Here is a 72,089-nt window from a genome sequence, read left to right on the forward strand (position 1 = left end):
GACGACGGCAAGCCGCCATCTTTGATAACAAGTAAAGAAAATAAAATCTGAGAAATTGCAAATCTACAATGCCTAAACACGGGAATATTAGCACCTTTGATAGTGACCTCGAAGATTGGGCCATATATGTTGAAAGAGTAAAAAATTATTGTAAGGCCAATAAAATTCGTGACCAAGATAAAGCTCTAACATTATTAAATTTAATGGGTGCGAAGACATACGGACAATTGAAACACCTGTTATCACCAGATGAACCGGTGGATAAGACGTTCGATGAGATTGTTACTGTCCTGAAAGATCATCTAAACCCCACGCCGCTGATGCTAGCGGAACGATTTAAATTTTACGACAGAAGGCAGCTACAGCATGAAAGCAATGCTGAATATTTGCTGGAATTGCGTAAATTAGCAAAATATTGCCAGCTTGGAACGGGACTGACAGATGCACTATGAGACAAATTTGTGTGTGGTTTATTTAAACAGGATACACAAAAGCGACTGCTCGAGGAGAATGACCTGACGCTTGAGAAGGCGGTCACTATGGCAGCAGCACACGAAGCCGCAGCGAGAGGCACGGCAGTACTGCAGCTACGGTCACCGGAGCTCAGTGCACACAAATTGGGTGTGAGTTCTGGCAAATGTTATCGTTGTGGAAAGACAACGCATGATCAGAACCAGTGTTGGTTTAAAAACCAAGAATGTAGAACTTGTGGTAGGCTTGGACACATAGCTAGAGTATGCAGGTCAGGGAAGAAGACCAGCAACAAGAAGTCACCGCAAGGAAAATACGCAAAAGTACACAAGGTGGTCGAACAGGAGTCCGATTCAGACGCTAGCAGTAATGAACTGGCTGGCTTAAGCAGTATTGAACTGGCTAGCTTAAGGGTACTCAACGTTGGTAAGGGTGCAGACCTCCAGACAATTTGGGTTACTCTTCAGATAGAAGGAGTCCAAGTAAAAATGGAATTGGACACTGGATCGGCATTGTCGGTCATGAATAAGAAAGATTACAGAAGGTTATTCCAACATATTCCTCTACAGGATACGGAGATTATATTGACAACCTACACGGGGCAGAGAGTGTACCCCATCGGGACAATAAAGGTTGCAGTGGCCAACAAGGGCGAAGGAAGTCAAATAATGGACTTATATGTGCTACCGGAGGGAGGTCCACCACTACTAGGCCGGGAGTGGTTTAGAAACATAAATATGGGCTGGCATTCGCTAAAAGCCATAAAGAGTGAGAACTCGGTGCAGATAATCAGCCCAGACTCTAGAACTGATGATGGTAAGACCAACCCATGTGCAAAAGACAAAGTTTCAGCACAGAATTCCACTGAGCAACAACAACATAGTTTAACAGAGAATTCTGAGTCTGTCAAGTCTACTGATATGCACATTTTTGAGGGACACTGGGCTCGAACTCAACTCCATTTCAAACTACAACAGCAATTAGAACAAATGATTTGCCGTTTTGAGCAAGAGATGAATGAAATAAAAAAGTTCTTTGTTACAGAGTGGGAGAATCTGGAAAGGCAACAGAAGCAACTGATGGAGAAAATGGAGCAGGAGCACACCAACCATCTGCGCGAGGAGGCCGAACGAATCAAAGCTGATTCAGGTTCTGAAGGTGCGTGCCATAATCTGGTGTCAGAAGAGTTAACGGTCAGCCAACTCCTTCATATGCTGAGGGACAAGACTCTGAAATGGGAAAAACTTGAACACGAGCTGCGATCTTCAAAGGAAAAGGGTTCGGAGCTCTCAAAAGTCATTGAGATGGCTGATGTGACGACACAGACTGAAACGACTGCAACAGAGCAGCCATTGGATGCCAAAAGTACGCTGACTCACGTCAATGTAGAACAACAGACCGCTGAAACAGCTGCTCCGGTAGAGGGATTGCATAGTCCGATCAATCAATCTCCAAAGGAAGTTGAAGTATTAAAATCACAAATGAGGTCACTAGTAAACGACTTGCTGAAAGCCCAGAAAAAGCTGGATGCAGAGGTACACATGAAGAAGTCTCTTCAGGAAAGATGTCTGGATTTGGAACAAGAGCTGGCTAACGTCCAGCTGGGTATGGAGGAAATAGACGACCCTCTCACTGGTCTAGCTCAGGACAACACCGAATATTACCATGACCTGGTGGACGACACCGAATATTACGATGTCCTGTCCTGCCCAGCTTGTAACTTCGACTCCCAAAGTGCAGAAATCATGGAGGAGCACCAAAAGTCTACGGAACATCGGGAGAAGCTGGCTCTACAACGGAAACAGGAGGAAGAGAAGGAGGAACTGCACATGCAGCTGGCAGCTGTGGCAGCTGACAATGGAGCCCAGAGAGTCTCCAAGAAGCAGAAAAGGAAAAGGAAAAACAGAAGATGACCCATCTGAACCATTATCACCTCTACCAGATCACACACGTGGTCCCTCCGAACGGAGCCAAATCAGTTCGGAAGTTCAAGCTGTTAAATCCATGAAAGGACTATTGAATGAGTAACGTGAACCGACTACACCACAGAGATTGAATCTGTGAACTGTTTTCCGCAGAGACTGAATCTGTGATATGTTACGTTAAACATGAAGTTATATATGTATATATGTTATTACGTTATGTTAAATGGGGGGATGACTATAAAGCTAAGAAGGGAGGAGTGTTGTGTATGTAACCTGTTCCACCTTAAGAGAGCTTAAGCCTGTTCCACCTTAAGAGATGTACTACTTTCTCAGGCTGCTGTAGACGTAATACCGGGGGTGAACACACCGGTATATAAGCACTGTGCAGTAATCTTGTATTCAGTATAGTCCCTACCTCCAACCAGTAAAGACCTGTTTTTATTGTTACTCATTAGTCTGTGTCTTAATTAACTAAATAATTCACAGACTTAACATTAACAGGTAGTTAACAGGCAGTTTTTGGTCTAATCCCTATTTTTATCCCTGAAGTGTGGGATTCCCGACGACTCCAAACCACGCCAAGTTAGCAAGGTGGACCGTCGGGCTGAAGGGCTTGGAGGGTTCGAGATGTCCAGTGTTCAGGTGAGTGATGGGTGCATGAGTGCAGAGGTAAGTGTGTTTGGTGTGTGTAAAGTGTTTTAATAAGTTTTACTTATCTTTGCAGCCTTCCTTCCTTCAGGTCTCATAAGTCCCTCATCTCACCGGCACAGAAAGCAGAATGGCCGTGAGCTGTCAAAATCTGCAGCATTCTGCTTTCTGTTCTGGAGAGATCTCTAAATCAACCTGAGAGGAAGGAATTAACTTAGAGTACAGATTGTCAGTGTTTGACAGCTTCAAAGAGCTGTCAAACACTGATATTTCATCTGTCCAAAGCTCTTGACAGATGAAATGTCAATCTGTGACGTCACCTGTTGCCGGGTGGTCCTTAATTGGCCTGCTGAGCCCGCTGGGCAGGCTCAACAAGGTCAATCAAGTGAAAATCGCGTGGGTTGGCCACAACTCAATGGAGGTGGGACTACAACCCCAAAAGTTGTAGTCCCACCTCCTACACGCCCCCAGTATCAAAATCCAGCCCTTTGAATCACCCAAGTTAACTTATCTGGGCTTGTGAGTGCAAGTGATAGGGGTTATGACAGAGTGGAGCATTTTCTGTTAGCAGTGCCAAATATTGAAGGTTCTAACATCAGTTCCTTCTCTCTCTCTCTCTCTCTCTCTGCAGCATCTTTTGTGCTTCCGGCTTCAGTGGAGATAAGAACAATGAAAAATGTCATGAGTTTCCTGCTGTCGACTTTGTCTTTCCTGTTAGGCTCATGTAATAGTCTTCCCAGATTATGAGCCTCATTCAAAAAAAAACATTTTTGATCATTGGAGGTAAACTTGGGACATGGGTTAATAATTGGTTGGGAGATAGGAGACAGAGAGTAGGGATAAAGGGAATTTACTCTGATTGGTAGAATGTGACAAGTGGTATTCTGCCCACCTACTATCTGAGATTGAACCAGACTGTTCACACCTCAGCACCCCATTCCGCTGCCCGAATCCTGTTCCATATCAGGTTATTCTCACCTATCACCCTTGTCCTTGCTGACCTATATTGGCTCACAGTCCCCAAATGCCTCCAATTAAAAATTTTCTGCTGTTTCAGGTCCTCGCCTCTCCCTATCTTTGTAACCTCCTCCAGCCCTATAATCCTTCGAGAACTCTCCATTCCTCTGACACTGGCTTCTCATGCAAACACCCACCTCCCCCCACCCTTAGCCCTAACATTGGCAGCTCTGTCTTCAGCTGTATAAGCCCAACGCTCTGAAATTCCTTCCCTAAGCGTCTCCATCTCTCCACCTCCCTCTGCTCCTTAAAACCCACCTCTTAACTGAGTTTTTGGTCACCCATCCTATGATCTCCTGCTTTGGTATGCATTCATTTTTATCGGATTATGCCTCTGTGAAGCGCCTTGGGATATTTTTCTACATTAAAGGCACTAAATATAGGCAAGTTTTTGTAATATGTATGACACTGAGAAGTTTCAGGCATTTTTCTTCCTGGTTCCTTTTTGCTGCATGGTTTCAAATTGCCACATACTAGGACTTCTTTAAGAGCAGTCCATCTTTAAATGCAACGCTTCTTCTCTTACAAGGGCTTCCACTGCCCCCTCATGAATTTTCTGCACCTCTCGTCATAACTGGGTAATTGCTGATGGTAATAGCTTCTTTTCTTCCTTAATTGCTTCTTTCAGTTGTGCATGTCAAGTAATTCAAATTATATTCATGCAGCATGAAGAATTGTTATGTTTTTGTGAAATGATTTCTCTTTATAGCAAGCACAAACTCATTCCAGGCAGTATGAGTTTGCCAAATATTGTTCCAAGGTCTGTAACACCTGGGCTTAACTAATTGAATTTCAAAAGGCGGAGTGTGCCACCATAACACCTGTTGTTGGCCTTAATTACGTTAACATTAGGCTCAATTAAGTTGATGAGAGACTGTAAAGAACATTGCTATTTGTTTTGACTAGGAAGAAATTTGCACACGACAATTTCTTTTCCAAACGTTATAATTTCTAGTATTAATTTTGCATGTCAGCATTAACTCTACCAAGCAATGGACAGGGTGCTTTTCCTACCGCCGACATAGGACTTCAGTGATTAACATATGGACAGATCTATCAGCTGTCTTAGCGTCTTATCATATTTCACAGAATCATACAACACAGGAGGCCGCCATTCCACCCATTGTGCATGTGCCAGCTCTTTGAAAGAGCTATCCAATTACTCCCACTCCCCTGCCCCTTTCCCCATAGCCTTGCAAATGTTTTCCCTTCAAGTATTTATCCAATTCCCCTTTAAACGTTATTATTCTATCTGCTTCCACCACCCTTTCAGGCAGTGCATTCCAGATCACAACAACTCGAGGACCATGAGTGGGTGAGTAATAAATATTGAATATGCAGTGAATATGCATATTGAATATACTGAGTGCAGCGAACACAGAGTGAACAACTGTGAGTTTGGTAAGTGTGGGAGTTTTAATCTCTTTTAAAATCTCATTTAAAAATCTAGTATTAATTGCTAATAGCTCTTAAGTAAGATCAACTGTTTAAGTTGAAATTTAAACTTTAAGGGGTAAAAATTCAGTTGCTTTGCGCTTCCTGTTTGCGCCCTAAGAAGGCACTAATGGGACATAAAGCAACTAGCGCCCGGGTGCGGTGCCGCCCATGACTCCCGTGAAATTCAGCGGGAGGTTAGCGGCGGCACTAACCGGTAGCACCCCTCAGCGCTATGCCGCCGGCGATGACGTCATCACCATGTGCAGTGCCCCGCTCACACCCCGGCCGCGATCTTTAGGAGCGGTCCCTGACTTACCGTCGCTCGCTATGTCTGACGGGGCCAGGGGGGCCTACCTGCAGCCGGGGAGGTGCTATTTTAAGGCGAGGTGCGGAGCGGACATTTTTGTTGCTGGCCGCCTGCCGGCACCTGCCTGTGCTCCCGTCCCAAGCCTTCTGAACCGCTCCCCCCTCTGCAGAGTGCTGGCTATGCTCCAAGAGCCCGGCACTTCTCTTGAGTGCCGGGCTCATTTGCCAACACTCCCGATCCCCGGGGGCCCAGCTGGGCCCCAGGTCATGCTGTACAAGGCCCCTCCCCTTTAAGAAGGGGAGGAAGGCCTTCAATGCCGCTGTGATATTCCCTCGTAGCGCCCCAAGAGGAATGCGGGGCACTTCCAGTAGCGCCCTGCTTCCCTTTTGGGGTGCTACCACTCAATTTGTGTCGTGGGGGTGCTAATTTTTCCAGGGCACTAAAAGTAGCACCCTGGCGAAGGTAACGCCCCCAAAGGGGGCACTACTCAATTTTTAGCACTAAATTTTTAAGTTTCTTCAGGCTTAAGTAGAGACAAACAAGCAAGCTCTCCTGCTGGATGGCTGCTGCAGTTAGTTAATTAGCTAACTAGATTAAACTGGTTCATGAAACAGTAGCCAAGCAGTGCTGACTCATCTGAGTTACAAACAGTATAAGCACATGGGCCTGTGAGTGCAGCGAGCAGAGTGTTAACAACTGGGAGTTTGGTAAGTGTGGGAGTTCGGTGAAGTGGGGGAAGGAGGTGCTTGGTTTTCCTAATACTCCCAAGAGCAGCGGCGGACCTGAGTGGGAGCAGACTGAGGCCCGAGAGCGTGGATAAAAGCAGCAGCAGACCTGCATCAACAAGAGAAAATGGCAGTGTGATATCACGGGTAAGGCACGTAAGTGATTGGTAGTGACTATGGGCTAAGTTTTGAGTTAACATATAACTAAATTTTAAAAACTAAGCTTAATTTAATTTAATTTAATTATTTTGAATGTTAATGTTGCGACTGACTCAACAGCTGTTAAATGAATGTCGGCTCTTAAATAAAACTATATATTTTTAGAATTGTCTCAAAGAGTATTTCTGTATAAACTCGCAAATCCAATTTCTGTACACTCTTTTGTAAGGAGTTGCAGAATTCTGGGGGGTATTCCGGACCCTCATAATATCCGGAAGGTTACAGTCTAGTTAAACTTATTAAAAGTGCTATGTGGAGGATGGTAACATCTTCAGTCATTCCTTTCCTTTAGGGAGAGATAGCCTGAACCTTTAGACCCATTTAAGCGTCTTATAGAATTCGGCTATCTCTAACTTAAGTTGAAGGTGAACGTCTGGGGAACACGCCTGATCTGGGGTAGCCCGAAAAGGGCTAGGACTTGTAATTATCCCTTCAGTTGGCACCCAACGAGTGTGTTAATGAGTTGATACAGATCATATACTTATATTTATATCTATATCCATGTTGTAGATTGTTAAGTATAGAAGGAGTGTTTACTGACAGTAGTTCTAAGACCCAGATTTAAGTCTCTAGAGACAACTGGGAGTTTGGTAAGTGTGGGAGTTCGGTGAAGTGGGGGAAGGAGGTGCTTGGTTTTCCTAACCTGATCAGGCCTTGTAGAACTTAAATCAGAACTCCCTCAATATACCATTGAGGTCTCGAAGCTTCTTATAAAGTTCATATTAAACCCTAACTGAGGTTAGGTCCTGACGAAATATTAAACCCTAATCGATGTTAGGTCTTGAAGAAATGGCAAATCTTGTTGGAATTGGCCAAGTTTTTTTATTAGAAAATTTAAACAATTGCTTTATTAGGGGAAATAATCCTATCCCTGTACCTTCACAAAACCAAGTGATAATTTTTGAAATAGAAGGCTTTGATGCCAAAGGAGCCGTTAGAACTCATGGCACAATTAATGTTGATCCCCAGAACCAGGGGATACAGAATATCCTGTGGGATAATCAAACAAATACTCCAAATCCAATAAATTCCTTAATGATAAGGTGCACACCTGCACAATTGCGAGGCCTAATGAACGGTGCCCAACAAGGTGGTGGCAACCATGGCTGAATAGCAGGACCCGGAGCAGCCTATGCTCCTGGGGGCCATGGATTCCGGTTAAGGTGGCAAACTCATGATGAAATAAATGACAACAATCTTCAAGAAAACTATAGACAGCTTAGAATCCATTATAATCAATGCCAACAGGCACTAGCTCACTCGTATCTAAATGCTGGAAGCGCAATGATTAATGGTCCAGTAAACCAACCCCAGCAACCACAAATTGCACCCCTAGGTCAAGTAAACCTGAGCTCTAACTACACAATGTGTGGTAGACCAGGAAACACCAGCCAGGAAAAAACCTGCTGGATTCTAACTAACCTTGATAAATGGGAAACCTGTTGCCAAGATTGGAATGCTCAACACCTGAGGCAACTACTGCAAATGATACTAAGTTCAGACTTAATTCCCCCATTCAACCAGTGCAACAACTGGGTTCAAATATACGCTTATGTTCTCACGGCATCTCAGGGTGGGCATTTAATGGGTTCAATCAAGGAAATACTCACTAATACAGCCACAACTAAAGGGCTGGTAGCTGCCTACAGATTAGGCAAAGTACTTACACAGGATAATTGGGACATTGTTTATGGTTGCCTGGCCAATCAATATCAAAATACAGCCCTCAACCTTGCCTGTGAGGGTGCTCTAAATGATTATTGAGATAACCAACAAAGATGGGATAATATCTATTGCATTATCCAATTAAATCATGACCTCTTAGGTCTACCCTAAACTAAACCTATAATGAGATCAGAAACTAGGGATAAAAAAACCGGAGAAGGTACCTTTGGTACTCAGAAACAAGGACTGTATAGACACAAGTCTCAGGTCCACCCTGCCCAGACACAAACTCATGGCTTGGGACCCGCAAGAGGGTATTCCAGAAGGTTTACACCCCCAACCCACCCAAAATATGAGACAGATTTCTCCCCAGAAAGATGGGATAGATGAGGGGCTAGACCTCAAAAGGAAAGTGAAGGACAGTGGACTCCCTATGGGGACAGCTTTTACACTGGCCAAAACTATCAAAGAGCCATGGGAGGGTGCCGAGTAAACCGAAATTGGGATCAAAAAGATTCCCGGCAGAACCAACGTCCACCTCAACAGGGGGATCATCAAGAAAGTAAACGGTCCGATAAACCCCATCAGGGATCTGGAAAACATGAAATCCCCAAGAGGGAGGAACAAAAATCAGTTACAATAATTAAAGATAAAGCAGCAAATGAACCTCAGCATCTTGAGGATGATCAATCCCAGGATTGAAGGCCTGGCACCCAGCCAGGACCTTTTGAATTCCTCTATGCCTTGGCAACCTTGCCCATAAACGAACACAGCTTGATCAAATTTGTCCAGAAGGGGGAGGTAAAGACCTCCTCGAGCAACTCATTAATAAATACTAGCTTTATCTACAAAGCTATCCAAAATTAATGTGCAAAGATAGTGTATCTCCCCATCATGGAGGATGATGATACGGAGGAGGGAATCAAACAAATATCTATGAGACCGCTTACAGAATACCATCAAGTTATTTACTGTGATGGATCGTCAATGACGATTAAAAAAGAGACATCCCAACAATCCTCAGCTGGGATAGGGATAGTGGTAGGGACTTTTCGAAATTCCTATTCTTTATATCCAAAAGAATTACTGTCTATACCCCTTGGCCATAAGACAGCGCAATATGCTAAAGCCACAGCATTACGGTATGTTTTAAAGAAAGCAGACCTTATTAAACCCACACAGTGGGAAGAAATTCTCCGTTCGAGAATGGAGAAAAAGAAGTGTCAGGTGATTCATGTAAACGGGCATACCACTGGAACAGTACACTCAAAAGGAAACAGCCTTACAGACGGACAAGCAAAACGTTCGGTCTGCATGACACCCCCTTGAGAGGGGCCTGCCAATGTTAGTGTAATCACTAGGGCAGAACGGGCAGCTAACCAGGATGAGGAACTGATTCAGCTATTAGACCCAATAACAGAGAATCCACCAGAATGTCCACCAAGGTACTTTTACTAGGAAACCCCTACGGGTATTGTACTAGTTAAGTTGGCCAAAGGAAACCAAGAAGTACCCCCGAGCCACAAACGAGAACACCTTGTAATAGAAGCTCACAAGAGCATAGGTCAAGCACATTGTAGTGCCAGAATAATATTCTGCAAATTGACCCCCTTATATTGGTGGCCAGGCATGCTTAAAGCCTGTAAAACATACGTGGCAAATTGTGAGCTATGCTATTCAACCAATAAGTCATCACTAAATTAAGCCACCACCATTGGCTCCTGTGAAAGCTGATGAGCAAATGGGAAAATACTTTATTGGACCACTTACCCCATTTTTGGGATATAGACATATTCTCATTTGTGTGGATGGATGCACTTCCGCTGGCTGGTCCCCACAAAAAGTGTTTTGGAAAACGCACTCGCCAGGGGCTATTTCTGATATAATTACTGTAGCTGGTGCACCCAAAATCTTACACTCCAATCAAGGCAGAGCCTTTGTATCTAAGGTCTTCAAACACTATTGCGAACAAAGAGGGATTGGGTTAGAGCACAGCATGCCACGTCATCTGCAATCAGCAGGGCTGGTGGAATGTAAAAATCGGGAAGTAATAAAGTTATTGGTCAAACTGTTTAGAATCAGGGGAAATAAGTGGACCACCATCATTCCGGAAGTACAGCTATCACTCAATAATGTGCCCGCATCTGCATCGGGGACAGTGTCCGCTATTGTGTTTGTATTGAACTTGGAGCAGTTAGGAGACTCGAAGTCTGTTAAACCAGCTAAAAGTGATATTAAGAATTGAATGGAAAATCTTCGATAAGAATGGCATCAAACAGAAACCATTGCTGTCATATTGTTTTTATGATAGTGTTTGGAACACCTAAATGTAGAGACATAATTATGCATGCAGCAGCTAAATTGACAGTAAGAATAGAAAGCATTCAACAGAGAGAATGAATAAGACAATCAGCTTACATCAGCAAAGAACTTCAAAGAATAAACCACTGCAAAAAGGGTATTAAAGATAGACCTTTTCAAACAGAAAGTCAGAAGTCACTGAACGGGCCAAGCGTTTCTCAACTTTACAGGCACCATCTATAAGTTTTTAACTTTGAGTCTCGGGGATCAAACGGTACTATAATTTAATTTTGGTGGATGTTCTGGACTTAGAGATATGTAAGAAATGTAGAAATGTAACGAATTAAAGATTTGAGAATAAGAATATCTGAGAAATAAGAAATGTAAGCTATTTTATTTTGAATTGTTAATGTTGCAACTGACACAACAGCTGTTAAATGAATGTTGGCTCTTAAATAAAACTATATATTTTTAGAATTGTCTCAAAGAGTATTTCTGTATAAACTCGCGAACCCAATTTCTGTACACTCTTTTGTAAGGAGTTGCAGAATTCTAGGGGGTAGTCCGGACCCTCATAATATCCGGAAGGTTACAGTCTAGTTAAATTTATTAAAAGTGCTATGTGGAGGATGGTAACATCTTCAGTCATTCCTTTCCTTTAGGGAGAGATAGCCTGAACCTTTAGACCCATTTAAGCGTCTTATAGAATTCGGCTATCTCTAACTTAAGTTGAAGGTGAACGTCTGGGGAATACGCCTGATCTGGGGTAGCCCGAAAAGGGCTAGGACTTGTACTTATCCCTTCAGTTTCACCTTGGACCTCAGAATTGGACCAAAGTGACCTCCAACACCAAGAACACCAGCCACACCAGCAGCAGCAGCCACAACACCAGCAACAGCAACCAAAACAGCAGCCTTCTCCTTAACGAGCAGAGAGGGGTTCAGCACAGGGCTGGAGCCCACCGGAGGCAATACCCTAACACAGGGTATACAGGCAGAAGATGAGCTTTCTGGACATGACTGCGCACCAGTGCTTCAGCAGGCTCAGTCTATTGCGCCAGGTCATCGCAGACATTTGTAGCTTGCTGGAAGAGATCTGCTGCCCAGAGGACTTAGTGGGCACGCCTTACCAGTGGCTGTCAAAGTCACCACCACCCTCAACTTCTTCACCTCAGGCTCCTTCCAGGGATCTGCAGCAGACATTTGCAGGATCTCACAATCGGCCGCCCACAGATGCATCACCCAGGTGACCGATGCCATATTTCACAACTCAGCCACTTATGGGAATTTTCCCACTAATGAGGCCAGTGTTAATGAGCAGGCACTCGGCTTCCCACGGGTGCAGGGCATCATCGATTGCACACATGTGGCCATCAAGGCACCCCCACATCACCCAAGAGTGTTTGTGAACCGCGAGGGCTTCCACTCCCTCGATGTGCAACTCGTCTGCAACCATAGGAAGATCATCATGCATGTGTGCGTCAATTTCCTGGCAGCTGTCATGACTCTTTCATCCTGCGCCAGTCCACCCTCCCTCAGCTCTTCACCCCTCCAAACAGACTTACCGGCTGGCTGCTTGGGGACAAGGGCTATCCACTGAAGACATGGCTGATGAGGAGGCCAAGTAATGAGGAGTGCTATAATGACAGTCGCCAGATGTGTCATAGAACAAGCAATCAGCATGATGAAGATGCACATCAGTTGCCCTGACAGATCTGGAGGAATCATTCAGTACGCACCATCCCGGGTCTCCAGAACCATCATTGTTTGCTGTGCACTGCACAACATAGCACAGCAGCGAGGACTGGAGCTGCAGGAGGAGCAAGGCGCAGAGCGCACAGCCCCTTAGGAGGAGGAACAGGTGGCACACAAGCAGGAGGAGGAACCTGTGGTGGAGATGGCACCAGCAGCGGTGCACATTGCTGCCTGGGATGGCCTCATTATGGCCAGATTTAGTTAACTTGCACCAGTGCACCCATATGGCTCCCAGATGCTGTACCACTCGCCCCTCCCCCCCCCACCAACTCCGCAACAACACCACAAAGCAGTCCTACAATGACCAAACCATTCCTATCACCCAAACCCCTACTGGTCAAAGTTAAGTAATGTCTCACCATTTTCTCCAAGTGACAAAGCCACTTCCCAGGTAACAGGCAAAAATGGGCAAGACGGGAAAGTTGTGGAAATAAATAAATTCATGTGCATCATAAATATAACTGAAACTTAACATTAACATTTTTTCATACACCCATGTGCACCTAGGATTGTATCTTTTTTATTTTCCGAGTGCTTCTACTGCTTCTACGAGGTGCAACCCCTGCGGCTTCAGCAGAGGCAGAGGCAGGCTGCTCACTTCCCTGCGCTGACTGCTTAGACAATTTTGGTGGATGCCCTCTGGGTTTTGGAGCCTGTGAGGGCCCCGCCAAAGACTGCTCCTCCTACAACTGTGCAGGGGCAGACTCGGCCATCGGGAACCGAGGCAGCATGTGGGGCTCTGACTGAGGGGGAGGCAATGGGGGAGAAGTGGGAGCCTCAACTTCCATGTCCCCTCTCACCATCATCCCTTTCATGGGCCATCCACACTTCCTTGCTAGCAAGGAGCTGGAGAGCACCTTGCTGCACAGCAGTGGGACAAAGAACGCCCAAGTCTGGGTTAATATCCCTCCTCGAGATGAGGTCAGTCAGCGTCTGCAACCTGTTGTTCACAGCAAGCATGTTCTCATTGGACTGGTGCATTTGCTGTTCCATGCAGGTGGCCATCCTTTCCATGGACCAACACATCGTCATCATCACCTGCAAGATGGTGGTGCTCATGTTGGAGATGGACTCCTCCATATCGCGGCTGCAAAAGCTGCCAGAGCCTCATCCAATTGTTGCTGCCCCTCCAAGATTACCCTCTTTCTTGATGACCCATGAGGTTCAGCATCTGCACACCCTCTGGCGAGGAGTCTCCACTGATGTCCCTGTCAACACCATCTGATTTTGCTCACTTGTAAAGTGTGAGACACCAGGTGACAACACTACTCTCTTGCACAGGACCCACTGATGTGTGCGTATCTGCGCTGGTGCTGGGTGCACGCGGGTCTGCTGACGGTGCACCCTCAGAGACTGGAGCTTCCTCTGAGGAGTCGTCTTCCTCCTCCAGCTGGACAGTGGGGGTGGGGGGGGCGCATGTGATGGACCTGTGGGAGAGGAAAGAGATAAATTAGAAGTGTTATGATAATAATGGGTAACGTTGCCATTATGCACATGATGACATTTCACTGGCTGCTGACATCAGTCACTATATGGGTGAGTGTTGTGTGCCATGTGGCTGTACGAGATGTAATTCTGTCACCAGGTAGCTGAGAGGTCCCCCTCTCGCCATCTCCCACCACCAGCAGCTCTGCAACTCCAGAGATTTCTAGGGCCTCCTCCTCTGCTGGAGTCAAATTTGTGAAGTCACCTCCGGTTCTCTACCTCTCCCTATCATTGTGGGTCCTCTTCTCCTGCAAGGAAAGAAAGAAGAGAACTTTGAGTGAGTGTGATGGAATGAGTGTAAGGAATGGATGGGCTACATCTGTAGAGGGTGACTATGAGGGAGTGGCGTGGCATTTCCAAATGGCCTCCTTCTGTGGCGTTACTTGCTATGATTGCATTATGATGAGGGTGAGTGCCAGTGTTGGTTAGTCAGATGGGGATGTGATTAGGTGCATAGACAGTGAGGGATGGGTGCACCTGCAAGGTAGGTTGGTGTGAGGAGTGATGTGCAGGCGTAGGCTTGGAAAGGTAGAGTGATGGGGATATGGTGACAGGCATATCAGGATGTAGGTGAGTGTGGCATTTACTCACCTGTCCTCCCCTCACGAGATCATTGAATTTCTTGCAGCACTGGATCCACATTCTCCTCACCATATCCCTGCTGCTGACCTCCTCTGCGATGTCTAGCCAGCCCTCTTTGTCTCTTTTGCTGGTCTTTTTCTGCCATCCGTAGGGAAGAGGATCTCCTTGCGTGCTCTTACTCCCTGGACCAGCACTTCCAGGGAGGCACCTGGGAATCTTAGGGCTGCCCTCTGCCTTTGTGTCTCCATGACCCACAGAATTGTCCATGTTATTCAGCAATTTAGAGCTCGGGAAATCACCTTCAACTCTCCTACAGCAACCTTCAAATGAGATGTGTGCAAGGCCGCTCTAAATATCCGCACTGAAAATGAATCATACGTGATATCATCAGAGCGCTCCATTTAATTGGGATGGGAAATATGCATGACTCTTTTAATTGGTGCCATTTAATTAAACGCGCAGTGCAGAATGCGCTGTTCAAATCTTCGGGATGCCGACCTGCTACGCGGTCTGCACACACCTGACCCGGCTCCAAGGTAAAGATTCCAGCCTCCATGTTCAATCCTTGATCTACATGAAATTAGCCAATCTCATCTGGAATGGCAGTAAGGGTGCACAATTCCCCTCAGTACCCTCAGACTGCGGAGGGGAAACTTCGGCTGGAACTTTGCTGCTGACTGTTACTCAGTTACACTTGTTAGAACTGTACACATGTGGACATGGAACGAGAACAGAATCAAGTTCAGAGTTGTATCGCACACTGAGAGCCCTGCCTGCACAGGAATGTACAATGTGAGGGATGGGTCCAGGGCACGCCCTCTCTGTAATTTAATTTTTTTTATTAAAATGGTGTATTTCGATTAGTTTTAGAGCACTTTCTTTTACTTCACAACTGATTTTTTATTAAAAAAATAAATCTGTAAAAAAAAATTACTTTGGGAGCTAAGGATGTACAGCAGACCAGTCTGGCCATCACTTTCAAAGCAACAGGAGCAGGCCATTGTTAGATTCGAATTTCGGAGTAAAACCAGATGGAGAGACAGAACTGCTGACAAAGTTAAAGTTTATTAGAAAACGGCCGGAAGGCCTTGTGCACAAGGGAGAGGAAGGAGCCTCCTCAGACTCGCACCTGTCTCTCAAAGGAAATACAGCATACAAGCATTAATATACCTTTCAATAAGCAACGCCCATTGGTTACAAAATTGGGCATACACCTACAGACAACGTCACTACAGTTACTCTCTTATTGGTTGGGTGATTAGTCACTCAATGTCGGGAGCCGCCCTGAAGTGTTCTGACATACAGCATAACACCTAGTTTCTAGCTTCTGTGAGCAAGGTCGCTTAATTCTTGAGATAATAAACAATGTCAGCTTTTGGTTAATATTATTTAAAGACTAGAGGATTCAGGCTTTCATTCACAGGCCTATTTTTGCAATCCAACACCATTCATCCTATCAAGTTGCCTCAATATAATCTCCCCCAAAAGCTCCATGAATAATCTTCAGCTTGGACTGACAAAGGTAGTTCTTAGAAGATTAACCTCAAAGCTAATTCTTTCTTGTTATTACAGGAAGGTTTTGAAATCTATCAGTATTTTATCTCCTACTTCCCCTTAGATCACTAACCCTACCTAACATCCTGCCTGCCACTGCTATACATTCTCCTTGGACTGCAAGGGCACAAATATCTGATGTGAGTTGTACTATATAAGGAAATAACTTCTATTTATGTAGCACCTTTCACATCCTTAGGAAATCCTGAAGCACTTCACAGTCAATGACTTTATCAATGACTTGGATGAAGGAAGAGAGAGTTGTATATCAAAGTTTGCAGATTACTCTAAAGTAGGGAGGCACAGTAAGTAGTGCGGATAGGAGCAGAAAGTTGCAAATGGACATAGGCAGACTAAGTGAATGGGCAAAGCTGCAGATTATTGAGTTCAATGTGGGGGAAGTGTGAGGTCATCCACTTTGGATTCAAGAAAGACAAATTGAAGTATTTTCTAAATGCTAAGAAATAGGAACTGTGAAGAAGCAAAGAGATTTGGGTGCCCATCTGCACAAATCACTAGAAGCTAGTAGACAGGTACGAAGAGCAATCAAAAAGGCTAATGGAATGTTGGCCATTATCTCAAGGGGGTTAGAATACAAAGAGGACAAAGTTATGCTTCATTTGTATAGAGCCTTGGTCAAACCCCATCTGGAATACTGAGTTCAGTTCTGGGCACCGCATCTCAGGAAGATATATTGGCCATGGAGTGGGTACAGTATGGATTTACCAGAATGATCCAGGGATTAAAAGGAGAAAATTATGAGGACAGGTTGCCTAAACTTGGCTTGTATTCCCTTGAGTATAGAAGATTGAGGGGTGATTTAATCGAGGTGTTTAAAATGATGAAAGGATTCGATAGGGTAGATAGAGATAAACGATTTCCTCTGGTGGGGGAATCCAGAACAAAAGGACAAAACCTTTAAATTAGAGCCAGGCCATTCAGGAGTGAAACCAGAATGTGCTTATTCACAGAAAGGGTAGTAGAAATCTAGAACTCTCTCCCCCAAAAGGCTGTGGATGCTGTGTAAATTGAAGCTTTGAAGACTGAGATCTATTGATTTTTGTTAGGTAAAGATTTCAAGGGATATGGAGCAAAGGTCAATAAATGGGGTTGAGGTACAGATCAGCCATGATATAATTGAATGGCACAACAGGCTTGAGGGGCTGAATGGCCTACTCCCGTTCCTATGAATTACTTTTGAACTGTAATCACTGTTGTAATGTTGGCAAAGGCGGTAACCAATTTGGGCACACAAATGGTACTGAGATATATGACCAGATAATCTGTTTTGGTGGTGTTGGTTGAGAAACAAATGTTGGCCAGGACACTGGAAGAAATCTTCTGCTCTTCTTCAAATAGTGCCATGGAAACTTTTACATCCACCAGGTACAACCGGCAGCTCTGACATCTGTATCTTTGTCACCGTCAGGCTTGACTATTCCACTGCTCTTCTGGCTGGCCTTCATTCTCCATCCATCATAAACTTCTGCTGATTCAAAACTCTGCTGCCCATCTCCTATCCTGAACCAAGTCCCACTCACCTATCCCCAATGCCTCAAATTTTATACTCTCATACTTGTGTTTAAATCCCTTTATGGCTTCACCCCTCACTAGCTCTAACTTCCTTCAGCTTTAAAATCCTCTGTTCCTCCAACTCTGGTCTCTGGTGCGTCCCCCCTCCCATTGCTCCACCATTGGCAGTCTGGCTTTCAGCCATTTTAGGCTTGACGCTCTGGAATTCCCTCCCTCTATCTCTCTGCATCACCTCCTTTAAGACCTTCCTTAAATCCCACATTTCTAACCATGCTTTTAATCACTCCTCCCAATATCTCCTTCTTTGTCTCAGCATACATTTTGTCTGTGAAGCATCTAGGCACTATATGAATGTAATTTGTTGTTGTTGCTGTTGTTATTCTGTACAAATGTCACATTCCTCTATGAAATCCAAAGAGCACTGAGCCTGGCCAATGTTCCCTTTGGCCTCGAGGTGCAGTGAAGGTGCAACGCCTTTCCCTTTCCCCAATATCCCAGCAATGCAGAAATAATGGTTCCTTGGCTAAAATTGATAGTTTCTTCTCTTCCCCAGCAAATAGCTGTAGTTAGCTTATGAGCAATAATTAGAATTGTGTATAACATAAAAGTTTTTTGGGAGCCAGCAACTTTAGTAGTTAAGCACTGGACTGACTCCTAACGAGAAAGTCAGAGTTCAAATCATTAAAAAAAATCATCCAGGTATTTCAATGATAGTGAGTGTGCAAAATGAGACTTAAATTTGGAGTCATTCAAGAGGGGTGTTAGATGTTGTGATTGGAGGGATCATAAGTATCCATGGGCGGATGAACTGGATGGGCTGAAGGACCTCTCACATCTCTACTTATCTTTATGATCAAAGCTGAACACATTTCACTTCAGTGTATGGTACTGTAGGATGTGCGGAATTACCCCTCGCTCCATCCAACAGGTTAGAGAGTTCGGACTTGAGGCTTATGAGAAATTACACTAGACACACCGGTTCTGTCTTTTACTTTTTGTTGTTCCTAAGACAGATTCAAAACCCCAACCACTATTCGAGCAGTGCACCAATAATGTTACAGGAAATTATACATACACCCACCTGCCGATGATCAGTCCAGCGTTGATTGTAGGCCACATCCTTTCGACTGCAGTTCTTCGCTTTTCGACTGCAGCTCTTCGCTTTTCGACTGCAACGCTGATATTTTTTGTCACTGGTTTTTATAATTTTCCTTGTTTTTTTTCCAGTAAATCAATCATTCAGAAATGGTGAAATGTTCCTTTAATGTTCGACCTGAGTTGTTTGAGCTGTTAAACTTCCACGCTAACACATGCTATGTGAGTATCCATTAGTTGCCTTTATCAAAGCCTAAAATTGTTCATTCATTCATAAAGTTTACAAAAGTGGCAGAATACCACTTAACTACAGTTCATGTGTTACATCGTATTCTGCATTTCAAAACTTCAAAGATTTGACTCCTCCTCTTTAGCCACCAAAAATTGTCCTACAATCTCGTAGCCCATTTCATTGTAGACATGGGGCCAGAAATTCGGGTTGGAGGCTTCCCACGGGCACAAGCCCCCGACCTGCATTTACATAGCGCGCCTGCCGTTGTGCTGCGTGGGATTACAATCCTGGGCCTCCTCCAGCTACCAGTGTGCAGTGCTTGCGTATCCCAGTGGCAAAGTTAGTTCGCAGCATCCCCTGGGATCATGTGGGCCATGGGGAGCCAATCGGAGCAGGGAATCTCCATTCATAGGATTTGACAGAAAGACCTGTCAAACCTATGAATAGAGATCGGCCCCAAAACCTAAGTAAAGCTTCAAATAAAAAAAAAAATTTAAATCACATTTTTAAAATAACTATAAATTACACAAATTAACTATTTTAAACAAAAAATTTAAATTTTTGAAAAAATTAATTAAAGTTTTTAAATGGGCTAAAAATAAACTTACATTTCTTTAAAGTATTTAAAAATGATAAACCTGTGGAAAAAATGTTTTAATTTTACTTAATTAACCTCTTACCTTGTTAAAAGCAGGCCTTGCACCTGCTTTTTTCACGCGCAGTTGCTAGGGACTTACCCACATGGAGAAACCTGTAAAAAAATCAGAAGTTCCAGGTCTACGCGCTGCCTCTTTGGCGCACGTGTTTGACCTGTGAATCCCTTCCTTGAAGGGAACAGAAGTTCCGGTTTCCAGCGCATGCGCAGTGCATGCACGAAACTGGCACTTTCGTTGACCCTACGCGTGAGTCACCCGTGGGGACCCGAATTTCTGGCATGATGTCTGAAAATCAAAGGGGGTTTGTTTATCTCTGTTGTCTATGACTATGCCTTGCAGTCTCAACCATGTTTGCTGCCTTTTACTAAAGTACATCAAAGCACATTCCATGTCCACTTATCAGTGAAAGAGCGTCTGTTACATTTCACATCGGAAAAAACCTTTTGGCCTGGCAAAGCATTACAATATGTATGAGAATTAAAATTAAGAATTAAGGGTCTGTGTATGTCTACAGTACATATACTTAATGTACTAACTCCCACCCTGCTGTGAAATTGATGTGCAATCAGCCAGTGGATTACTGATTTTACATTTCAGCCAGAGATGACAGCACACCCACAGATTTATACTGTTGCTGATTGAAACACTTCTGGAAACTGAAACTGAAAAATGACACATGACTTCTGCTAAATAAAGAACATATATCTTTTTCTACCATGCCAATTAAACTCTTCAACAGTTACAGCTGCGTTGAATGAAAATGGAACAGGTAACATAAGAGACAGGCAAAATTCATGGGGGGTGGGGAACAGATAAAGAAAACATGTGGGAAGGTTCCTTGGCAGGGTAACAACATCAGCAATTTGCATTTATAGAACACCTTTAATTTAGAAAACGGCCCAACATTCTTTACAGAGATTAAAGGAAGGGGCGCTAAAAGATTAGGATGGGTGATCAAAAATTTGTTGAAGGAATAGGTTTTCAAAAAGGTTTTACAGATGGAGAGCGAAATGTTCAGGTTAAGCGGTTTGAGAAAGGAATTCCAGAGATTCGGGCCGAGGCAGTTGAAGGTTCTACCATCAATTCTGGGAAATAAAAAGGGGCATGCACAAAGACCAGGGCGAGGGGACCGCAGGCTGTGGAGGGGCTATAAGGCTGGAGGAGGTTGAAACTATGGAGATCTTTGAAGATGAGAATGTGTATTTTAACAGTGTGGATGAAAATATTGGAATACTCCTGGGGAGCCTTTGCAAATATTAACACACTCTAAAGGACCGTGAAAATATTATTACGCCTTTAGAGACCTCAACAAATAATGACTGCCCAGGGATTCCTTGCAACTAGTGACACCCTCATCTGGAGATACTGACTTCTGGCTCAGAAAGACAGAGGGGAGGGATGTTGATAGCAATAGCTTTTTTTGTGTATGTTAAGAATTCATGAACAGCAATTATTTACCTAATGGTTTCTTTTTATCTCTGTGCAATATTCAAGGTTATAAAAGTAATTATGAGTTTGTCTTTCCAAATGATAGAAAACAACCTGGAGAATGAACTTTAGAATCTTTTTTTGAGTGTGGATTCACAGGCAAAATATTTTCAAATATATGGGCTGGATTTTCTACCTACCATCCCCCTCTCAAAATGGCTAGTACAGGCAATTTAAATTGGGAATGCATCTCTTCAAGCATCACCCCCAGGACTTGGGTTCAATGAAGTGTTTCAAGGAGACGGGACCCGGGGCGGGACGGCTCCCCGCCTCCTGGCAAGAGGGCACCCGCCCCCAAATTCTGCCACTTTCCCGGCAGTCCCGCCTCCATGCCCGCCTCCTCGGGGCTGGTAAAATCCAGCCCGAGGTGTTGTTCCTCGAGCTGGTGTTGAGCTTCACCAGAACAACCTAGAAGGCCAAGGACAAAGAGGTCAGAGTGGGAGTGGGACAGAGAATTAAAGTGGAAAGTGACAGGAAGCTCAGGGTTGCATCTGCAGACAAAATGGAGGTGTTCTGCAAAGCGATCCTAATCTATGTTTGGTGTCCCCAATGTAGAAAAGACCACCTCGTGAGCAGTGAATATAATATAACTAGGGTTTACTTGTACTTCCTCTTACTTAGTATACTGGGTACCAGCACTTCTGTGGATGCAGGAGGGGGTTTGTTAGTGCTTGGTCAAATGTTTTCTGTATGTTAAAGAAAAGGAGAGAAATATGACAGAAAGAGGGACAAGAGAAATATATTGGAACTACAGAGAGAAGAATTGCAATAGAAATCGGAATAGTGAAAAATATCACAATCGCTGCAGAGAGAGAGAATGATAGAGGGAGGAAAAGTATTACAGAACCTTCAGAAATAGGGAAAGAGTGAGAGTAAAAAACATAGGCCTGAAATTCGTAGCAACGAACGGCATAAGTTAGACAAAAGCAAAATACTGCGGATGCTGGGAATCTGAAATAAAAACAGAAAATGCTGGAAATACTCAGCAGGTCAGGCAGCATCTGTGGAGAGAGAAACAGAGTTAACGTTTCAGGTCGATGCCCTTTCGCCATAAGTTAGACAGTTGTGCTTCCCGAACCTTCAGTGGCGAATGTACATCACAATTTGCTCGAAAAGTAATTAGAATACACCACAGCAAGCATAGCAATGGATCGGGAGCAACGTAGCTGATGACCAAAGTAAAAACCTGTTGCCATGTGATGCTACTCAGGCCCAAAAGTGGTTAAAATGGATATTCAAAGGTTGCTAATGGACAGAAACAAGCACAAATTCAAATTATAGACAGCTGATTTATCTTAGTCTGTTTTTATATCTGTCTGTTTAGTTCATTAGAGGGAACAGTGCACACACCCCACTCCTTGCCTCCCACCCACTACCCATTGAGGTTGTACAAACAATATGGAAACCAAAGCCTTTTGTCTAATGTGGTGTAAATGGGCACATTGTGATCACTAACAATCATGTTCACAATACACAGATTAATGATCCGAATTACAAAACAAATCATATTCAGATGGTAGTTTAAGGCTAGGAACCTGCAATCCACTCCTGGCTGATATATATAATTTCTATTGCTTTGCACTTTGCATCAGTGACCATCGACACTGTCAGAACTGCACCACTAAATAATAAAAGAGCAGCAAATGAGGGCAACACAATTATGTCTTAATTTAAACCTGCGAAGGTCCCTGTGGAGCAGCACAAAAGTTCGAGCAAATTATGGTGTGAAGTACATAATGGCATAAGTCAGTCACGCCATCATTTCCTGGAATTTCTGTACCATGATAATAGTGTATGTCGTAGATGCACCATTACTACAGTGCAAGTTTTCAGCAAATTCAGGCCTTAATGAAAAGCACAGATTGAATACAGAAACCAGAAAGAAAATACAGAAATAATTTGTTACTTTCCTAGAGCAGTGATAGAAAGAGCATGCTACACAAAACAATTATTATATGTTTAGGGTCTGCTTTAGATAGTCTCATGGGTACTGTGGTGCTGGTCACTCCCATCAAAAGTCCAAGCATTTTACGTTCAGGAGTGTGACAAAACTGTCCAATATCTAATTATATAATAGAATACCTGGGGGTATAACAATAGGACAACTCTAGGATAAATAGAGTTGAGGTACAGATAGCCATGATCTAACTGAATGCAACAACAGGATCGAAGGACTAAAGTAGACTACTTATGTTCCTATGGCTAAAAGGAGCTTCCTGGTATTAATATTATAAATGTCCAGGTGATAAGATTCCAGCTCTTCATTTTAAAAGCTGCATCAAGTTATATTGCAGAGGCTTCCAGAAAATATTGAATGAATAAGAAATTGTTGTCAAGTGATGTGGGTGCAGGGAATGAGACATATTTAATATTTCTGAGAACAGGAGAGAATTAGGTTTAAAAAAAAAATTCTCATTGTAGTTCTTGGAACTTTGCACTATCAATGCTCAAAAAACCTTAGCAACCAAAATAGGTCTCTACAGTTGCGATGCCTGGAGTGTGAGGTATCCTAATAACAATACTATAGCTGTGGGAGCAGTAGGCTGGAAAATAAGAACTGCTAACTTTGAGATAACAGCAACAATAATAGCAACTCTCATTCTATAGTAACTTTAACGTGGAAAAGTCACCCAAGGCACTTCACAGAGGCATAATCAGAAATAAATAGATTAAGTTAAAGAAACAGATATTAGGAGGGAAAGAGCTAAGTTTTAAAAGACATCTTAAAAGAGGCAAGAGATGTGGAGGGGCTTAGACAGTGAATTCCAAAGCATGGGGCCTAGATAGCTGAAGACATGGCTGCCAATGATAGGGGCCAAGAGGAGCGGGTGGTGGGGAATGCACAAAGGCCAGAGTCCGATGACTAGAGGGTTTAGGCGGATGTTGGGCGGGAGGAAGTTACAGGGGCAGGAGGGATGAGCCCATGAAAGGATTTAAACACGAGGTTGAAAATTTAAAATTGAAGACATTGAGGGATCTGTTGCCAGTGTAGGTCAGCAAGGACAAAGATGATGGGTGAGAGAGAGTTGGTACGGGTTAGGATATGGCAGCAACTAAGTGTGTAATCAATAAGTGAGAAGGCGACATTAAAAATTGAAATCCTATTACAAAATCTAAAAGGTCAGACAGAAATATGGAATACATTTTTGGATTCAAAATACAATCTGGAGACAATAACGAATTGGAAAAATGGGTTTTAAAGAGAATTAAGACCACTTACTTTGAACATTGGGAGCACTGAGGCAAACCCACAGTCCACTTAAAGTAAAAGGCGGCGCCTATAGAATAATTTGAGACTGTAGATATTTGTGCTGAAAATATTAGAAATTTAACAGGAGAAACATTTTACGCAGCAAACATACTGCTCCTATTAAGTTAATGGAAGGCATTTCTAGATTGGCCCTTCAAAATAAACTAGATACAAAAAGCAATCGGTGTGCCTGTAGGCTTAAAGGCATTGGCCTCTGCTGGGTTCTCAAACCCATGTAAGAAAGTCACTCCTTTAGTGTTGCTCATTTTGTTGGCATTAACAGTACTTAACAGTGCAACACTTAAATATAAACTGCAGAATTATATCTCAAGACCACAAGGGAAATACAGATGAAATTCGCCATTCAGTTCTGAAAGGCAGTGAATGAAAAGTGACTTTATACACTTCTCTGATCTTTCTGTATACCTCAATTCTCCAATCGCAACAGAAGCAACAATTTGATTTTTTTTAACATAGTAAAACATCCCAAGATTCTTTACATAGCAGAGAGAGAGATTAAGCATTAGAAAATTTAGGAGAGTTTGCTGAAGACACAGTCAGAATGTACGTTTTGAGGAGATTTTTAAACGAGGGAAAGAAATAGCAAGAAGAAAAGGTTTAGGGAGGGGATTCTAGAGCTGTACACACAGAGCTGGGAGAATCTGGTAAACAGAGTGGTGATGGGAATTCAGTGCAGAAGGGGAAGGAGGTGCTAAGTACTTTAAACAAAGAGGCAACAGTAAATATATAAAATCAGGGTAATTAATTAGAACTAAGGGGATGAAATTAAAATTACTAAGTAAAGGATAACAACAACAACAACAACTTGCATTTATATACCACCTTTAACATAGTAAAAGGCGCTTCACAGGAGCATTATCAAACAAAATTTGACACCGAGCCACATAGAGATATTAGGACAGATGACCAAAAGCTTACTCAAAGACAGGTTTTAAGGAGTATGTTAAAGGAGGAGAGAGAGGTAGAGAGGCAGAGAGGTTTAGTGAGGGAATTCCAGAGCTTAAGGCCTAGGCGGCTGAAGGCACAGCCGCCAATGCTGGTGCGATTAAAATCCGGGATGCGTAAGAGGCCAGAATTGGAGGAGCACAGAGATTTTGGAGGGTTGTAGGGCTGGAGGAGGTTATAGAGATAGGGAGGGGCAAGGCTATGGAGGGATTTCAAAACAAGGATGAGAATTTTAAAATCGAGGTATTGCCAGACCGGTAGGTCAACGATACCAACATTAAAGGGATCTGAATTGCATTAAATAAAAATCTGGTACACCTATTTATTATTCAATTATTTATGTGTAAGAGGATACTAAACTAAAAACATATATATAACATAAGTAGATAGACTTTTAAGTAAAATGATGGGACAGCTGAGAACAGTTGCCTGCAATTCTTATGCCATGTGGAAACTCCAGGACACTTTCACCTCGATTTTACCATCGGCAGCAGGTTGGAGTCGGGTTGGCAGGTCGGCGGGTTCCTGTCCCGCTGCCGGTTTCTACCACTCTGAATTAACTATTTTCCCTTAACTGGGCTTATTAAGCCCGTCATGCACGTTACCCAGCCCAATCAGTGGGTTCGGGTCTGCTGCTCGCCTCTGCTGATGTCTTCCATTCAACTGCATTTAAGGGGCCTATGCTGCCTTGTGGTTTTTCATTCATATTCTGATGCTTCTCTGTGGCAGATAGCAAGATGACTGCTTCAAGAGCAGAGGCCTCTCCAAGATTCGATGATGACTCGCTCCATGCTCTTGTGGAGGGAGTGAGAGGATGCAAAGAGGTTCTGGCTCCCTCAAATGGACGGAGGAAGCCTCCTCAGCAAACCAAGGCAGCCTGGCTGCAAATTGCTGAGGTGGTGAGCACCAGGCCGTTGTGCTCACACACCTAGTTTCAGTGCAGGAAAAGGTTCAATGACCTGTGCGATCAACCACCACCTAGACCGAAGGGTGTGTTGATGCGAGCTGAGGGGGGGAATGGAGGACACATGCACAGTCACAAGATTGGGAAATGAAATACAGCAGCTAGCTGTGTTTTATTTTTAGAAAATGGGGAAAAAGGTTCACATCTGTCAACATCCAATAAATCAGTTTTCTCCAAAACAATAAGCCAGGGTTACTTTACCACTGGATCTTTCTCAGCTGGTCCAGGGATCACATCAGGCTCTCAGAACTAAATAATATTTTCCACCCAGGTTCAACAGCAGACCTCTCTGTGGCAGCTGCAAGCTGGACCCGAACAAAACAGCTGGGCTAGCCGGAGGCCATGGCCCTGAAGGGATGCACTAGTTTGCCTTTTGAACTCGTGAGCTAATGGGTAGATTTACCTCAGGTGTGTTGGAGGTGGGTGTGGCCTTCACCTGAATTGGAGTGAGAGGGGGACTTTGTCTCCATCTGGTGGCCACATACCATCCATCACACCTTAAACCGCCCCCATAGCTCACACCTGCTACGCACAGCAAAAGTGAGTATAACATCACACTTACCTTCAATCTGCTCCCCATCTCCTCTCATCACCAGCATTCTGCATTGTCAACCTACTCCTGTACATCCCAACTTACCCTTACATCGCTTGCGCCCTTAACCATCCCTCTCTCTCTATGTACAGAATCACCTCACCATTCTACTATTCACCCCTCACACTCGCAATCACTGTTATGCAATGGCAACAACTAACAACGCACAGGGAGGGCCCTTGGTATTGGCACCTCACTCCATCTTTGTCTCCCTCTAAGCATCTATGTTATGGATTCTCTACACTCACTCCAACATTCTCGCTCAAACTCCACTTGTGTCCCTTATTGCAGGAAAAGAGAGCCCACATTAAGAGGGAGAGGACAGGAGGAGGGCCACCTTCCATGGCGTACTTGACCACTGCTGAGGAGGCTGCTATCGACATCGTTGGAGATGCTGAGGAGCTGGAAGTGGGGGACAGAGAGATTGGCGCAGTAGAGCAAGCTGGTGACAGAATAGATTTGCAAACCTCTCATTTAGATCGCACGAGGACTGATATGGCATCTGATGTTCATACAGATTAAGTTCTGATCATCTGCACAATGGGATGTGTCTGCTACATTAATATCACATGTCTAACTCAGGCCTTTACTCCCCCTCAGGACCATCGAGAGCCCCCCTCCCCACTGTCCAGGAGGAAGAGCAGGAAGACTCCTCAGAGGAAGCTGCAACCTCTAGTGCACCCAAAAGCAGCGCGGAGACGCGCACCTCGTGGGTCATTCGCAAGATAGATTAGTGTTGTCACCTGGTGTATCACAGCTCACAAGTGAGCATCAGCAGATGGTGGAGACAGGGAAAGCAGTGAAGAGTCCTTGTCAGGCGTGGGACACTCCTAGCTCTGCTCAGCTGCATGTGGATGCTGTGCCACTGGGGCCATCCAGAAAGAGAGCGGTGCTGGAACTTCAGGAACAAGTGCAGGAGTCTCTGATAGGGTTTGCAAGCACTGTAACTGCGAGTGTGCAGAGAATGGAGGAGTCCATCTCAAACATGAGAAATGCCGTGGTGCATGCAATGGTGAATGTAGATACTGCCATGGAAAGGATGGCACCCTCAATGGAGGACATAAATCGCCAGACGCAAATAAACATGGTGACTCTTCTAAGTAGATGGTCTGCTATGGAGGATAGATCTATTGAGGAGAGGAACCAGAGGTACATGGATGTCCCTGTTATGAGGACTGTCAGTACAGCAACTGGTCCTCATGGCCTCACTAATGTGCAGCAAGGTGCTCTCCAGCTTCTTGCTAGCAGTGAAGTGCGGGTGACCCATGAGAGGTATGTCGGTGGTCAACAACAAGGAAGTGTGGGCTCCTCTCCAAGCGCTCACACTCCCATGCCACTGCGGAGCCCTCGGTCAGAGCCCCAGATTCCTCACCCAACTGAGATGGCCATCTCAGCACCTACACAACGGTAGGAGGAGCAGACTGTTGCCAAGCCCTCCCAGGCTCCCAAACACAGAGGACGCCTGCCCAAGGCATTGAAGCAGGCAAAGCACGGAAGTGAGCAAGGTGCCTCAACATCTGCTAAAGGTACAGGGGAAGCAGCGCATAGAAGCACGCATAAGAGAAAGTTAACACACAAATAGTCACAAGGGTAGTCGCATAGGTGTTTTGATCTAATACAAAGTGAAGATTCTCATCGTTATTTCAATTATAATAAAGAAATGCGATGGCAAAGATTCAAAGAGTTGGCCTATGTGTGCTCAGAAATGGAAGTGCCACAGTGAGGAGTCAGGGCGCCTTTCAGCTGTAATAATGGCGGTGAGAATGATAGGAACCCACAGTTTATTGAACAGATGCTGTATGGTGTGTTAAGAAGGTCGGCCAGACACCCATTTCCATGTGCCAGCCACATGTGTTTGCTGCATAAACTTACATGTATCTGGTGTGGATTAGTGCATCCCTTGCCTCACGGCCAGCAATGCGTGCTGGTGGAACTGGCACATCTGCCTCTACAAGGTCTTCCTCATCTGCCTCCTCCTCCTCCTCCTCCTTCTCTGAGGAGGCTGTGCACTGAACCATTTGTTCCTCAGGAAGCGGTAAGCCACGCTGCTGTGCGATGTTGTACAGTGCACAGCAGACCACGATAATTCTGGAGACCATGGCTGGTGAGTACTGTAGGGCTCCACCAGATCTGACAAGGCATCTGAATTGCATTTGAGATTTGCTCTATGATGCTTTTGGTGGAAATGTGGCTCACATTGTAGCGCTCCTCAGCTTCGTTTGATGGCCTCCTCATCGGTGTCATTAGCCACTTCTTCAGGGGATAGCCCTTGTCTCCAAATAGCCATCCGGAAAGTTGGGTTGGCGGATTGAACAGTTGAGGCACAGTAGAGTGCCGCAGGATGACCGAGTCGTGGCAACTGCCAGGGAACTTGGCGCAAACATGCATAATGTTCTTCCTGTGGTTACACACCAGCAGGACGTTAAGATAGTGTGTAAGATCTTAATGATTTCTGAGTTCTTGGACAAGACACCAATAGGCAGCAGCCAGTATGTTTGAGCAATAGATCAAGATTTATTAAGCATACAGCGTAATATACTTAATATTAGGCGATAGTTTTAACGAGTAGCTCGCAGCCCTAGGTCTTTGGAACCTCTTGGACACAGATGACGTCGTCCTAAGTCTGTTCCTTTGTCCTCGCAGTACATCTGTGTGAAGTTGTTCTTTTAGTATCAAGGTTTTAACCCTTTTCTTATCAAAAGTTGGTTTGGCCAGTGTCCATATATGGTCTTTAACAAAATCACCTTCTTTAATTGGTTCTAATGGTCAAAATACCATTGTCACTCAGACTAAGGTAGCATCCCGCCTTTCCAATATTTTTCCACCAACTTTGCCATGTTCAGTGTTATCTTGTTTATAGTTTTTCACCCCATTGGAATTTACTTTATCTCTTTCATTTCTAGCTTCCCTGGTAGAAGGCCTTTATACCAAGGGCCCATATCAGCGCTGTTTCACTAGTCTTGAGGTATCCAGACTATCTCACTTTAATCTACCAGATAAATACCTTATCTCCATGATCTCTCTCATTTTATGTCCTTATACTCATTATTTTTTAAATAGCATTGCAATTAGTTTTGTTAAGCGAATTCTAAGTTCTATACAGCATTATAATATGTTATTTAATGATTTAACCGTCACTCGCAGTCTGTGGCTGTTTGTTATCAAAACTTAGTCAAAACTGCGCTTGACTGTGCAGCTACATTTTGAACAAGTTTTAGCTTTTTAGTTACCCAGGAGTAATTATGGGTAATATTATTTGGTCAATGGTTACACTTGAAGTTATACATATATGATTCTCGTCTACTAAATATCTTTAAATATCAGCTTTCGTACAAGTGGAAGCCCTTGCGGTTGACAAATACTGCTGGATTATGATGGGGTCCCCTAATGGCCACATGTGTGCAGTCTACGACGTCCTGCACCCTTGGGAAGCCTGCCATATTGGCAAAGCCAACCGCAAGCGTGGTTACACTTGCTTCATCCATGGAGAAGTGGATGTAATTGTGCGACTTTGCAAAGAGGGCATCGGTAACCTGCATGATGCAAGTGTGTGCGGCTGACTGGGAGATGCTGCTGATGTCTACTGCTGATCCCTGGAAGGACCCTGAAGCAAAGAAGTTGAGTGCAGTGGTGACTTTGACAGCCACTGGTAAGGAGTGTCCACCTGCTCCTCTGGGCTCCAGGTGTTGGTGCAGCATTTTGCAGATGTCAGCAACTACCTCTCACGAAAGTCTCAGCCTCCTTTGGAACTGCTGCTCACTCATGTTGAGGAAGCTCATCCTCAGCCTGTAAACCCTGTGTTGGGGGTATCTCCTGCGGCGCGGTGCAGCCCTGTGCCGACGCCCTCTGCCCTGTGCAGCATCTGGTGGCTGAGGAGAAGGTTGGCGCTCCTGTTGTTGCTGCTGCTCTTGTGCCTGGTTCTGCTGCTGCCATGGCTGCTGCTCCCACACTTTAGGAAGGATGTCAAGGCCTGAGAGAGGGTGCATAAGAGATTTACAAGAATGGTACCAGGGATGAGGAAGTTCAGTTATGTGGAGAGACTGGAGATGCTGGCATTGTTCTCCTTAGAGCAGAGAAGGTTAAGAGAAGATTTGATAGAAGTGTTCAAAATCATGAACGGTTCTGATAAGAGTAAATAAGGAGAAACGGTTTCCAGTGGCAGAAGGGTCGGTAACCAGAGGACACAGATTTAAGGTGATTGGCAAGAGAACCAGACATGAGGAAATATTTTTTTACACAGCAAGTTGTTGTAATCTGTAATGCACTACCTGAAGGGGTGGTGGAAGCAGATTCAATAGTAACTTTCAAAAGGAAGTTGGATAAATATTTGAAGGGAAAACATTTGCAGGGCTCTGGGGAAAGAGTGAGGGAGTCGGACTAGTTGGATAGCTGTACCAAAGAGCTGGTACATGCACGATGGGCCAAATAGTCTCCTTCTGTACTGTATCATTCTATGATTCTAAGAATGAACTTTAGATAGCTGAAAGCACTACTGCCAAATGAAGAATGCTGGCATTAAGAAGTATGCAATGATCCCAGTCGGAGGGCTGTAAGGCATGAGCTGGAGCTTTAAGCCAGAAGAGGTTGCCAAGGTAAGGTGGGAAAGACTATGGAGGGATTTGTAAACAAGGACAAATATTTTGATTTGTTGGGAGTCAGTGGAGGTCAATGAAGACAGTGGTGATGGGTAACTGGGAGCGAGCGTGCGGCAAGGTGTGGGCAGCAGAGATTTGGACAAGTTGAAGCTTGTATAGGGAGCAGTCTGTGGGAAAAGTCCGCTGGTTCTATATGATTCTTCTCTGTGATGCGAGTTCTGTTGTGACAAGAAATGGATCATGCTTCCTGTAACTTGTTCTTTTCAAATTCTGCCTCTGATGTGCATAGCATTGTAGTGCTATTCTGTAACAGCGTTTGTCTGGTACAGTGGTGTCATGAGCCTTTGGAGGAGTGGGTAGCATTGTCTCAAAGGAGCCATAAGAACATAAGAAATAGGAGCAGGAGTAGGCCATTCGGCCCTTCGAGCCTGCTCCGCCATTCAACGAGATCATGGCTGATCTTCTACCTCATCTTTACTTTCCTGCACTATCCCCATATCCCTTGATTCCCTTAATATTCAAAAATCTATTGAGCTCTGTCTTGAATATACTCAATGACTGAGCCTCCACAGCCCTCTGGGGTAGAGAATTCCAAAGAGTCACCACCCTCTGAGTGAAGAAATTTCTCCTCATCTCAGTCCTAAATGGCCGACCCCTTATTCTGAGACTGTGACCCCTGGGTCTAGACTCCCCAGCCAGGGGAAACATCCTCCCTGCATCTACCCTGTCAAGCCCTGTAAGAATTTTGTATGTTTCAATGAGATCACCTCTCATACTTCTAAACAGTCTGGTGACCTTTTGTTGCACTCCCTCTGTGGCAAGTATATCCTTCCTTAGGTAAGAAGACCAAAACTATACACAGTACTTCGGGTGTGGTCTCACCAGGGCCCTATATAATTGCAGTAAAACGTCTTTACTCAAATCCTCTTGTAATAAAAGCCAACATACTATTTGCTTTCCCAATTGCTTGCTGTACCTGCATGTTAACTTTCAATGATTCGTGTACAAGGACACCCAGGTCCCTCTGAACACTAACATTTCCCAATCTCTCAACATTTAAAAAATACTCTGCTTTTCTATTTTTCCTAACAAAGTGGATAAGTTCACATTTCTCCACATTATATTCCATTTGCCATGTTCTTGCCCACTCATTTAGCCTGTCTATATCCCCTTGAAACCTTTTTGCATCCTCCTCACAACTTACATTCCCACCCAGCTTTGTATCATCAGCAAACTTGGATATATTACATTTAGTCCCTTCATCCAATTCATTGATGTAGATTGTGAATAGCTGAGGTTCAAGCACTGATCCTTGCGGTACCCCACGAGATACAGCCTGCCAACCCGAAAATGACCCATTTATTCCTACTCTCTGTTTTCTGTCCATTAACTAGTCCTCAATCCATGCTAGTATATTACCCCAATCCCATGAGCCCTAATTTTGTTTAATAACCTCTTGTGTGGCACCTTATCGAATGCCTTCTGAAAATCCAAATACACCACATCCACTGGTTCCCCCTTATCTATTCTGCTAGTTACAACCTCAAAAAACTCAAACAGATTCGTCAAACATGATTTCCCTTTCATAAATCCATGTTGACTCTGTCCAATCCTATTATTATTTTCTAAGTGCCCTGTTACCACATCCTTAATAATAGATTCTAGCATTTTCCCTATTACTGATGTGAGGCTAACAGGTCTGTAGTTCCTTGTTTTCTCTCTTCCTCCTTTCTTAAATAGTGTGGTTACATTTGCTAGTTTCCAATCCATGTGAACTGTTCTAGAATCTATAGAGTTTTGGAAAATGACAACCAATGCATCCACTATCTCTATAGCCACCTCTTTCAAAACACTAGGATGTAGGCCATCAGGTCCAGGAGATTTATCGGCTTCCACTATTTCCAGGAGGTTTTTTCCGCCTTCTTCCATGAAGACAGACACAAAGGGGGTGATTTTGCCAATGGGGGCGCATTGGAGGCGGGACTGCTGCTTGTCGGGTTTTCGTCACACCTCCATCGACTTGTGGTCAACCCACGCTATTTTCCCTTGAATGACCTTGTTAAGCCAGCCCAGCGGGCTTAGCAGGCCAATTAAGGGAAAGCCGGTGACTGAGAACGTCAGCGTATGACGTTTCATCTGTCAAAAATTTTTAACAGATGAATTGTCATCGTTTGACAGCTTTGAGAAGCTGTCAAACACTGACATTCTCTGTTGTTTGGTGAGTTCTTTTACTCAAGGATCACCAAACCTCTTTATGGTTATAGAGTGGGATATGTGTTGGTGTAGGGGTTACGGGGATCGGGTGGGATATGTGTCGGTGCAGGCTCGATGGGCCGAAATGGCCTCTACCTGCACTGTGGGGTTTCTGTGATTTAGCAGAAATCAGATGGCTGTTGCATCGGAGAATGCAGCAGCCATTCTGTTATCTCTGCCAGTGAGATGCCGGAGGCTCCGGTTCCCCAACGATTGAAGCCTGCAGGAAGAAACAAAGGTAAGGAAACTTTTTCTAAGACTTTTCACTCACTTCACATATTTACCTCTCCACACTTGCACCCATCACTCACCTCCACAGCGCACTTTTCGGTCCCTCCGACCCCCACAGACCCACTACTCGGCTCGCTGACCCTGGCGGGGTTTCCTGACTTTGGGAAGCCCGCATCTCTGTTGGGACAATGGGGATGATCCTCTTAACTGCCTGTTAACTGCCTGTTAATAGGCAGTTAAGTGGCTGTAATCCCCTTCCCGCCTCGAGGAGACGGGATCCAGCGCGGGTTGGGTACCCGCCTCCCGGGAAGATGGCAGGGAGGCAGGTTGGGGGCGGTATGGGTACCTGCCCCCAGATTCTGCCATTTTCCCAGCAGTCTCACCTCCATACCCGCCTCCCCAGGGCTAGCAAGATCGCCCCCAAAGTATTTGTTTAATTTCTCTACTATTTCCTTATTCCCCATTATAATTTCTCCTGTCTCAGCCTGTAAGGGACTCACATTTACTTTCACTAATCTGTTCCTTTTTGCATACCTGTAGAAGCTTTTACAGTCTGTTTTTATGTCTCTCGCTAGTTTACTTTCATATTCTATTTTCCCTTTCTTTATCAATTTCTTGGTCCTCCTTTGCTGAATTCTAAAATCCTCCAATCATCAGGCTTACTACTCTTTTTGGCAACATTATAAACCTCTTCCTTTGATCTAATACTATCTTTAACTTCTCTTGTGAGCCATGGTTAGACCACTTTTTCTGTGGGGTTTTTGTGCCTTAAAAGGAATGTATATTTGTTGTAAATTATGTATTAATTCTTTAAATGCTAGCCATTGCTTCTCTACCACCATACCTTTCAATGTAGTTTCCCAATCTACCGTAGCCAAACTACCCCTCATACCTACGTAGTTTGCTTTGTTTAGATTTAAGACCCTAGATTCGGATTTAACTAAATCACTTTCAAACTCAATATAAAATTCTATCATATTATGGTCACTCTTCCCTATAGGCCCCTTTACTACAAGATTATTAATTAACTCTTTCTCATTGCACAATACTAGATCTAAAATAGCCTGTTCCCCAGTTGGTTCCTCAACATACTGATCTAGAAAGCTATCTTGCATACATTCCATGAATTCATCCTCCACACTATTACTGCAAATTTGGTTTCCCCAGTCTATATGTAGATGAAAGTCCCCCATGATTACTGTATTACCCTTGTTACATGCGCCTCTAATTTCCTGATTTATACCCTGCCCTACATTACAACTACTATTTGGGGGCCTATAAACAACTCTCAGCAATGTTTTCTGCCCCTTGCTCTTTCTTAGCTCCACCCAAATGGATTCTACTTCTTGATTTTCGGAGCTAAGATCCTTTGGGGGAGAAATTTGGTATCGCCCCGTTTGGGGCACAATTATCGGTCGGGCGCAAAGTTTAGCGCCTGGCACTAATTACCGCCTCTGACTGCAAACTTGGCTCCTATTGCCCCTGGAGGTGATTGAAGTGCTAAATCAGGTGCTACACACCTCTCCTAAGGCACTAATGCCGAGGAGCGAGGCGTTACCTCAGAGGGCTGGCGAAACTCATGCGATGTCAGTCAGCAATGAAACACAGACACACTGGCGCCAGCCAGTTCTTAAAGGGGAGGGTCGATCTTGCTCTCTATCCACACCCTGCTCATTGCAGCCTTGAATCTCGGCCTGGAGAGACCTGTACATCAATTCTGCTGGAAAGAACAATGGAGAGGCCCAGGGAAAGAGCTCAGAGTGCAGCCCCATATTCTCTTCTAAATCAATGCAAGGAAGGTAAAATCAAAATGAACTTGCAAAGTGCTGCTCAGTACCCAAAACTCCTTCATACAGCGTTGAATCGCTCCAGAAGTCTCTCTCACTCTCTCAGAATGCATAGTACAAAAATGTCGCTGACAAAAAAAGACAGGAAGTGGTTGCCTTTAAATAGTGCTCCCCCAGTCCCTTCCCCACTGCAAAACGCTCCCCTCAACCTGTCATTGCTAGCGGCAGGCGGTAAGGCAGGGGGCGCCACTCAATATCCGGTCTGGGGTGCTACCGGGGCGTTGCACGCTCGACTGACGTCACGATCTGCCAGCGCAAAGCAACTAAATTTTTCCCCCTTTCTCTCTACTGTCTTTATCCCATCCTTTATTATCAGAGCTACCCCTCCTCCTTTTTCATTTTGCCTATCTCTTCTAAAAGTTAAGTATCCTGGAATATTTAGTTCCCAACTTTGGCCACCTTGCAACCATGTCTCCATTATGGCCATTAGATCAAACCTGTTAATTTCTATCTGTGCTATTAATTCATCTATTTTGTTGTGAATGCTTCGCTCATTCAGATATAGTGCCTTTAATTTTGACTTATTTCTATTTTTCCCTGATGTCACGTTAGTCACTGGTGCCTTATTACCTTTGTTACTCTCTCTGACCCTTCCTGAGCCACTTTGCTTATTTTTACCCAAAATTCTACTCTGCTCTAGAGCCTTGACATTTCTCTGGCTGCTTTTAAATTTACTCTTTCCTGAATTGTTTCCCCCCACCCACCCCCTTCATTAATTTAAAGCGCTTTCTACTGCCCTAGTTATTCGGTTCGCCAGGACACTGCTCCCAGCCTGGTTTCAGTGGAGCCCGTCCCAACTGACCTGACAATGTGACGAAAGGCCCAGGTTTGTCCTATCGACAATAAACAGAACAAACCTAACTCGGCCAATTACCGCTCTATCAGCATCCTCCCTAACATTAGCAAAGTGATGGAAGGAGTCATCAATAGTGGCATGAAGCAACAATCACTGACAAATCTGTTTGCTAATGCTCAGTTCAGTTTCTGCAAGAGCCACTTGGCTCCAAAGTTCATCACAACCCTGATCCAGACACAGACTGCAACAACTATTTTTCTTGTGAATAAGTCAGAGCTAAACTATTCAAGAAGGAGTTAGATATATTTCTTAAGGCTAAAGGGATCAAGGGATATGGGGGAAAACAGGGACAGGGTACTGAATTTGGATGATCAGCCATGATCTCATTAAATGGCGGAACAGGCTCGAGGGGCCGAATGGCCTACTCCTGCTCCTATCTTCTATGTTTCTATGTTTCTAAACCAGCTGAACTCCAACAAGCTTCTTGATAACCAAAAATATAGTGGAGATTTTCCTGGATAGTGGAGATTTTCTGTGCCCATTGGATCACCTGGGTGCAGTGAATATCAGAAAATCGGGCAGGTTGGAGCACACACCTGTAAAGGAATCCACATGATTTTATAATATTAGCTGCATCTAGGAGACCCAGTGCACTTGGGCACAGATCAAAGAAAATCTCCCCAGTAATCATGGTGCAAAACTCCTGTCTGCAATTCATAATCAACATCTGAAGACGAAGTAGAGATCAGTGGTGTATATGCCAAAAATACATTGATAATTCTTGATCTCTACTACTTAAAACTTATTTTCAAAAAATCACAGATTGTTTATTATAATCTAACCAAGAAAAAGGCACTGCAATTTAAAGAAAAAGTGAGAATGTATCTGAAAAATATGTTTCTATTTTAAAAAGGTACAATTTTCATAGAATAATTTGTTACAGCATAGAAACTCTGCGCCAATGTTTTTCTCTACATGAATCACCTAATCTAATGCAACTCTTCTTTTTGCTCCCCATATTCATCTTTTAAAACCTTTTCTTCCCTAGTTCCTTTTTTAAAGAATTTATGGATTTGGTGTCAACAATAGTTTAGAGCAGAGAATTTCAGATTCTGACCAAGCTCTGTGAAAAGGAATGCTTTTCCAATCACTGCTTTAATTATTTTTGAGACTATTTTACTGACCAGTGGAAACATTCTATCACTATTTACTTTATCATAACCGTTCAAAATCTTGAATGGACATTTGAGTGGAGTTTTATTTTACTGTTGGGCTAACACAGTGACTGAAACAAAATAAAAGCCTGAAATTTGGTTGGCCCCAATCCACCATCAGAAGTACAGCAAGGTGGGACTCGTGGCTGTCAGCATGATGCTGAGAGGATGTTTCCCCTCGTGGGGGAGTCTAGAACTAGGGGGCATAGTTTCAGAATAAGGGGTCGCCCATTTAAGACGGCGATGAGGAGGAATTTCTTCTCAGAGGGTTGTGAATCTTTGGAATTCTCTGTCCCAGAGAGCTGTGGAGGCAGAGTCACTGAATATATTCGCGGCTGAGATAGACATATATTTGAACTACAGGGGAGTGAAGGGTTATGGGGAACAGGCAGAAAAGTGGAGTTGAGGCCAAGATCAGATCAGCCATGATCTTATTGAATGATGGAGCAGGCTCGAGGGGCCGAATGGCCTACTCCTGCTCCTATTTCTTATGTTCTTTTGTTCACCTCAAGACACTGGCCCTGTCAGAAATTCCAGGTCAGCTCATAAAAATGATGTTGGGCAAGACAAGGAGTGGTCCTGTGAGCAATGGGATACTTTTGCTCAGGGAGGGAGGAGAAAGGCACCAGAGCAGGATTTAAAGACCTGTGTCTTTTTAAGGGGCCAGGTTACTGGAGGGGAGACCTACTCCTCTCCTGTTCTGCATCCATTATAAGGCTATAATTGGAAATTCCGATAGTGTAAAAGCAACATGAGAGTACTGGGGAAAAAAAGGCAGCGGGCAGAATCCTCTCTTAGGAATTGCTTCAGTCAAAGGTATGGATATTCAAGGCATGTTAACAGCCACTTGCTGTTTTGACAAGTTATGCAGGTAATTTATTCCTCTTTTCAAAAAACTAAACTTAAGTCACGCGCAATTCTGGCGTAAATGGTGGAATTTCTGGGACTGCAGCTTTGGTCCTCATTAACCTGTCATTTTCAAGCATGGGAGCAGGCATGTCTTCTACCAGCAGCTTATTCTATCGTTATTTAGTGTATATTTTAGAATGGATATAACTCTGGTGTATCTGACTTATACCTCAAATTCTAGTCCCCTACAATAGAACTATACCGCGCTTGCACCAAATGTAAATTGGAATTTTGTGTCCAAGTGCTGCTCTGTGGTTCAAAGACTGGAAGTGAGAACTTATGGAATGTAAAGATAGTTCAGTACCTAAAAGTAAATACCAGTTAGTGTTATGCTGTTTACCTGGGTTAGACTTTAAGGCAAGGACAGAGACTCTTGAGTGTTTGGAGATTTGGGATTAAGCCATGAGAGTGATCTAAAATATGAAAGTTGAAATAATTTAAAGAATGAAGGTTACAAAGACCCAAAAACGTAACAGGCAATCCTTTTGCACATTCATATGAAATCCCTCTGTCTATTATTTTAGCAGAACATTAACTCTTTAAATGGGGTAATGCCTTCATTAAATCACACAAGAGAGGAACATTACACAAACATGTTAAGTGCTTGACCACTGTATTGCCAATAGTAATCTCTAGGTTATTTGATTTGTGTAAAAGGCATTCAATGAAGAAATCTTCCTGGTAAAATAAGATATGTGTTTAAGGAATGTGCCACAATGTACTATATTGTTCGTCTCCACTCCAACTGAATCCCAAACAAAAATCATTACTCAAGGTCTCACCATGGCAACAACACACTACTGTAAATACCTGTGGGATGCCCTGCTGCACTCTGTGGTAAGAATAGGTAGTGGCTTAAAAATGATAACATTTCCTTTCTGTTGTTCAAAGTGGTAGCTGATAAATATCTGAAAGATCTACTACACTATAGGTACTTCAGAATTTTAGGGAGCAAGTTTATGTAAATGTAATAAAAAATCACTTGTTAAGTCATGTCTCCAAAATCAAATCTCATCACATCTATTGGATTTTTTTTCTAAAAATACATTTGCTCCTTGCAAATCAGCACTAGAAGAGGAAGAACATCATTTAAAGGGGCAGAAGAGCTTTGAAGACCAGCCTGGAATTTTTTGTTCAGGTCTCACACTGGGCTAAGGATTTCATGCAGAAGGTGGTTGGGGCTTGAAGGGAAGAAAAGGTTCCCACTACTAGTCCCCCCCCCCTCCATAAGGGGCATCAGTGGGCCTTCCGCCTCTGCCCACGGCGATTGCCACCCCTCTTCTCGCAATTCATGAGCTTGATGGTAACAGCAGTACCAGGCAGGGAAATCAGGTGTGTTCCTGAGTCCCACCTCCCTGGTGTTATTTGCAGGCAGTGGGATGGTTAGGGCTCTGGCAGCCTACTTCCCTCTGACAGGGGAGGGAGTGTTGATAGGAGTGGGAATGTGGTGGTGGGCCTCCCCACCTAATTGTTCTGCATTTTCTGTTACTATCTCGCAATATTTCAGCTGGTATAGTGGAGAGCAATCCAGGCCCTAGTGTCTGATCAGCAGTATCTGACCTTTAGTCAGTTGTGACTAAGTACTACATTTGAAAGTCAGATTTAGTTGGTCACATCTATCAATTATTAATGATCCTAATTGGTGATTTAGTCAACGTGTGGGAGTGAACCTATGGCCCAGTGGTAGCATAGAAACATAGAAACATAGAAGATAGGAGCAGGAGTAGGCCATTTGGCCCTTCGAGCCTGCTCTGCCATTCAATGAGATCATGGCTGATCATCCAAATTCAGTACCCTGTCCCTGCCTTCTCCCCATATCCCTTGATCCCTTTAGCCTTAAGAAATATATCCAACTCTTTCTTGAATATATTTAATGAACTGGCCTCCACCGCCCTCTGTGGCAGAGAATTCCACAGGTTCACCACTCTCTGGGTGAAGAAATTCCTCCTCATTTCAGTCCTAAATGGCTTACCCCTTATCCTTAGACTATGACCCCTGGTTCTGGACTCCCCGGCCATCAGAAACATCCTTCCTGCATCTAGTCTGTCCAGGCCTGACAGAATTTTATAGGTTTCGATGAGATCCCCTCTCAATCTTCTAAACTCCAGTGAGTATAAGCCCAATCGACACAATCTCTCCTCATACGTCATTTCTGCCATCCCAGGTATCAGCCTGGTGAATCTTCGCTGCACTCCTTCCATGGCAAGAACGTCCTTCCTCAGGTAAGGCGACCAAAACTGCACACAATACTCAAGGTGCGGTCTCACCAAGGCCCTGTACAACTGTAGCAAGACATCCTTGGGCCAGAAGGTGCAGGGTTCGAACTCCACTCCAGACAGTCCCGGTGAATGGAGTCGCAGCTCCAGCTTTGAATTCGGGGTTGACACCCAGCGGGAAACTCGCGTCTGGTGGTTGTAGGTGGCCCCCCACTCCTCATCCTATGGGTTGTGGGAGCCCATAAAACCCTCCTGCCGTACAGGACTGACCACCCTATCAGCTGGTATAAAGATGGTTATGGCCATGGAAGGAGCATTAACGTGGCCAGTCAGACTGTTAATCAACATGCAAACCCTTCCACTACTTCACACTGTTCCCCAAAGGGAACAGCGAGAAGACATGAAAAGAAGAAGAATTCAATGTGTGGTTGGTCCATTGAAATACAAGTACTGTAAATGTAACATAGAAAATGCATATTTGTGATAATTACTGTAAGATTTCCATTACCACCAGTAGTGATAACATGTAAACAATGGCATATCTGTAGTAACATTAATGCTTACATAACAATTTTGAACATTGATTCACTACCCTAAAATCATCCTGGAGGACAGAGATAACCCCAGGCTCCTTTTCTCTACTACCAAACTTCCCCTTGCACTCGTTTCCCCTGCCTCTCCACCCCCACCTCTAACAACAAATGTAAGGATCTTATAAATGTACCAAGATAGAGATCAGCAATTCAGCTGCTCTGCTGCTCTCCACCACCCCCCCACCCCCTCCCATCCCTTTGCTCACCAAACCAAAACTTTGCCCAATTTTCACCTCCCTAGCCATGAACACCCATTTCTCTCTGGCTTCTCTGTCATCCCATGGCCTTTGCAAGCTCAGCTCATAATCTCAGAAAGAGATCCACCTTGACCACATTCCCACAAAACTTTGGTTCCTAGCCCCCATGCGCTAACATGATATTATAAATCGTTCCCTCTCCTCAAGCACTGTTCCTCTCCTTTTCAGAGCCGCCAACATCACTCCACTCTTCAAAAAACTCACCTTTAACCCCTCTATCCTCACAACCTACCATTCAATCTCTAAACTCCTTTTTATCTTCAAAGCCCTTGAACGTGTTATTTCCCCTCAAATTTGTGCCCATCTGTTCCACAACTCCCTGTTTGAATCACTCCGATCAAGTTCCTGCCCCTCCGACTGCACCAAAACAACCGTAAACAAAGTCATGAATGACATCCTCTATGATGAAGACCTCCGTGCAGCTGGAGTGAGTTTGACTTGACATATGCTGAAGACCTGACTCTAAATTTCGCCGCTCAGTTCTTATCGCTTCGATTGTACTTAAAATCCAAATTAAACAGATAATCAACAGTGAATAAGCTACAATCAATGCTGAGAGCAGAAAAAGTGCTCCTTTATCTAGATTTTCTGATGTTTGCACTGCATGCATGCTGTTTCTAATAATCCCACTTATTATATCTACTGCTGAACACACTTCAAAACTGAATTTAATTAAAATCTATCTTTGCGCTACCATGAAGCAAGAACAGTTATTAGGACTCGCAGTTCTTTGAGTAGAAAATGAATGACCAAAAAAAATTGATATACATAAATCAATTGATATTTTTGCTGAATAAAAGGCATGAAAACAATGATTTTAGTTAAATTTTGTATGCATGTATAAATAGAACTTTTCTGTGTATAAATAGTCCGCAAAAATGTCTATGTATATGCCTGCATTTTGGACCAAAGCATGCTGGAGTGGGGCATCTCACGGTGTAAGCCATTAGTTAGACATTTTCCTGCACCCTTCAGCTCGAAAAAATGTTGTGCCATAACTTACTGGGAGTGCGAGCTGATAATGGCATGGCAAGGGCAACGGGGCATCTGGGTTCTCAGTGAAAGGCGGGACCAACAGTGTATCTCCTTAACCAATGAGATTCTGGAAGATGACCAGCAATGCATCTACTATTTCCAGGGCCACTTCCTTAAGTACCCTGGGATGTAGATTATCAGGCCCTGGGGATTTATCGGCCTTTAGTCCCATCAATTTTCCTAACAGCATTTCCCTACAAATACTGATTTCTTTCAGTTCCATCCTTTCATCAGGCCCTATGTTCCCCGGCATCTCTGGGAGGTTATTTGTGTCCTCCTTTGTGAAGACAGAACCAAAGTATGAATTTAGTTGGTCTGCCATTTCTTTGTTTCCCATTATAAATTCCCCTGATTCTGACTGTAAGGGACCTACGCTTGACTTCACCAATCTTTTTCTCTTCACATATCTATAAAAGCTTTTACAGTCAGTTTTTATGTTCTCTGCTAGCTTACTCTCATATTTTATTTTCCCTTTCTTAATTAATCCCTTTGTCCTCCTTTGTTGAATCCTAAACTGCTCCCAATCCTCAGGATTATTGCTTTTTCTGGCCAATTTATATGTCGTCTCCTTGGATCTTATGCTAACCCTAATTTCCCTTGTTAGCCACGGTTGAGTCACCTTTTTAAATTGAGGACCCTAGTTTCTGAGTCAACTACTTCATTCTCCATCTTAATGAAGAATTCGATCATATTATGATCGCTCAGACCCAAGGGGCCTCGTACAACAAGATTGCTAATTAATCCTTTCTCTTTACATAATACCCAGTCTAAGATGGCCTGATCTCTGGTTGGTTCCTCGACATATTGGTCCAGGAAACCATCCCGTAAACACTCCAGCAATTCCTCCTCCACAGTATTGTTACTAATTTGGTTGGCCCAATCTATATGTAGATTAAAGTCACCCATGATGACTGCTGTGCCCTTATTGCACGCTTCTTTAATTTCCCTTTTAATGCCATCCCCAACCTCCGCCTTACTGTTGGGAGGTCTATATACCACTCCCACTAATGTTTTTTTCCCCTTAGTATTTCTCAATTCTACCCATACAGATTCCACATCATCAGAGCTAATATCCTTCATTACAATTGTATTAATCCCTTCTTTAACCAGTAATGCTACCCCACCTCCCTTTCCTTTTTGCCTATCTTTCCTGAATATCGAATACCCCTGGATGTTGAGTTCCCAGTCTTGGCCATCCTTGAGCCACGTTTCCGTAATCCCAACCAAATCATATTCGTTTACCTCTATTTGCACAGCCAATTCATCCACCTTATTACAAATGCTCCTTGCATTAAGACACAAAGGGCTAGATTTTCAGTATAGACAGTTTTGGGGCGATAACCTTAACGCCCGCCCGAAGTTAGCGCCCGCCCCAAAGTAGCGCCCCGTTGCCGGAAATTCAGTGGCTTCGCCCTAAGAGGTTGGTGGAGCCCTAAAAGAGGCGTTCCACTACTATCTTTAGGTGCTAAGCCGGCGGTGCAGAACGCAGCGCCCGAGCTCGGGCGCAGCGCACGGCAGACACTCTGGTGCCAGTGAGCTCTTAAAGGGGAAGGGTGCATGTGTTTTTTTAGGAGGAGGAGGAGGAGGAGGAGGAGGAGGAGGAGGAGGAGGAGGAGGAGGAGGAAAATAATACACCGTTCACAACAACACACTGGATCCTTCCACACAACACATGCAGACTGCCGTTTATAGTGCAGGAGGAGTGCCCTTTAATTTGCGCTCCCCAGGGTGTGTTGCGTTCCATTTTACAAACGCTCTGGATGCCAGCCGCACAATGGGGTGGTCCGACTGAAGTTTGGATTCGGGGCGGCCAAAGGGCGTTGCACGAGGATGTGATGTCATTTTCTGCGCGCGCATCCGGGCGGCCGCTAAACTTTGCGCCGGCGCTAACGGGCAACTTAATTTGGGGCGGGGCGCAAACTGCGCTGCGCCCGGGCGCTACACGAATAGCGCCCGAAAATCACTTCTCTTAAGGCGCTAACTGCTGGCGCAAGCAACTGAAAATCTAGCCCAAAGCCTTCAGGCTTGTTTTTTTAACGCTCTTAGACCTATTAGAATTATTATTTACTGTGGCCACGTTTGATTTAAACCGTTGATTTCTCTGACTGCCACTTTTGTTTTTCTCCTTCCTATCTTTTGCTTTTATCCCTGTTTCCCTTTCCTCTGTCTCCCTGCTCAGGTTCCCAACCCCCTGCCATTTTAGTTTAAACTGGTTTTGGTGCAAGAAACTTTGATCTTTATTCAAGAAAGAAAATATAACACAGCAATCTTCTACTCTAATAAAAATGGGGAACACTTCGATACATACAAGGGAAAATACAGTAGAAAAATACCTCACCCCTCCCAATCCCACTTCCTAGCTAAGTTGGACTCTAGAGGACCAGGGATAATGCTCACCAAAATGAATCCTTGACAGTTGAGCTGGTTCGCGGTTTCGGGGTTCGCTGGATGTGTTGGTCGGTGTCTGCCATACCCCGTATGCGGTAGAGGACTTTGACTATCTGCTGGTCAGTCTTCGCGAGTCCGCTGATGCGGTAGGGTGCGTTTTGGATCCATGGGGTGAGTACCCACTTTTCTTCGGTAGAGATAGGGTTTAGAGTTCCTTTTAAGTAAAAATCTTACCCAGGGTAAGTCAGGAATAGATTGTAGAGTGGAAACTTTCGAATCTTCGGTTTTTCTCCTGAGTTGTTTTTCTTTGGTCGCGGTGGCTCAATATTACCGGATTGGTTGGTGGTAATATTTTGTTGGTAGTTTCATAAGGCTCTTGTTGCCACGGGGTGTCCGATGATGTCCTGGGTCACTGAAGCTGTTGAACTTGGGTGTACGGTAGAATGCTGCCCCGTTTCGATGCTTCTGTTTCTCTTGTGTGTTGCTTCTGGGGCGAGCTTTCTGAGAGAGAACTTCTTGAGTTGTCTCGAACTTCTGGAGAGTTTTCTTTCTTTAGAAAACAGGCCTTTAATTATACTAATTGGGACCTCCTAATCTACGCACCAAATCAGTCCCGGTTTATTGTTTGATTTGGGCGGGCTCGTTAAGGTAACTTGATTTTAAAAATGTGAAAAATGGTTTCGGGATGTTGTACTGTTTAGTCAATGAGTTGTTGATTGTCTAGTTCATTGTCATAGTTATATTCAGGTTTCGAGTATCCTGTCTGAGCCTCAGATTTCTATGTAGGTTGGTGAGGTGATTTGCATTATGCATGTTTTGGATGGGTCCTGTGTTTTGGGTGGGGACTGCTCCTTCGTGGATCGATTGTTAGGATGAATTGAGGTTACACAGTTCCCCAGACAATTTGATTTACCCCAATATCCAAACTGTCTTTACAGAGGTTGATCGCATTTCCTGTTGCAGCCTTTTCTCCCTGTACAGGTCCAAATATGCCTTTTTATTTTATCATCCTGAAACTTGTTTAGAAAGAGTCCAAAGTAATTTTCCTTAGGGTTTTCTTCTAGCTTTGGGAATCCGTGAATTTTGAGAATCTTACACCCTCCATTATACATTCCACATGATTTTCCTTTCCATTAAAGTCATGCAGTGAAGTTATGTGAGAGTGAAGTGAGAGAGCCAAGCACTGTTCTTTTCTTGAGGAACAGCACCTCATCTTCCGATTATGCACTTTACAGCCTTCCGGACTTTACAGCCTTCCGGACAGCCTTCTGGACTCAATATCAAGTTCAACAATTTCAGATCATAACCTCAGCCCCTATTACATTTTACTTATATTTTTTATCCACACCTTTGTTTTGGCCTTCCCCCACCCCCCACCCCCACCTTCTTTTTTTTCTCTCTCTCTCCCACATGGCAGCTGTCTCCCATTCTGCCAGCGCATTTCACACCTAATCTAGAGCTGTCTTTTGTCTCCACTAGTCCTATCACCATCTCGTCTCGTTTTGAATACCTCTTAATGTCTCTTCTTCTCTTTTGTTCTCTCCCAGCCTGGCCTCTTAATCTATTTCATTTCCGGTGCTTCTTTAGTCTTGACAAAGGGTTTTCACCCGAAACATTGACTCTATTTTCTCTCCACAGATGTTGCCTGGCCTGCTGAGTTTTTCCAGCATTTTCTGTTGTTATTTCGGATTTCCAGCATCTGCAGTATTTTGCTACTGTTCTTTTCTTACCTGGTTGTTCTTCAGTCTGCTGCTGAGGTGTGCTGGCTGAACATTTAGTCCAGCTACTGATTCCCATTTTATATGAGTTTTAAGCCAATGCCTACTCAAGTGGATATGCAAATATTTTCATAATATCAAGAAGTATGACAACAACAGCAACATCAAAAAGAAAAGAAAGAAAAACTTGCATTTATATAACGCCTTTCATGACCACCGGACGTCTCAAAGCGCTTTACAGCCAATGAAGTACTTTTGGAGTGGAGTCACTGTTGTAAAGTGTGAGCTTTGAGAAGGTCACAGAGCATGACACCAAGACAGAGGAGAACGCAGAACTTCACTCATTCATACTTCCAAGCCCTCCTGGAGGGGCTTGAAGGTAGGAGGAACAGACTCCTGGGTGTGGGTGCCACAAAGCCAGAAATCTCATGGCGCAACTCTCTCAGTCTCAGGACGGTGGAACAATGCTGCAAAAAGCTCCACATCCTCAGCAGGGTAGGCAAGGTAATGGACTGAACATTTTTGCCTTTCTTCCCTGAAGAGGTTACGGAGGACTGAATTACAAAGGATGAAGGCTTCATAACAAACTCCTTCATATCAGGCGTTGACATACAGGATCTTCAGCATGTTTTTTTTTCACAGATTCACAGAAACCCCACAATGCAGATAGAGGCCATTTCGGCCCATCGAGCCTGCACCGACACATATCCCACCCGATCCCCTTAACCCCTACACCAACACATATCCCACCCTATCCCCACGTATTTAATCCCCCTAACACTAAGGGTCAATTTATCATAGCCAATCAACCTAACCTGCACATCTTTTGGACTGTGGGAGGAAACCGGAGCACCCGGAGAAAACCCATGCAAACACGGGGAGAATGTGCAAACTCCACACAGACAGTCACCCGAGGCCGGATTCGAACCCGGGTCCCTGGCGCTGTGAGGCTACAGTCACACATAATCTGGACATTGAGGTAGTTGAGTGGATGTTATGTAGGTATCCTCAAAGCAGTGTGGGGTACATAGAATGTACAGCACTAAACAGGCAATTTGGCCCAACTGGTTTATGCCAGTGTTAATGTTGCACACAAGCCTTCCCCCCCCCCACCGTCGATTGTACCCTGGACCTTGGAGAAACCAGCAAACCCATAAAACCATATGGCCCTATTTCGCTGGCCCACTCTCCCATAAAAGATGCCACATCTTCACCTGATGCACAACTGCACCCCCACACAGTTTCCAGCAGGGGGGTCAGGTGGTAGTGAATAGGAGTAAGAAGCCTGCCTAATATTCCCCACCAGCTTATTGTAGTGCTGCCGTTGCTGTCATTAGCTAACCTAAATCGGCTGGAATCTTTTAGTCTGTACTACTCAGTGCCACAGCATGATGTGACTTTACCCACTAAGCTTCATGTAAAATTATTTCACACAGTTTCTTATTTATACTCACTTGCCCATGCTCACTCAAAGAAATGTACCTCACGTGCAAATGCACAGGTTGCATAGTGTTTATTAAATTTGACATTTCTAGAGAAAAAGTACTGTAATTTACTTACCTCTTTGGTCTTTTATAAAATGCAATTTCAACACTAAAGTCTGCTGTTAAGTACATTTCAATGATTCAAATTGGTTTCTTTACACATCAAGCTACATCTCCCTCTCGAAGGAGTAAAAATGATGCTTAGTACTTGGATTCTTCCCTCTAATTTGTGAATAAAAAGATGGCAGATAGTACAGAAAAAATATCAAAGAGAAGTTACAGCATCAGTGAGAATCTTTTATTTTCCATTTTTTATTTCTTAAGAAAGGGAAAATGTTCAGGTTTTTGATTTTTTTTGTTGCATTTAATCATCTCCTGCAAAAATATGCAAATGGCCACAAATATTGTGTTAACATCAAAGACATTAAAAAGCTTCATTAACAGTATTGTGCTTCAGACTAATGTTTAACTATGTAATTCATTACTGCAGCATTGCCATATTCACAAGACTAAAGAGCAAAGCTTTACACATATTTAATGTACCTGCACTTCTAAATTATTCATAAAGGCATTTTGTTATAGAAAATATCCTTATGATTTATCAATGTCCTCTGTGGGTTCAAAAAGCTCCAACTTGTGAAATATTAAATTCATACAATAACTGGATTTGTTTACATCCAATTTTGCACACCCTTGCTCCTGACACAAAGCCTCACTTGGCAGGTGCACAGATTGGATAATCAGGTATGGAGGTCAGTGCGTACAATTTGTGCTGCTCCCGAGTTTAATTTTAATCACCTCCAAGCTTGATTCTTTGATCCGTGCCAGGAGCACAGCCTTGCAAAATATATCCTCTACTGTATATTTCTAATTGAATTTTCTGTTCAGGCATAAAATCAATCCAGCTACTCTAAGAAATTATTTCATAATCACTCAGACTGCTGAGGAACCACAGGTTTTGGACCAACAACAAAGGAAAAATGGAACAACATCCAGAATGCAAGCCAGCACTCTACATCATATACCACAGGAGCAGACAGTTGTATATTAAAGTACTGTAACATGGAGTGCAACTTCCCGACTAGCTCAGTGGGTAAAATGCATCACCTGGATTTGGTACTGAGCTATGTAAACCATAAGGGGAGCTGTTCAGTTCTCAGTCTGTGGTTATTTGATTTCAGATGTGCCCAGCAGCTGGGGCACTACAATTGGCCATCGACCCTGGGTTAGTGCAGGAAAAATCGATGCGGAAGACAAAAAAAAAATCAGCCAAATGTCCTGCTACTGATCACCATCCACTGACCCTTGCTGGAAAGCATGCTTGTGTACTTCCGGTAAGAAAACCTGCTACTCCTTCCCGATCAGGACTAAATGCAACTCCAGACCCGCATTATATGGTTACTCTTAATGCCTTCTGAAGTGGCCTTATAAACTCATTTGTAGAAATGGACAATAAAAGAGGCTTTGCCAGCATTGCCCACATCCTGAGAACAAATAAAAAAAACATGTCGGTGAGACTATCAAGTTTGGCAGTTATGACTCTTGCCAATACTCACTGTCAAAGCAGATGCACAAAGAATAGCCATTGTGAATAATGGATAATGAATGAGATTTAGGAAAGGATTTTGGAGAAGTGGAGAAATTAATAAAAGTGTTCTTGAAGAGAGAAATGTTCAGGAGGCTTTTGAATGTGGGCGAAATGTGACAAAGAGTTTAGTTCGGAAATTTCAGAGAGCAAGTGCATATATTTGGAGGCTGTGCCACTGTGATGGATCAGAGAAGAAGGGGGATGCACAGTTGACCAAAACCAGGGGAATAGAGGATGCAAGCTGGGATGTAGCACTGGAGGAGGTTGCAGAGGAGGTGGGAGGGGGAAGGAACAAGGTCAGGGAGAGATTTGTAAACAAGGGTATGGATTTGAGTTATACTGGGAGAGTTTTATAATGCACAAGTATTATGTGCATAAAGTCTTTGTTCTGATATACCTGAACTAAAGGGCTGATTCCCCAATCAGGCACTCCCAAAGAGGAGTGGCGCTAACAATGATCACTGTTCAGGAAATTGCTGGTCCAGTAGGCTAGATTGTTTGTCGGTTTAAATGAATGGACAGAAAATCAAGCTCTGCGGACCCACAATTTACAAACCATCTCTCCTGTGAGCACCATTCTTCACCAGGAGCACCCAATTCGAGGATGAGCCTTTAAGTGCAGAAATGGAACCATCTTTATTTATTATGTGTAAATCAAAGTTTTGCCATAAAAACTCGAGCACCACTGCTTCCTTGCACAATGGTACAATACTTGCTGCTACTTTTGCTACCTAATGGCAAATAGTGGCAGTGGAGCATTTTCCTTTGAATTGATCCATTTAAAAAAAAAACCTAGATGTAGTTGTAGTTTTATATAAGTTCTATTCTTAATACATCAATTTCAGGAAAAAAAGGTGAGGAACCCAGTTCTCTTGCCATTTGTTGCATTTGACACTTCAAGCTGTGCACAAACTATTGTTAGGCCCATATATTATGATCTGGTGACTGGAAAACGATTATTCTCTACACAGCCACACAGTTATATGGGGATAAAGGCGCTGCATTAAAAGAGATACAAATATCACAAGCCATTCAATTCACATTTACTCAACTATTTTTTCTAAAGCAGATTTGCAATATGAAAAGTAGTTATATATTTGTTCAGTTTGTATGAAGTGATAAAATATATATCAAATCATCTGTGAAATTAAACTTCCTAATTCAGGAGAACAATCTTTAAATGAGATACAGGAAAATATTAAAGGATACTTGTCATACTAAAGCTGTGGAGTTTGAATCTACAGCACAGAAACAGGTCATTCAGCACAACTGCCAGTGTTTATACTACACACTAGCCTCCTCCCACTCTAATTACCTCTTTCCACCCTGCCCCCACATTCCCCTGTTCTCTTCTCCCTCATGTATGCTTCAAGCCTCCCTTAAATGCACCAATGCTATGTGCTGCAACCACTCCACATCCGCGGCAGCGAGTTCTACATTTTCAGTACCCTCTGTGCAAAGAAATTCCTCCTAAATTCTTTATTTGATCTGTTGGTGACTATCTTATATTTATGCCCCATTGTTCTGGACTCACCCACAAGTGGAAACAGTTTCTCTACATCACTCGATCAAACCCCTTCATAATTTTAAAGACCCCGATCGGGTCTCCTTTTAATCTTTTTATTCCAGAGAAAAAAGCCCCAGCCTGCTCAATCTTTCCTGATAGTTTTATCTTCTCAATTCTGGTGACATCCTTGTAAATCTTTTCTGCATTTTCTCCAGTGCTTTAATATCCTTTTCATAGTATGGAGATCAGAATTGTGAACAGTACTCCAAATGTCGTCTAACCAAGGTTCTATATAAATTTAACACTATCTACCTGCTTTTGTATTCTATTGTTCTAGAAACAAAATAGAAATGAGCCCCACTATTTTGTTTGGACTCTTTATGGCCTTACCAACTTGTGTTGCTTTTAGCAATTGATGTATCTTTATTCCCAGATCTTTATGCTCCTATATCCTACTTAGTTTGTTACATTCCAGAAATAAATGGCCTCCTTATTCCTCCCACCAAAATGAACCACCTCACACTTTTCTCTCTTGAATTTCATTTGCCATATTATCCACCCACCGCCTTCCTGTAGTTTGGTGCAGTCCTCCACTTTATGAGCTATATACTCCCAATTTGGCACCATCTGCAAATATCCAGCCTCAAGTTCTAAGTCTTCCTTAAATAGTTAAATGGTGACTACTAAAACTTTTTAATAAATATCCTCAAGCATATTGGCTTAGAATTCAATAATTTAGTACTCAAGGTTAAGACTTTGAGGCATTAAATTGCAGATGGCAAAATGCACAGAATATATCCTTTCTATTTAAATCTGTCAGCGGGGGCAGCAGTAATTTTAACTTTGGGCAATAGTGTAAAATGGGCAATATCAAAATGGCTGCTCATTATACAACCCGCCTGATTTTCCTTTCCATTTACTTCAAACTTTATGGCCACATGGGCAACATCAATGAGGTCCTGCATTGTTGGGTAACCAGTCACCTGGTTGGGCACTCTTCAGTTGCCTCCTCCTATCCTATGGAAAAGAGATAAATGGCAATCAAGGCTGCAGTGACTTGTTTGCTGTAGAAGAGCACGGACTTCTAGCTTATCTGGAGATGTTACCAATAGTGGTTTAACATGAGCCAGTTGCATAAAAGTTTAATGTGCTGGTGGATTTAAATACAACATGCAAGGCTGTCCCTGTCCGAATGGGAGCAATTTGCATTAAATTGCATTAACCTCTAGTCTGTAATGAGGCCAGTGCACACATAAAGCACTGCCTCCAAATCTTTTTCTCCTATGAATTAGAAGTTCAGCATCAAGTGCACTGAGGCTCATCTTCCTCATTCCACAGGCCACATGCACTGCCGGAGAGAGGTCATGCCACAAGCACTCCACCGCATAATCATCCCTACTACCTAACATGGATTCAAGCTGCTACAGGGTTCTACATTCGTGTGATGTCAGTGGCCAGCCTTCTGCCGAGAACAGGTTGGCGGGCTACTTAACCTTTTACAGGCCTGCTTGAAAATTGCATCAGGCAGGCCTTGGGCATTAATGGGGTGGCCGAGGTAACCCCCACCCCCCTCTCAATTTTCAACTGCCAATCACCCATTTTTCAGCTGAGAAAGGGCAGCTGGAAGTTGAAATTCACCCTCCTTGTCTTCAATATTGATGATAACTGTTCTCACAATAATTTAAATAAAATGCTAACACAGTGTTAGGTTTTGTTAGCGGATTTCCCATGGTTACAGTCGAAACAAATGGTTATTGTCCTGCAACGATAACCTCTGCATAATTCAGGCCCAAGTGGCTTTAAACAACAAGCTTTAATATACATTGACTAATAACAGTATTGTTTTTATATAACTGTTCTACAGTATTACATTAAATGGCAAGCAATTAATACAACCTGTTTCCTCCACAAAGTCCCATTCAAACTGATCAGACTTGTTATCTTTCGTGGGTCACCATTATGGCCAATAGCTTTGATGAGAGCGCTCTAACTTTTGGAGGGAACATGTTCTATATTACTATTCGGCAACCTTGGGCTGCACATATTCATATCGGTATCCCGCCAACCGGATGCCAGGCTGAGCTGTTTACACAATGTTCCAATTGTTATTGTTCTCTCTTCTTATCTGTAAGTGTCTGGTTCTTTACATGTTATCATAATACCAGCCCATGATATGGTCTTGCATGTTAGGTAGTGGGTCACTTGGCAACCAATCCCTTATAGTTTTCAAACTTTAGCATTTTCTCCACATTGCTACAGCAAAGCATGCTGGGATACTTTGACCATTTAAACCAATTTAGAATATTCTAATAGGCATACTTGTAATTTGTATCAGATACAGAAAACTTATTTTACTTTTATACATCTGAATTACAAATTAATAAGTGTTGATGTGTCCTCCCGACACCTCAAACTCGGTGGGTCTCACCTCCTTCCAGATCAGCGTGAGTGTCAGACATGCTAATTATTTAATCTGTCGCTGTATTTTACCCAGCTTCTTGAACAGATCAAGCAGCAGATAAGCAGCAATGCACATGTGAAGTTTTTTCAAGCTACACAGTTGAAATTAATTTTTCCATTTCCCCCATAAATGTAATTGACAAATCATTAATAGCATAATTGCAATATTAACAGTTTCATTAGTAACAAGGTCAGTTTAGCAATAACATTCCTCAAACAATCTTCCATTTTTCTTGGTGTTTTACACAGTGGAAAGAGCATTGATGACAGTGTAGTGATGGAGCTAGAGCAAGCCTGCACAGTGTGCCACCATCAGTGTAGCAGCTGAACATCAGAAACTTTGAGCAGATAAAACAATTTATATTAATGTAGCTGCAATTGCAAAGCAGGGTTTAGTCTGTGTAAATGATAGAATTTGAAAAGTAACAGCCTGTGCATTTCAATGGTATGAAAGCTCAATATTCAAAGGACTGCATTTCTTTCCAAACTGAAATATCTTTAGACACTAATACAAAAAGAAAATACTGCAGATGCTGGAAATCTGAAATAAAAACAAAAAATGCTGGAGATACTCAGCAGGTCAGGCAGCATCTGTGAAGAGAGAAACACAGTTAACGTTTCAGGTCTGTAAGATTTGCAAAATTTGTGCATCTCCCCGAAGATTATTATTAATAAAGGTGTAATGTATGTACCTTTTAAGGGAGAGAACTACTTTTTACAGCTCCTGTATACTGTAGTACCGGCAGTGACCACACCTGTATATAAACCCTGAGTAGTGATCTGTACAGTTAGTTCTAGAGCAACCCTCATTCAGTAAACACCTGTTGAATCGTTCCCTGCAGTCTGTTGTCTGATTATTGAAGGGCACAACATTAAGATACACGGACATAACAGTGGCGACGAGCAAGTTCGAACCTACCTGCAACTCTGCATCACCTCCCAGGGATTCGCTCCTGGAGAACAGTGGAAGAAGGTCGAGTCCAGAAGCACGGGCGTCGACCACGGGCAACCGCCCAGTCATCCAGCGGAGATTTGAGCATCGCAGGGGAGGCTGTCGAGAGCCAGGCTTGGCTTTCCAGTCATGGTGGTCCAGTGAAACGGGCTGGCAACAGGTACTGCGCAGACCCTTTCCGGACAGCGACGGGCTAGAGCCCGACCGAGCGGCACAGAAAACGGCTGAGCAGCGTCGACGGGGGAGAGAGAGAGGGCAGAGCGCGCAGAGTGCAGCCGGTGTTCAAGGGCCGAGCAGCGTCAATGGGGGAGAGAGACGAGAGAGAGCAGAGCGCAGCCGGTGTTCAAGGGCCGAGCCGCGTCAACGGGGGAGAGAGGCGCGCAGGAAAACACGAGGCACTGCCATTGCCACGAGGACCACAGAGAGCGGCGTTGGCAGCAGCGCAGGAGCAGCGCACGAAACCCACAGGGCGTCGCCATTTGCCACGAGGACCGCCGAGTGCGGCATTGGCAGCAGCGCGGAAGACGCCATTTTAAGCCGCAGCGGAGAAGAAAGGAAAGCGCGGGAGACGCCATAAGCCAGTCTAACCACACCCAAAAATGCCGAAGAGTGGCGGTATCACAGCATTTGACAATGAAGTCGAAGATTGGACGACATATGTCGAACGCATAGAAGTATACTGCAAGGCGAATGAAGTGCCAGATGACAAGAAAGCGCTGGTATTGTTGAATTCAATGGGTGCAAAAACGTATGGCTTACTACGAAACCTAGTAACCCCAGAGAAGCCAGTAGAAAAGGATTTTGAAAACATAGTGTCAATCCTACAGGACCACTTAAACCCCACACCGCTGCTGATAGCAGAAAGATTTAAGTTTCACAAAAGGAACCAGCATAAAGATGAAAGTAATGCTGAGTATTTAACGGAACTGCGCAAGCTATCGAAACACTGCCAGTTTGGAACGGGACTAGCAGATACTTTAAGGGACAAGTTTGTGAGTGGGCTTCAAAGTGAAGGAACCCAGAAACGGCTTCTATCAGAAAAGGATCTTACGCTGGACAAGGCTTTCAGCATTGCAGTATCACACGAAGCAGCAGCACGGGGCGCTGCAGAGATACAACGGAGACTGCAAGAATATGGCACAAATGAAATGTCATACGGAACAGTGAAGTGCTATCGCTGCGGCAGAACAACACATGACCATAATGATTGCTGGTTCAAGGACAAAGTGTGCAGACAGTGTGGAAAAGTAGGACACATAGCAAGAGTCTGCAGGTCGGGAAAGAAAACCAGCAGCAAGAAATCTCCACAGGAGAAGTACAAGAAGGTACATAAGGTGACGGAGAGTAGTTCAGATGAACAGAAGAGTGATACAGACTCCGGAAGCAAGGAGCTGGGTTGTCTGAAACTACATAATGTGATCAAAACGGAGGATCACCAAACTATCTGGGTCACGCTCAAGATAGCAGGAGTCCAAGTGAAAATGGAGTTGGACACAGGATCAGCCCTAACAGTCATAAACCGAAGGGACTACAAGCGGCTATTCTCACATATACCCTTGAGAGATACAAAGATTGTCTTGAAGACGTACACGGGGCAAAAAGTCTACCCCAAAGGAAAAATAAGGGTGAACGTTATATATAACGGCAAGGAAACACCAAAAATGGACCTATATGTATTGCCAGATGGAGGACCACCACCACTACCAGAGCGGGAGAAGCAGGCCACCACACGTGAGCGACATCGTGCTCCCACTGCCATGGGAAGCCATTGTATTGACTCTGAACGCGGCGCTGTATGTATAGCTGACGCGTCCCTACGGGGAACAAGCATTCCATTGTACTTGTTACATATGGCAAATAAATCTAATCTGAATCTGAATCTGAATCTGAATCTGAATGGATCCGGAAGATACAGCTAGATTGGCATTCCATACAGGCACTGACTGTGGCTGACAAAAAGGATGACGACGTCACACCTGGCGACTGTCAAAGATCCTAACTGACGCGAAAGAACTGTTCCAGCAAGGACTCGGAACACTTAAAGGCATGACAGCGATGATTAAAATTGAAGAAAACGCAAGCCCAAAATTTTTTAAGGCCAGACCGGTACCTTATGCGATCCGCCCAGCCGTCGAAGCAGAGCTGGAGAGTCTGGAACGTTCAGGTGTACTGTCCAAGGTAGACTGGAGCGAGTGGGCTACACCCATCGTCCCTGTGATGAAAAAGTCGTTGAGCAGCACGCCTGGGGAACCAAGGAAGGTTCGCATCTGTGGGGACTTTAAGGTAACAGTGAACCCGGTCCTTCACACCGTACAATATCCACTTCCGCGGATTGAAGATATTTTCGCCTCACTATCTGGAGGGAAACGCTTCATTAAGATTGATCTGGCCCAGGCGTATCTGCAAATGGAGGTAGAAGAAGCATCAAAAAAATACCTCACAATCAACACCCATAAAGGTCTCTACCAATACAACCGGCTGGTATTCGGGGTAGCATCAGCTCCGGCTATTTGGCAGAGGGCAATGGAACAAGTCCTGCAAGGGATCCCAGGGACCCAGTGTTATTTGGACAACATCCTGGTCACGGGCGAAAATGACAGTGATCACCTTGCCAACCTGGAGCAGGTGCTCACTAGATTGCAGGAATATGGGCTCCGAGCTAACCGCCCCAAATGCGAGTTTTTTAGAAAACAGATCTCGTATTGTGGCCACGTTATCGATAAAGAGGGGTTACATAAGTCCCCAGAGAAGATTGAGGCAGTAGTCAAGGCTCCAGCACCGGAAAATGTGTCACAACTGAGGTCGTTCCTCGGGCTGGTAAACTACTACCATAAGTTCTTGCCAAATTTGTCTACAATACTACACCCACTGAACACCATACTGCAAACTGGGGTGCCATGGAAGTGGAGTGACGAATGTAGACGAGCTTTCCAGAAGAGCAAAACACTAATCACATCGAAAGAGGTATTGGCCCATTACAACCCACATTACCAATTCGGTTGGCATGTGATGCGTCACCCTACGGCATTGGAGCGGTGCTATCGCACAAATTCTCGGACGGCTCAGAGAGGCCAATAGCCTTTGTGTCACGATCACTAACCTCAGCCGAGCGTAACTACGCCCAGATTGACAGGGAGGCCCTCAGCCTAGTGTGGGGAGTGAAAAAGTTCAATCACTATCTGCACGGGCAGAAGTTCACCTTGCTGACTGACCACCAACCACTTGTCTCCATCTTTAATCCAAAGAAGGGCGTTCCGGTGATGACTGCGCAACGGCTACAAAGATGGTCCCATTTTTCTAGGGGCGCACCAATATGAAATCGAGTATAAGGGCACGAAACAGCATGGAAAAGCTGATGGGCTATCACGCCTGCCACTGCCTACTGCGGAGGAAGCACCAGCAGTGGATCCTGTCGAAATATTTCATTCGACTATAATTGAATGCTTGCCAGTAACAAACGCTGGTATAGAGAAGGAGACTCGAAATGACTCGACACTGTCTCGGGTATATGATTTGACGGTGAAGGGATGGCCAGCACATGGCGACTCACTGTTGCCAGCATTCTCATCCAGAAGAGAACAGCTGTCAGTATGCCAGGGGACCTTGATGTGTGGATCCCGAGTGGTAATTCCACCCAACTTAAGGGAGAGAGTGCTCAATGAGCTTCACGAAGGTCATCTGGGAGGGGTGAAAATGAAAAGCCTTGCTAGGGCTTATGTGTGGTGGCCGGGGATCGATCAGCAAATCGAGGACCTGACAAAGAGCTGCTCAGGATGCCAGAAGATCCAAAATGCACCACCACATGCCCCTCTACACCCATGGGAGTAGCCCTCATCTCCATGGCAACGGGTGCATATTGATTTTGCTGGTCCATTCATGGACTCAATGTTTTTAATAGCCGTGGATGCGCACTCGAAATGGCCTGAGGTCATCAAAATGTCCTCCACCACCACGGAGAAAACTATTGCAGTCCTACGGACCATTTTTGCCAGGAATGGCTTGCCAGAACAGATTTGCTCCGACAACGGACCACAGTTTGTATCCGAAGAGTTCCGGAGGTTCTTGAAAAAGAATGGGTAAGGCATTACACATCCGCCCCGTATCATCCAGCCACAAATGGATTGGCTGAGAGGTTCGTACAAACCTTTAAAAAAGCAGTAAAGGCTATGTACAATGACAACATTCTGCTGCAGCACAAGGTGGACAATTTCCTGTTCGCCTACCGGAATGCGACACATGCAGTCACCAACCAGGCCCCAGCCATGATGTTCTTTAACCGAAGGTTAAGATCTCGCCTGGATTTGCTCAGACCAAACATACGAAGAGATGTTGAGAGTAAGCAATTCCAGCACATCCATGTGAAGCCAACAAGGAGCTTCAATGTAGGGCAACCAGTCTTGGCCCGCGACTACCGAACAGAAAAATGGCAGCCAGGAACGATATGCACACGGCAGGGCCCACTAATGTACACAGTGGACGTTGGGGAGAGCATCATGAGACACCATGCTGACCAGATCCTAGAGTCACAGGAACAAGTCAACCACATGCCTCGCTCATACGTACCTGGTGATGAACCCGACGTACAGGTCGCATCTACCCCAGAGACAGTAGCATCGGAAGCTGATGAACCAACCGACAACAGGGGGCCAGAATCGCCTCCGCACCAAGAGCAAGACACTCGGGAAAGGCGCTATCCAGAAAGGATCAGGAAGCCTCCCCAAAGACTGAATTTATAAATAGACTATTTTCAGCTAATGTTGCATGTTAAAAGTGTTAATTGTAATTAGTTTGATATTTAATTGTTAAATGAGTGTTATGGTACTGTTAATCTAAAAGGGGAGGAATTGTAATGTATGTACCTTTTAAGGGAGAGAACTACTTTTTACAGCTCCTGTATACTGTAGTACCGGCAGTGACCACACCTGTATATAAACCCTGAGTAGTGATCTGTACAGTTAGTTCTAGAGCAACCCTCATTCAGTAAACATCTGTTGAATTGTTCCCTGCAGTCTGTTGTCTGATTATTGAAGGACACAACATTAAGATACACGGACATAACAAAAGGGACCCTGCGTGGACATTTTAAATTAAATAGGGTACCCAAGATGGCGTCTGAGCCTTGTGGCAGAAAGCCTGCGAGCTTCCAAAATGGATTCTGCAGCACAACAGCCAGGGAGAAATCGAAACTCAGACTGCAGGCTTTCTGTGAAAAGAACTTTGTATGTTGGAATTCCAGACAGAAACTGTGAATTATGTATTAGGTCGAATTGGAGACAAATCCAAATTCAATGAGGCCTACAGTTAAGACCATCAAACAGTCTGTATACATAATCGGAAACAGATTTAACACATCCATCGAGGCTGGACAAGCCCATCAAGGACTTTATGGACAATACAAGTCAATTATCGGGCCGGTAAATGTAATTACCGGCCATCTAAAAACTGTCAGTATAGATTGCTTCCATTGTTTTAACTAGCCCGCCAAAATTAAAACAAAGAACTAACCTGATTTGGCGTGCAGATAAGGAAAGTATAATTGAAGGTCCCTGGGTAGCAATCGGTATGCTCGTGAAGGAAGAAGGCTGCTCGAACTCCTGCTCTGTCGCTGTGCTGGTGCTGCCGCTCCCCCAGCTCTTCGGCCCCTCGCCCTCGTGGCTGCCACTCTTCCCCCGTCCCACACTTACCCCCTGGCCTTTGCCCATGCCTTTCCCATTCCATCTGGATTCGCCCCGGCACCGGGTCGGGCGAACACAGGCAATTCAGGCCAGGAGAAACGGGACGCGACGAGGGGAGGAGGGAAGACCACCAGGAGGAAGGCTAACTGAGGGTAGGCTTCGAATCATCGGGCCTTCAGCCTCAGCTTACCTGCGACTATCTTCATGCAATCTCAAGCCGCCGGCGAAAGGACCATCCCTGCAAGGTAAAGTACCCAAGCAGAGACTTTAACTTTGGGGTACTCGAACCTGGACAATGCCCTTGCAGCGCCCGGAGCCCACGTGATGATGGCAGGCTCCAGAGAGCACCAAGAGCGAACCCCAAACCCAACCGCCGTTTTGAGTCTAACAAACCCTTTTTGATTGGTGAGCATGAATTCTGACCCCTCATAGCTTAATCTAGTTAGGTATAGGGGGTGGGATAAGGATAAGGGGATTGTTAAGATAGTTGTTTTCCCTCAATGTGCCATGTGTACCCATTTCCCTGTATAAGTATATAAGTATATAGTACTATTATGACTCTCTTGTAATTTTTGCCTGTAAAAGTGTACACTAGTAATTTTTCCATGAGATTGTATCAAGTTTTCCTCTTCAATAAAATCTTGGTTTTGTTTGCATCCAACCACCTGTCTTCTCTGTACCGCCGCCTTGTACCTAAGTCCGGTGTCTAGAACCCAGGGGGCGAGCGATTTGAACCGCTCAAGGGAGGTAGTCAGAGACAAGCTGACTGACCCAAACACGCCTGTGCACCAAACTCCCTACAGGTCGATGACCTTTCGTCAGAACTGGAAAAAAGCAGGAAATGGAACAGATTTTTAAGCAAGTGCAGGGGCTGGGAAAGGCAGGAGGGGATGAAAGAACAAAAGGGAAGGTCTGTGATAGGATGGAAGGCAGGAGAGGTTAAGAGACATTGGGGGAGAAATTCAGTTGGTTGCGCCACCCGTTAGCGCCTTAAGAGGGCGATAAGTGGGGCGCTAACCAACTAGCGCCCGGGCGCGGCGATACCTGCGCCTCTCGCAAAATTGAGCGGACATTTAGCTGCGGCGCTAAACCATACCGCCCGCTCTCCTGCGCACGCAGATCATGACGTCATTCGAGAGTGCAACACCCTTGGGGCGCCCCGGACCGGAAATTCAGTGGCGCCCCCCTCCTTTCCGCCTGTCGCTACCAACGACAGGTTGACTGGAACGCTTCCCAGTCGCAGTGAGGCTGGGGGGCTGGGGGGGTGCTATTTAAAGGGGGCTCTTCCTGGCTTCTGTGTGGTAGCCATTTTTGCACCACTCGTTCTGAGAGAGAGAGAGAGAGAGATTTGCAGAGAGACAAAGGGAGAAAGAGAGACTTCTGCATTGAGTCAATGCTGTCTGAGGTAGTTCTGGCTTCTGACCATAACTTTGTAGTTGCTTTGCATTTTCACCGGCATAACTTTGATTGCCCACATACTATGGGGGCTGCAATGGATGGGAACGCCGTACTTCGCCATCACATTGAGAGGGCACAGAGACGCAGAGAGAGAGTGGCAATCATGGCCAGACGGAGGAGGGCCAACAGGTGTCGGTACAGGAGACCTTACCCTCCCAGGGTTTTTCACCAACAGTTCTCATACATCAATATGTCTGAGGAGCAGTGTTTGCAAAGGCTGCGATTCAGCAAGGAGGTGGTCACTGAGCTCTGCCACCTGCTTCAGCCAGATCTGCAGCCTCAACTGAGGAGCAGGACGTCTCTGTCGGTGGCAGTGAAGATAACAGTGGCTCTCAACTTTTATGCCACCGGCTCCTTTCAATCTGCTACTGGGGAAATTGCCAATATCTCCCAGTTCACGGAGCATTGCTGCATCCGTCAAGTCACAAATGCCCTCTTTAAAAGGAGACGAGAGTACATCTCTTTCCCCATGACCCCGGACAAGCAGCAAGAATGCGCAGCGGGCTTTGCAAGAATAGCAGGCTTCCCCATGGTGCAGGGCACCATTGACTGCACCCATGTGGCTTTGTGGGCGCCGCAAGAGAATGCCGAGGATTTCCGCAACCAAAAGGGCTTCCATTCCTTGAACGTCCAGTTGGTCTGTGACTCGCTGCCAATGCCCACTTTCCAGGCAGCAGCCATGATGCCTTCATCCTGCGCCAGTCTTCTGTGGCAGACCTTTGAGGCCCTGCTTCACCCAGGAGGCTGGCTTCTCGGGGACAAGGGCTATCCTCTGTGCACCTGACTGATGACCCCGCTCCGTTCGCCCAGCACCCCTGCTGAAGAACAATACAACGAGAGCCATCAAGCTACCAGGAACATCGTTGAGCACACAATTGGCGTGCTCAAGCAACGGTTCCGCTGTCTGGACCACTCTGGAGGAGCCCTGCAGTACTTGCCTGAGCGAGTCTCCCACTTTGTTGTTGTGTGCTGCATGCTGCATAACCTGGCAATCCTCAGGACCCAGCCAATGCCACCAGGCATTGGAGCACCAGCAGAGCTGGAGGAGGAGGAGGAGGAGGAGGAGCAGCAGCACCAAGGCGGTAGGGAGGCACAAAGTGCAAGGGCCGTCCGTCAAAGGCTTATAGCAAGTCGCTTCTAGGCCCCCTCTGAGGGAATGGCTTCTGCCATTCAAAGAACCTGAATGGAACCATGCCGCATCCCCTAAGTCGGTCAAGGCAACAATGAGTGCAAAGAGCAAACATGCACATTTTGAATAAAGACACTTCCTTATTTACCAAACTGTGTATCCTTCCCGCATGACAAAGTAATAGAAAGAAACACAAAAAAAAAGTCTATCACATAACTGGCTCTCACAACCTGGAGACAATGTCCAAAACAGTAACAAAAATATGACCACGATCCTCGGCCTTCAATAAAACAATGTACAACATGTTGCCACACCTCCTACTTTTTGCCCTTCGAGGGTGATCTGCTTCCCTTGCGAAATTGCCCCCTTCCCACCCTGCAGCTCCTCTGTAATGGGACCCCAGTGGCTGCAGCAAGGCTGCTGAGTGTCAGAAACTGAGACTGCAGATGCCCTTGAGGGACGGCCTGGACCAGCTCTGGGCCTGGAGGTCCTGGCTGCTGACTGCTCCAACTCTGCATGGGCGGCAGCAGTCTGTCCTACAGGTGGTGGCAACTGCAGTGGAGAAGTGACAGTGCTGGCAGCAGGAATGCTGTCATCCTGTGAGAGGACAGCAACTCCCTGCTCGACCGACACACTGGCACTCCCACGGGGCAGCACTTCAGCATGCAGAGCAATCTGCTGGAGCACAGATTGCTGGCCTGCTGCAGTGTGGTGAGGGCCCCGGGGAAACCTGCCCAATCCAGCGAGGGTGGCAGCAGTTAGTGCTCGCGTGGCCTCAATCTGCGTCTGCATGAGACCAGCCACTGACTGCATTGCAGCACTTAGCATTTGCGTGGCAGCCGCCTGTACTGCACCGAAGTCCTGGACACTCCTTGCCAGTGACTCAATGGATTCAGGCATCCTTGCCACTGCAGTGTGCCTTTGCTCCGCCTGGGCGCTCATTTCAGCGAGGACCCGCTCCTCGTCTGCGTTCAGTGCAGTAGAACTCGATGCCACACTCTCCATCCGGGGAGAAGGCCCCCGAGCTTCCCTAACCCCCTCGCATTGCTGCATCCCGCTGGGTCCTGGAGCTTCACCCTCATCAGACCATTCCCCCCCGCTCCCCTCCAGGGAAGTCATGTCCCCAGTATGGGCATGGGTTGCCTCGGCAGAGGGTTGTGCTGATGGTCCGGCTTCCTCTTCCTCCTTGCCTTCAGCTTCACTCCCAATGGCAGCTTGAGGGCCCGTCTCCTCACCTGGTGAATCAGCATCTGAAAGCAGGGTGGTACAAGAGTGGCTTTAGCATGAGAACAGGGTGGCAGCAAGGGAGGCATGAGTGCAGCGATGTACTGATTTGGATCGAAAGTGTCAAAGGATGCTGTTGTGAGGAACAAGTGGAAGGAGAGAGGTCAAAAAGGTGATGATCCTACCATTGTTGTCCATAATGGGGTCGGCGTCTCCAGTGGCGACGGGGCCAAGCATCTGGCTTGCCACAATCCGGTGGACTCACTGCTCCAGATCGGTCAGGGCTTGACGGTGAGGCTGGCCTCCCCGGTCCGTTGCTGCTGTCTCCTATTATGCGCCAGCTTGCCCTGCACGAAAAAGGACGGGGTCTGAGTAAAGATGCAGCCATGATCTTAGCTGAAATGCCTCCCATGGTCGAATAGCCCTTACTGTATGCAGCCATGATCGTGGCTGAAATGCCTCCCATGGTCAAATAGCCCTTACTGTGTGCAGCCATGTTCTTTACTAAAATGCCTCCCATGGTCGAATAGCCCTTACTGTATGCAGCCATGATCTTGGCTGAAATGCCTCCCATGGTCGAATAGCCCTTACTGTATGCAGCCATGATCTTGGCTGAAATGCTTCCCATGGTCAAATAGCCCTTACTGTATGCAAAGTGCTGAATGGGCGTCTGAGTTTCCTGAAAGGGCCATAGGTGTTGGATGAGTGCTGGGCATTGGGGCTTTCAAGACCCTTTGGCCATAAAGCGAGGTCGAGATGGAGGGATGAAGAGGTTTCTGAAAAAGGCACTCACCCTGACGACCCGAGTGAGGTCGTTGAACTTCTTCCTGCATTGCACAGGGGTCCTAGGCACCATGCTGCTGGAGGTCACTCTGTGAGCCGCCTCCCTACAAGCTTTTCGATAGTCGCTGGGCAGAGGCCTCCTGCCACTCTCCGGGTACAGGAGAGGTCGCCTGCGCTCCACCGTGCCAACCAGAGCCTCCAAGGCCCCCTTGCTGAAGCGCTGTGCTCGCTCCCTGGCCCTCTCCATGGTCCTTGGCTTCAGGATTTGGCAACAGGTCTGTCCAGGCCGAGATTCAGGGCTCCGATGCGCAGGGTACAGCTGCAATTCAAGATCGACCCTCCCCTTTAAGAGCTGACCGGCGCCAGCATGTCTATGTGCAATCGCTAACTGACAGCACCTGCGCTGTGCCCACCCTCTGAGGTAGCACCTTGCTCCTCGGCCTTAGCATCTTAACAGAGTCGTGCAGCGCCTGATTTAGCGCTGCAATCACCTCCAGGAGCGAAAGAGACCAATTTAGCAGTAGGCAGCGATAATTTGCGCCGGGCGCTAAACTTTGCGCCAGGCACTAAACTTTGCGCCTGGCCAATAATTGCGCCCCAAATGGGGCAATACCGAATTTCTCCTCCATTAAGAGATATTCAAGGCAAAAGGAGATGGTAATGGGACAGGTTAAGAAACAAAGGATGGCTCTAGATGAAGTGTAAATTGCGCTGGCAGAATGAAAGACAGCTGCCATGTGGGAGAGAAGAAAAGACACAGACAAAAAGTGTGGATAAAAAATATATATATGATCTGAAACTGTTGAACTCTATGTTGAGTCCAGAAGGCTGTAAAGTGCCTAATCGAAAGATAAGGTGCTGTTCCTCGAGCTTACACTGAGCTTCAGTGGAACAATGCAAGAGGCCGAGGATGGTGAGGTCCGAGTGGGAGTGGAGCGGAGAATTAAAGTGACAGGCGATCGGAAGCTCGGGGTCACCCTTACGGACTGAACGGAGGTGTTCCGCAAAGCGGTCACCCAATCTGCATTTGGTCTCCTCAATGTAGAGGAGACCACATCGTGAGCAGCGAATACAGTATACTAAATTGCAAGAAGTACAAGTAAATCGCTGTTTCACCTGGAAGTGGTGTTTGGGGAGGTATAAGGGCACGGGAAGGTGCTGGGCGAAGGGGAAGGAGTGTTGGGGGTGACAGAGGAGTGGTCCAGGGTGTTGCAGAGGGAGCGGTCCCTTCGGAATGCTGAAATGGGAGGTGAGGGGAAGATGTGTTTGGTGGTGGGATCACGCTGGAGGTAGTGGAAATGTCAGAGGATGATCCATTGAATGTGGAGGCTGGTGGGGTGAAAGGTGAGGACAAGGGGAACTCTATCGTGGTTCTGGGAGGGAGAGGCAGGGGTGAGGGCAGAAGTGCAGGAGATAGAATGAACACAGTCAAGGGCCGTGTCAACCACAGTAGAGGGGAATCCTCGGTTGAGGAAAAAGGAAGACATGTCGGAAGCACTGGTATGCAAGGTGTCATCATCAGAGCAGATGCGGCGTAGGCGGAGAAACTGGGAGAATGGAATAGAGTCCTTACAGGAAGCGGGGTGGGAGGAATTGTAGTCCAGGTAGCTGTGGGAGTCCCCAGAGATGGAGACAGAGAAGTTGAGGAAGGGAAGGGAAGAGTCGGAGATGGACCATGTGAAGGTGAGGGAAGGATGGAAATTGGAAGCAAATTGAATGAAATTATCTAGTTCAGGGCGTGAGCAGGAAATGGCACCGATACATTCATCAATATACCGGAAAAAGTGAGGGAGGGGACCTGAGTAGGAATGGAACAAAGAGTGTTCTACATATCCCACGAAAAGGAAGGCATAGCTAGGACCCATGCAGGTTCCCATAGCAACACCTTTGATTTGGAGGAAGTGAGTGGAGTCAAAGGAGAAGTTGTTTAATGTGAGAACAAGTCCAGCCAGGTGGAGGAGGGTGGTGGTGGATGGGGACTGGTTGAGCCTCTGTTCAAGGAAGAAGCGGAGCGCCCTCAGGCCATCCTGGTGGGGGATGGAGGTGTAGAGGGATTGTACATCCCTAGTGAAAAGGAGGCGGTTGGGGCCAGGAAACTGGAAACTGTGGCGGAGGGCGTCGGAAGAGTCGCGGATGTAGGTTGGAAGAGACTGGACGAGGGGAGAAAAAATAGAGTCGAGATAGAAAGAGATAAGTTCCATGGGGCATGAACAGGCTGAAACGATGGGTCTACAAGAGCAGTCCTGTTTGTGGATCTTGGGAAGGAGGGCTGTGGGAAAAATCATAGAGCAAGTTATTATCTTAATGGCAAGAAACTGGAAAGTACTGTAGTACAAAGGGATCTGGGGGTCCTGGTGCACGAAACTCAAAAAGTTAGTATGCAGGTGCAGCAAGTGATCAAGAAGGCCAATGGAATGTTGGTTTTATTGCTAGGGGAATGGAATATAAAAACAGGGAGGTATTGCTGCAGTTGTACAAAGTATTGGTGAGACCGCACCTGGAATACTGCATACAGTTTTGGTGTCCATACTTAAGAAAAGACATACTTGCTCTCGAGTCAGTACAAAGAAGGTTCACTCGGTTAATCCCGGGGATGAGGGGATGGACATATGAGGAGAGGTTGAGTAGATTGGGACTCTACTCATTGGAGTTCAGAAGAATGAGAGGCGATCTTATTGAAACATATAAGATTGTGAAGGGACTTGATCGGGTGGATGCGGTGAGGATGTTCCCAATGAAGGGTGAAACTAGAACTAGGGGGCATAATCTTAAAATGAGGGGCTGCTCTTTCAAAACTGAGATGAGGGGAAACTTCTTCACTCAGAGGGTGGTGGGTTTGTGGAATTTGCTGCCCCAGAAGGCTGTGGCAGCTACATCATTAAATAAATTTAAAACAGAAATAGATAGTTTCCTAGAAGTAAAGGGAATTAAGGGTTACGGGGAGCAGGCAGGAAATTGGACATGAGTCTAGGTTCGGAATGGTCATGGCCCTGTGGGTAGTGGAGTGGGCCCAGGGGCTGTGTAGCCTGGTTCTGCTCCTACTGTGTTCTAATTCTGTGTTAGATTTCAGGAGATGGTTTTATTCCTGTTCCTGGCTGGGGTGGAGATCGCCTTTACAGAAGGTAAGTACTGTAGAAAATATAGGGGCAGAGTGATCTCCTGGAAGAATTTCGATCGCCTAGATGGGTCGGAGAGGAATTTCCCAGATTTTTTTCTCCCAAATTGGCCATTGGGTCTTTATCTGGTTTTTCGTCTCTCCCGGGAGATCACATGGGTTCGGGTGGGTGCAAAGTGATAAAAGATTTGAGGTTAGGATCAGATCAGCCATGATCTTATTGAATGGTGGAGCAGGCTCGAGGGGCCGATTGGCCTACTCCTGCTCCTATTTCTTATGTAAGCGGGCTGTGCGGGATTGGGGAACTATGAGGTTGGCGGCCATGGGGGGAAGATCTCCAGAGGAGATGAGGTCAGTGACAGTCTTGGAAACGTTGGCTTGATGTTCGGTAGTGGGGTCATGGCGGAGGTAGGAGGAGGTGTTGGAGAGTTGCCGTTCAGCTTCCGCTAGGTAGAGGTCGGTTCACCAAACAACAGCACCACTCTTGTCAGCAGGTTTAATGACAATGTTGGGGTTGGATCTGAGAGAATGGAGTGCTGCAAGTTCAGAGGGAGGTAGGTTGGAGTGAGTGAGGGGAGCAGAGAAATGGAGATGGCCGATGTCGCGCAGTTTGCAATGAAAAGATCTGGAGAGGGTAAGAGGCCACAGGGAGGGGTCCAGGTAGAACGAGAATTCTGAAAGTGGGAGAAAGGGTCAGGCGTGCGGGGGGAAGACTCCTGGCCAAAGAAGTGTGCACGGAATGAAGGCGGCGGAAAAAGAGCTCAGCATCGTGCCGAGCTCGAAATTCATTGAGGTGGGGGCGTAAGGGGATGAAGCTCAGGTCTTTGTTAAGGACTGATCGTTCGGGGTCAGAGAGGGGAAGGTCAGAGGGGATAGTGAAAATACGGCAGGGGGTGAAATTGGGAGAAGGGATGGGCGCAGAGGAAAGTGAAGGGGAAGAAGGTTCCGGAGGGGTGTTGGTGTCCAAGAGTTGTTGAAGTTTGCGATCCTAGACACCTGAAAGTAAGAAAAAAAGTTTTTTGTTAAAGCGCCGGATGAGGCGAAGGATAAAATGAAACTGCGGACCAGGACAGCTTTGAGATTGAGTGAGTCGGTACTGCTGAAGAGAGAGGTCGAGAGTGTTCATGTGGCGGTGCATGGCATTCAGCGTGGATCTGAGGATACGGCAAGAGCAGTGGTTCGAGGAATGCTGAATATCTCAGAGATATCTGTAGTCCTGGGTGGATCCAAAACACGAAGGGTGGAATTTCAGTTGGAATCCACGTGGAGTAAGTGGAAAACAAAGAAGTGTGAAATAACAAACTCAATCGATAGCTTCTTTAGACGCTAATCTGAAGTTAAAAGAAAGAGATTTGTCCATTATTTTGCTGGTCCTTTGTTTAGTGACTGGAATTAATATTGGGCAGTCGACTTTTCATTGGTATGAACAAGTGGCTGCTGAAGATAGTCAACAATTGAGAAATGAATGCATATTAAATTCATTTAATTTGCCTTGTGATAATCTTTTATATTGTGTATAATGAACCAGGGTTCCGTCCCCTGATAGCTTCTGGGAGTATGCTTGTGGACATCAATCAGGGCAGAATCAGGATTGGTTTGATACCGCCCATAGTAACTGAGCATATCATGTACAAGAGGACAACCAGTGCCTGTGAAATCATAACCTAGCAACAAATCAACGCCTACAACAAAGGGAGGAGGAAATTGGCTTCAAAAATGGGGAAAAAAACAAGGAAGTGTGAAACAACAAACTCAATCGATAGCTTCTATTCTTACCTTTGTGTAATAAACTGGTGAATGTTGTCCTGTCAGTGGAGCATGTAGTGTAAACAGGTGGATATATTCTGGAAATGCAATGACACGCGCATTCAAGGCATTAAAATATCAAGCAGCTGAGGGCTAAAGCAGCCCTTCTTGCTCTATTTAAATCAGCTCATCAAAGCTATATTTCATTAAATACCCAATTTAAAGGCACTCATAATACAAGAGTGAAAGTTACTGGGGAGACGAGGTGGTGCAGTGGATCAACACTTTATCATTTCACCTCTGGGACCCAGGTGCACATCCAACTGAGATTGATGGGATGAAAGCTTCCTTTTTTTGTTTGTTGTTAGGCTCCGTGTGTATTAAGTGTGGGAAGGTTTAACTCCCATGAGCATAAGCTGAATGCACCGACTGCTATTAAATGGCAGTTTCACCCAGAGACGCCACAGGGGTCTTTGGTGTGAGAAATGGAAATGTCATACTGGTGCTGTAAGGGGCATGTTTCTGAAATTAGAGCAGAGTGTAATGAGCATTCCCCTGTTTCTAGCCCATACTATACATGACCTGGGAGCCTTGCAACTTATGCTGCATGCCTGCAATAGAAAGTGTTCTATTTTCCAGCTTTAACATAAGTTTCTTTTGTGCTCCTTAAGGAAAAGTATCACTAAATCACATTTATTGATTTACCACAATAATTAGGAGACCAGAGAATAAAGCATATGCAGATAGAGTCATAGACTGGAACTTATTGGAGTGGAGAATGAAGAATGATATGATGGAGATATTCAAATTAGTACAGTTTAGGGATGTAGAGGATCAGTCACAGATACTGCATTTTGCACGAGATAGAAGAACAATGGGACATGATTATGAGCTAAAAATAAGTGGATCAAGGTAGGATGTAAAAAAAATGACTTCACTGAAAAGGTGGCTCACGTTTGGAATAACTTACCAAAGGTGTTTGATGGGGCAAGTAGCTTAGATCATGATTGGACAGATATCTCAAAGAGAAGTACGTCATCAATTGCAACTGCTGTGAAAGCAGGAAAGTGGACTAGGTTAACCTATGGTCTTTTCAGGTTTTAGAGATTTATACACAATATTTTTCCGTGTATAAATAACAGTGTTCATTGCAGTAATATAACTGCAGTTGTGTTTTGCTCATAAAATTGGCTGCATATGTTTGTGTAGAAAAAATGTTCAAACTATATCAACTTAAATCAAATACATATTAACAGCCATAACTTTGTAAATGTATTTGAGAAGTTACTTTTACATGTCCAAAAATCAGAATTGTTGTTCAAGTATAATTTTGGTACTGAAAACACAACTGCAATGCATAAAGCATGCAATAAGTAGCATGTTCTTAAACCTTTTCAATTGATTTTTTTCTCATAATCAATATTATCCACATTTAATTAGAGTAAGTCTAATGCCATCCAATACTTAGAATGTAGTTCACTTATTAAGTGTTACATCTAGTCCTCTCCCTAAGCATGGTGAATTGTGTAGTGTCCACGAATCAATAACACACAGACTGCAGGAGAACGATAATAACAGGTGTTTACTGAACAGAGGGTATGCTGGAACTGAAAGTACAGAAGCCTGCTACGGCTTTATATACAGGTGTGGTCACTGCCGGTACTACAGTATAAAAGCAGTTCCCTCTTAAAGGTACATACACAACAATTCCTCCCCTTTTAGATAAACAGTACATAACATTCATTTAACAATTAAATAATAACTAATTACAATTACAATTTTCTCTGTACTATATACATCAACTGAAGTAATCATTTATAAATTCAGTCTTTGAGGAGGCTTCCTGATCCTGACTGGATAGCGCCTTTCTCGAGTATCCTGTTCTTGCGGCGGAGTCGATTCTGGCTCATTGTCATTGGTTGGTTCGTCAGCTTCCAATACAGGTAGACTATCCTTTATCCGAAAACCTCGGGACCAGTCGTGTTTCGGTTTTAAGAAAATTTCGGTTTTCGGAAGGTGCGCGAAAACACTTCGGTTTTCAGAGGTAATT

The sequence above is a fragment of the Somniosus microcephalus genome, chromosome 13, assembly GCF_052327205.1.
Source record: "Somniosus microcephalus isolate GS21.2 chromosome 13, FLI_Smic_1.0, whole genome shotgun sequence".
In the NCBI taxonomy this organism is placed as follows: Eukaryota; Metazoa; Chordata; class Chondrichthyes; order Squaliformes; family Somniosidae; genus Somniosus; species Somniosus microcephalus.